This window comes from Tiliqua scincoides, chromosome 12 (assembly GCF_035046505.1).
Source record: "Tiliqua scincoides isolate rTilSci1 chromosome 12, rTilSci1.hap2, whole genome shotgun sequence".
NCBI classification, from domain to species: Eukaryota; Metazoa; Chordata; class Lepidosauria; order Squamata; family Scincidae; genus Tiliqua; species Tiliqua scincoides.
The window spans coordinates 544,800-605,747 of NC_089832.1; the positions used below are offsets into that span (position 1 = coordinate 544,800).

At 55.8% G+C, this 60,948-nt stretch overlaps 4 protein-coding genes across 6 annotated transcripts; 1 reads left to right on the plus strand and 3 right to left on the minus strand.

Annotated features, from left to right (window-relative positions):
* The first annotated feature begins 10,094 nt into the window (after nucleotides 1-10,094).
* LOC136663185 (uncharacterized) lies at nucleotides 10,095-12,670 on the plus strand. Its single transcript, XM_066640168.1, has 3 exons — nucleotides 10,095-11,211; nucleotides 11,815-12,024; nucleotides 12,510-12,670. Exons 1-3 carry the CDS (start codon nucleotides 10,095-10,097, stop codon nucleotides 12,668-12,670), a joined length of 1,488 nt encoding a protein of 495 aa, XP_066496265.1.
* Nucleotides 12,671-13,366: 696 nt separating this feature from the next.
* Nucleotides 13,367-18,341, minus strand: LOC136663051 (small ribosomal subunit protein eS4, X isoform). The gene is made up of 7 exons (XM_066639961.1): nucleotides 18,278-18,341; nucleotides 16,272-16,349; nucleotides 15,472-15,652; nucleotides 14,890-14,987; nucleotides 14,193-14,364; nucleotides 13,764-13,921; nucleotides 13,367-13,530 (listed from the first exon to the last, which is right to left on the minus strand). The coding sequence occupies exons 1-7, from the start codon at nucleotides 18,278-18,280 to the stop codon at nucleotides 13,429-13,431; spliced, it is 792 nt and encodes a 263-aa protein (XP_066496058.1). The 5' UTR covers nucleotides 18,281-18,341; the 3' UTR covers nucleotides 13,367-13,428.
* A 2,402-nt stretch (nucleotides 18,342-20,743) lies between these two features.
* HDAC8 (histone deacetylase 8) lies at nucleotides 20,744-28,289 on the minus strand. 2 transcript variants are annotated; one of them, XM_066640116.1, is made up of 11 exons: nucleotides 28,186-28,289; nucleotides 27,328-27,380; nucleotides 26,728-26,858; nucleotides 26,287-26,428; nucleotides 25,551-25,663; nucleotides 24,284-24,361; nucleotides 23,429-23,537; nucleotides 23,072-23,244; nucleotides 22,091-22,185; nucleotides 21,777-21,882; nucleotides 20,744-21,190 (listed from the first exon to the last, which is right to left on the minus strand). In XM_066640116.1, the coding sequence occupies exons 1-11, from the start codon at nucleotides 28,267-28,269 to the stop codon at nucleotides 21,168-21,170; spliced, it is 1,107 nt and encodes a 368-aa protein (XP_066496213.1). In that variant the 5' UTR covers nucleotides 28,270-28,289; the 3' UTR covers nucleotides 20,744-21,167. The 2 variants fall into 2 exon arrangements, with proteins under 2 accessions (XP_066496213.1, XP_066496212.1); XM_066640115.1 differs by having other exon boundaries at nucleotides 21,777-21,900.
* Nucleotides 28,290-29,262: 973 nt separating this feature from the next.
* Nucleotides 29,263-60,122, minus strand: PHKA1 (phosphorylase kinase regulatory subunit alpha 1). Of its 2 annotated transcripts, XM_066639979.1 has the most exons (33): nucleotides 59,941-60,122; nucleotides 56,961-57,119; nucleotides 55,797-55,844; nucleotides 54,857-55,025; nucleotides 54,669-54,751; nucleotides 53,270-53,350; nucleotides 52,582-52,680; nucleotides 52,100-52,246; nucleotides 51,784-51,837; nucleotides 50,811-50,933; nucleotides 50,532-50,627; nucleotides 49,409-49,516; nucleotides 49,036-49,114; nucleotides 48,126-48,260; nucleotides 47,622-47,731; nucleotides 46,864-47,008; nucleotides 46,496-46,574; nucleotides 45,731-45,906; nucleotides 41,678-41,854; nucleotides 41,104-41,192; nucleotides 40,342-40,478; nucleotides 39,007-39,163; nucleotides 38,026-38,105; nucleotides 37,224-37,302; nucleotides 37,004-37,133; nucleotides 36,651-36,752; nucleotides 36,294-36,409; nucleotides 35,562-35,600; nucleotides 34,389-34,433; nucleotides 34,103-34,276; nucleotides 33,329-33,382; nucleotides 32,524-32,724; nucleotides 29,263-31,375 (listed from the first exon to the last, which is right to left on the minus strand). In XM_066639979.1, the coding sequence occupies exons 1-33, from the start codon at nucleotides 60,016-60,018 to the stop codon at nucleotides 31,202-31,204; spliced, it is 3,723 nt and encodes a 1,240-aa protein (XP_066496076.1). In that variant the 5' UTR covers nucleotides 60,019-60,122; the 3' UTR covers nucleotides 29,263-31,201. The 2 variants fall into 2 exon arrangements, with proteins under 2 accessions (XP_066496076.1, XP_066496077.1); XM_066639980.1 differs by lacking the exon at nucleotides 35,562-35,600.
* Between the last annotated feature and the right edge of the window lie 826 nt (nucleotides 60,123-60,948).

Below are 60,948 nucleotides of genomic sequence, written 5' to 3' on the forward strand. Positions count from 1 at the left end.
TGAACTCCAGCCCAGTCCTCACCACTAAGGATGCTTTGTCTGCCCTGCCAGCCCAGCCAAAACTCCTGTGACTCAAGGCCCTGCCTGAGATTTTTCCCTACCCAGAATGACCTTCCCTTTCCACTGGCATGTTGGTCAACGTCACCCAGATATGAAGTGGGGGGGGGGGGGGAGAGCAAGTGTGTGTCACTGGGAAGTGCTGCATCCAGGCCTGGTCCCAATTGGTTGGTGGCCCAGTGCAGGGGGGCTGGGATACTGCAGTTTCCCTCTGCATAGCTGGGCCCCAGGACTCTCGGCCTGATCCCTGGAGCATCTGGTCTGCAACAGAGGAGATTCTTCTCTGCTCCGTCCCCTGCTGACCTGAATCCCCAGGGACCCAGAGGCGGGTGTCCCTCCAGTCTGCTTCAGCTGCAAGTGTGTCTGTCGCAGCTGCCAGGCCCAGCTCTGGCCATCCCAACTCTCGGCTGCTTCTTCTCAACACAGAGGGGAGCCTCTCCCACCTGCTTCCCTTCCCAACTCTGGGTGTCATTCCCTAGGCAAACGGAACACATTTCTTGCTTGGGGGAGTCTGGGGGAAACACACCAGTTGGAGAGAACCCACACGAGGGGCACATGGCTGGAGGGCCACACTGGCGCTGCTCCAGCCTCCGCAGCAGGTGACTTGGAGGCACTGAGGAGGCTGCCTGCAGTCTAGAGTGCTACAGCCACTTCCCTCAGGCTACTCATGGAAGGTGGGGGGATCGTGGCGCCTGGGGGGAGAACACACAGGTCTCTCTCTGGTGAGCTGCTCTTTCGCAGGGACATGGACTGGCTGCTGCCCAGTCTGCCCCCTTCCAGGGACCCCCAACTCTCAGGCTGGGATCTTTCGACATGATGCTCCTGAGGCTTGACAGGGGCTGCTGCATTTCCAGAGACATACGCCGTTAAAGGGGCCACAGGATTTGGTGAACAAAGGAGATATTTTTGGCGAGCCCACAGAGAAAGAAAATTAACTGGCATTTGAAACCTGGAAACCAGAAGCATTTCACTGCACTCATTTTACAGGTGGGAAGAGGCAGGATGGACTTCCCCTGGCAAAAGACTGGACTTGGTTTTTTTAAATCCAAGGTCAGCAGCTGGGCCTTTGGCCGCAGGAGGGCTGGGGTGTGTCAGCCAGGAATGGAGGGGAAGAGGGAGTGGTGGTCTTGTGGCAGCAAATGGTTCCAGGGCTGTGTGCATGGGAGGGACATGGTGGTGCCACGCTGCCCTTCCGATGCCCTCTGAGCAGGACCTCTGTATTATCACACCAGGCAGGTTCTTGTGCACATGCTCATGTTTGCACAGGGGCTTCGCGAACGTACATTATCTTGCTATGCAAGTGTCAATCGACTGCATGAGCTGCCTCTGTCCGTGTCACTGCGATAAACCTTGCTCTTCTGACTTTTCCTTGGTGAGAACTGGAACATGGGCACACTGTGTATGGAACTGCAGCGTGCATGCCTCTGGCACGAGCATGCCCACGTGGGCACGCTCCTGCCCCTGACCCTGGCAGGGCACACTCGTGACAACACTTCAGTGTGACTGTCAGACTGTGCAGAAGCCTGCTTGGCAGGTCCATTCAGCACACAGGAAGTCCCAAAACAAGTAAAACAGCTGGGAGAGCCTTTGAGGGAGCAATGCTTTGGGGACCTCCCATTGCCCCCTCACTGCCATTCCATACATTCAAGGCCTGCCAAGGTGTGAACCTGTTTTGGTGGAGGAATCATGTCCCGGGAACCCTCCTGGCTCTCCTCCAGCTTACACAGCACATAGTTTTCTGCAAGGTGGTTTTTTCCAAATTCTTCATCCAAGGATGCCCAGATCCTATGCTGAGAATAAATGTTGATAATGCACAAACATCTTGGTTGATCTTGATCTTGCTCACCTTATTCAGAGCTGCAGATTCCATAGCGACTTTGGTACACACAAAGATCTTTTCATTGGGTGCGCAAGGTACTGTTCTAAGAACTTTTTTCTGTCAAAAATCAAGTTTCCAGATCAGGGGTATCAAACTTGTTTCACATGGTAGGCCAAATAGCAATCATGATGACTGCTGAGGGCTGAAAGTGATGTCATTAAGCAGGAAGTGATGTCATTAAGCAGGTCATGACCAAAAATCAGAACTTTTTTTCTTAGGAACTCCTGAGTTGCAAATGACAGAAAATACACAAGTCTTGATCATATATTCATGATATGGAAGAGCCTAATTAGTGCATGGGCTTCCTTTTCAGCAGTGACAGCTCAGCACAGCACAGCTCAGCAGCTGCTGGGAGAACCAGGAAAAGAGCTTTCATGGGCCACATTCGGCCTCCATGCCTTGTGTTTGACACTCCTGCTCTAAATCTTAAGCCTTTGCAGAGAGATGTTTGGAAGCAGTTCTGGCCGGGTGTCCACATCTTTCCCTGTGACCTGTAGCAATAAAATTAATTAGGCAAAATTAACAACAACATGCCCTGGTCTGATTGGGCATGACCTACGCATCATGCTGAACCCAGCTGTTCCTTGGCCTTGTTTTTCTCTATTAATTTAAGCTGGGAGGAGACGCAGGGCTGATTTTCTGCTGCTCTCAGGATTCAGGCTATCAAGCAATGTGGAACGTCTGCCTGTGAACAGGGGTGGCAAGGAGGGAGGGAGAGCCCTGGGGACTGGGGCTGGCCAGGCAGTGTGCAGTAGGGAAGAAGGAGCAGCCCCAGGAGGAGATGGGGTGGGCGGGGAACGACTGTGGTACATGCTGTACTGGCTGCAGTCCCCACCAAGCAGTGCTCAAGGTCAATCTTTAACCAGGGATTATCGTGGACCAGGGAGAGGCCACAAACAGCAAGTCTGGCCAGGGCACCCGGCAGGAATGTCTCCAGTAAACTCCCCAGGCTGAAAGGTCAGTGAAGCTCACGGTCTCCCAGCTCAGACTGTTTGTCTTGGTTATCTTGGCCGGAAAAGGACAGAATGTCCTCCCTGCGGAGGGGTCTCCAGGGGGCCACTCCTTTTGCCCTTGTGTGTTCTGGCACACCAGAGAACCCAAGCCCTGGTATGTGGGGCCTGCACTGCACCCCAGGTCTCCCAAAAGCCGTTGGCACCAGTCCCCATTCCCAGCTGTCGCCAAGAGTAAGCATCGTGTGAAACCTGAAAGGCTGCACCTGCTCCCTCCCCCACTTCTCTTTGCCTTCCCCCTCCCAGTTTCCTCCCTTCTGTCAGTCTCTGGATTGTAAGACCCTTGGGGCAGGGATCTAGCTGTTTACACAATGCAAAGCACCAGGCCCACAGAGGGTGAGTATAAATAACTCTGAAGGACCAAATGTGCACACCTTGAACTTGGGGAAGCCAAAGAGCATCACTGGCCGTGTTTGCTGAGCATCTTCAGCCTCAGAACTGAGCCAGAGGATCCAGGACGGCCTGGGGAGTGGGGTCACTTCCAGCTCCGCTGTCCACGGCCCAAGTGCACCCAAGTGCAGGGTGTACATTTTGACCAGTTCCCTTTCGACCAATTCTTTCCTGGAGGAGGTTCCAATGTGTTGCCCCCCCAACTCCCCCCCCCCCCAGTCTTGGATATGAAGCAGAAAACCCGCATTACTCGAACGCACCACTTGGAGCTCAGCAGAGCTCCTCCTCTTTGTGCTTTGCCTTTGGGCATCTCGAACCAGTTGTTCTGGGGTTGTCCTGATATTGTGCTTGGGAGCAGGAACACTTTTGAGAAATGAATTTAAGGTCACAGGAGGAGCCCAGCTGGGCCCATCTCATCTAGCTTCCTGCATCTCACTGTGGCCCACCAGTGGAGAAATATGTCCAGTCATCAGTTTCAGTCAGATACTTTTGTGGGTTTGCTTTCGGTAGAAAAAGTGCTGCAAGATTCACGGTTTGAAGGTTGCATGGACAGCCGGGCAGGTGGCTCGCAGTCGTGCAGCATCTCAGAGCTGGCCTCTTTATTTGCTATTTTTAAAACTGTATAGTCCCATCTTTCTTGGCACCAGGCCAGGGCAGTCATAAAAATAGATCATGAGAACATTTCGCATCCTAAACTTATGATCACAGAAATGGGAGCGGTTCCACAGAAAAGTCTGAGAAGACATCACCCTCCGGGACAGAGGCGCAAGGACTGTGGTGCTGTGCCATGGGGGAGGGAGAGTCAGCAGGTGCTGGTGGATTGAAGCCACGTGCGGCACTTGATTCAGAAATGCAGGCACCCCCTACAGGAGGCAACTGCAGTGCAATTTTGCAGCTGTTGGTGGCAAGCTCACCATGGACTGCTACGCCCTGGCAAACAGCCCCTGGATGGAGCCATTTCTTCCCAGCACCCTTGAGGAGAGCTGGAAAGGTCACATATCTGGTGCCTACACAGTGCCCGCTGAATAAGGAGCTGTTGTTGTTTTGGAGGCTCCTCCGGAGCGGGCCCAGCCCCCCTGCCAATAGGACTCCCCCTGCCCTGCTTCCAGGCTGCCCTCTCTGGCATGCTTCCCCAAGCAGAGGCGTGGCCCTCCAGCGGTTCCTCTGCACTCGAGGTGAGTTGGCAAACCAGAGCGACACCAAAACAAAAACACTCCGGGAAAGAACAGCAAGTCCATTGCCCTGCGAACATTTCTGATTTGGCAAGCAGCTGCATGGAGGAGATCAGAGTTGGAGCGGCACCAACGGGTGGGGCAGACGCTTCCACACCCTTTTGAGCTGCTATCAGAGCACAGCCAGGCTTCCTAGTACATTTCCACCTCTCTCCCCTACAGTAAACAAACTGCATGTGCATAGTTTCACAACTGCAGTCCAGGCGCGCGCGCGCGCACACACACACACACACACACACACACGCAATTTTAGCAGGAATGATATGGTGCAAAAGTCCTCTCCGGCAGCCCGAGGAGGCCTCTGCTGAGCCCCAAGTGGAACTGCCAAATGTGGATGGGTCCTTTATTTAAAGGGCTCCCCCTTGTTCCTGGACACTAGAGACCAGATCAGATGCTGTGACACATGCCCCTGGTGATGTTCTGCAGTGCAGGTACAAGGAGAGAGCGAGGGCAGATCCCACCGGGAGGAGGGAGCCCTGGGCCCATCTCAGTTGGGGCTGCCCGCACTGACTGGCAGCAGCTGTCCAGAGCTTCCAACACAGGAGGCCTTTCGCGTGCAGGCCACCTGAACAGGCTGCCGGGGACTGAGCCAGCCTGCTGGGATCTCCTGCCTGCAAGCTCAGGCCCTGACGTGCTTCTCAGTGCCTTTCCGTGACTTGCAGCCTTGGTTCTCTCACCCATTGCCCGGTGTCACCGCTGCAAGCTCTTCCTGCCTTGGGTGCCATTTGGGGAGAAAGGCAGGGTGCCAATCAAATAGTTTCAGAGCTGCAGGAGGAGGACGGGAAAGGTCTGGAAAAGTAACTGTTTCTCAGGCCTGCAGTTCTGGGGAGGCAGCCTCGGGTGCGGAGGGGGTCACTGCAGAGCAGGGAGCCCGAGGCCTTTGAGGTGATGGGCTTGTCTGTTGGTAGTGAACATTTGGACAGAAGTGCAGCCTGAACATGTTTCTTTACATCTCTAAGCAAGAGGGCCCGAGACTTGTGCGTTTTCAATGAAACCTTTAGGAAGGCACCTGGAATCTCCATCCCCACAGGTGCTCTATGGGTGGCTTGGGCCTTCTCTGCCTGCAAGCCGTTTGCCCTCATCCCAGAGGTAAGGGTAGGCTGCAGCCAGTTCGCAAAGCACACTCTGCACATGCTTTGTTGACTTCCTTTTATTGTTCAAACTAAAGAATGTCAAACTGCAGAATTGAAATGGGTACTGAAAATGGGTTCCAGCTAGCCCAAGTGAGACTGGACTCAAACAAAGGCCCAGTTTGCACAGCAAACATGCAAGTGTGAAGCCCACGTCAGGCTGGGTTCCGAGAATGGATGGAGCCAGCCAAAGTCCCTGCCCTGCCCGCCTCTGGCAACCCAGAAGCACCTGCACCCAGCTGGAGCTGGACATTTGCTCAGGCATCCGCCACAGAAATCAGGTCATGGGGAGAAGCCCCCAGCCTGCTGAGCTGAATTCCAGCTGGCCGAGCCCATTCTTGTGGGATCAGCTCTGTGCTGACGGCACAGGCCGGTGCCAAGCTTGGATGGCTTCCTCAAGAACAGGGCGCCACTGCCAAGTGGAGAACCGCAGTCTTGTGGAATGATATGATGCTCTTATGTAACGCGGCGACAGGCCAGATGAAAGGGAAGCAGGGCAGCTCCTTTCGCTCGCAGAGCTGTTTTGCGCTTCCAAAGCACTTTTGGCTCCAGCCTGTGAAGCCCACAAGCCTTGACATTTTCAGGGTGTTCCTCCCTCCCTCCCTCCCTCCCTCCCCCTTCTTACATAACTTGAAACTGGGAACATTTTTCATCACTGATGTCAATTTGTTTTGTTCTTTGCAATGCTCCCCTCTGCTGGGCTCTCAACATCCTCCATCTTGCAGGTCAAGCAGCACCTTCATGTCCTTCAGGGATGGTCTACACCAGGAGGGGCTGCCTAAAGGCAGCCAGTAGCTCTGGGGCATGGGGCTGATATCCCTCCCCCAGTTGCCTCCAGGCTGCTCCAGTGCCATAGAGAAATGCAATGGGTGGTTCTGGGAGCACCACAAACCTGAACCTGCACCACAAGTCCCTTTCTTTGTCCATGGGGCTCATGCAAACAATGCAACCAGAAATCTGGGCTGTTACAAAACCAAATCACTGGCCAGTGCTTTCCACGGTGCTGGCAGAAAAGACAACTGACTCCTCTGATCCAGACATTTGTGTTCAGACACAGCTGCTGAGCTCTGCCCTGTGACTGGAGTTCCAACAAGGATGACCCGTGGCCCTGCCTGCTCTTCAGGTCACATGCAATAAAGGTGTTTTTGACAGCTCTGCTTGATCAATGCCAGATGGGCACCAGGCACAAACCCCTCTCAGCTGGGAGGCTCTGAGCCAGGCCAGAGAAGTTGCAGCTGGAGGTGAGAGCTCACTTTCCACCCAGGGGAGGATGCCAGGTCACCTGAAGAGCTTGAGGACATCTCAGCCAAGATGCCACCTTCTGTGGTTGTACAGAAAATCCACACAGATTTCTGGAATGCTGGATGGGGGAGGGGCAATAAGCAGGGCCATTTTCATGCCCTATTCCCAAGATCAACAGGAAAGGACCTGGGCTTTTAAGGGGAACATGGCAGGTGATCCACTGTTCACTTGCTTTTAGTCAGCGGAAAGCAGGTCAACAAGGGCAATTCACAGTGAGCTGGAGGTGTTGGCAGCAGCAGACTCAGGCTCAAGGGCACCCTGAACCCGTTACCCTCACCCCCCCATCTGCTGCAGATGCAGCTTACATTGCCTTGGCTAATGGATGGGCCGCCCCTGGCTGCATCCTTCTAGGTCAGCAGGGTTGCTTTCTGGAGTCAGACAGGTTGCCTGACTTTCTGAACACTTTCAGAAAGACTCCAGCAAGGTATGCTTTATGGCAACAGGTGAAGAAGCTGAAGGGGCAGCAGGCCTGTTCATACTCCACAGCTGCTACCTGCAGGCAGAAATGCAACGGGTAATGTTCCCCGGACTAGAGGTCCTAAAAGCAAAATCCTGCCCTTGCTGACTTACAGAACCACCTGTTAAATTCTCAGGACCCCTGCCAAGTAAAGGTGGCATCCCTCCCTGCTTGTTGCGACATTATGTTCCTGCCTGGCGAGGGCAAAGGAAGCTGCTGTCTGGAGCAGGAACTGGAGCTTCCGACTCTCGGAGTTTGCATCCTGGAGGCCTCCCAAAGCCTCTTGCCAGATGGGATCGATCCCAGAAGCACAGCTGTCTTCCCAGGCCGAACACCATGTACCCTGGCTCCTTGCTGAGAAAACACCAGGGAAAGGTTACAGCCGCCCCTCTCACCCCGCAGAGGGCTCTCTTGGCAAGGAAAGGTTGCCACCTTGTGGCAAGAAGCGGGAAATGCTCCATGCCAGCCTTTTTCCTCCCCAGGCGTTTCTAGTCTGGGGTTTTTCTGCCTATGCATGAAATGCAGCCTTTAAATGCAGCCAAGCTACTTAGGACCTGGGGATGCGATGATGTAGGAAAGCATCTCTAGGAAGGTTGGTTTTAATTGACTATCTACAGCTTTCTTACCCAGCTGCTCTGCCATGAGGCTTTCAAGGCAGCTTCCATAATGCAGACAAAGAAATATAATTAAAGCAATACACGAGAACAAGCACAGAGAATGTGCTGTGCTGAAATGTGATCACAGCCTTAAATATTCCTTAAGTGCTGATCTACACAAGTGAAAAGAAGGCTTCTTGTTCAGAACACTGAAAGGGAGATGTGATCTTTGCCTCTCAGAGCCTCCTTGCACCCTTGTCCTCTGTGCTCCACCACAATCCACCATAATTATTTGGTTCTCAGTATCCTGGTTTGTGATTGTGCTGATGCGGGTTTCCTTCTCGGGTGGAAGAGCAGAGCATTTCTGTACAACAGCGATGATCAAAAAGAGCAGAAGTGCATTTCAGTTGATTTTGCAGGGAGTGCTGCAGACAAGGGGCCAGAGCCAGGCCGCTGCGGACACAGCCCTGGGCCTCGTGAGCTCCTTTCACACTTTCTGTCCAAACACAGTCTGTTTGCAGCGTAGCCACTGGCTGTGCTTGCAGCCTCACCTCATGCAGGTGCTGGGAGACCAGAGTTCCCACTGCCTCCACAAGGCTTCTGTGTTCAGCAGTACACGCAACTGTTGCCCTGCACCCATGGACAGCAATTCACACATTTCCATCAACCTGCAAATACAGCAATAGGGGGTGGCCTGTACTCATGAGGGGCCCAGTCCTCGTGTACCTCATCACATACGGAGAGCCCTTCTCAGGGCTCCCTTTTGTCACAGGGAGCTGCTCATGGCAGTGCTAGAGAAAAGGCACCACCTGGGGGAGCGAGCGAGAGAAGCCCATCCCTGGTGCTGCTGACACACACAGAGCACTGCTGGGCTTGCCCTTTTCTGTGATCTCAGAGCGCAGCACACTTTGGAGGAAGCAACTCCCACCAGCCAAGAAGCCGGCGCCAAACAAGTAGTGTCACACTGCCGTGGAGACTCACCAGTACAGCCAGGTCCACTCCAGGGTCACACAAGGTTCAAACTGCTGGCTTCCAGGAGAGGTGAAATAGGCAGCCTGGACCCCAAGCCTCCTCCCCTAGAACACACTGGACCTTTCTGCTTGGCTGCTGCTGGGCCAGGTCGCTTCCTCATGCCACTGCCCCCTGCTGCATATGGCACAGACGCAGGGCGGGGTGTGTGTGGAGGCTGACCTGGCCTGCTCCTGTGCAGAAACAAGTGGGTGACACTTAGCACAGCAGGAGGGTCAACACCCCAACACACTCCTGTCTGTAGGGCAGATCACGCAAGATGGGTGCAGCTATCAAGGCTTATTGAGATGTTGGCAATCCCAGCAGGGTGGGGGAGACCTGCTGCTTGGCTTGCTGCACACCTTGTACAGCCCATTTGCCCTGTCGGGTTCAAGACAATTGTCCCAGCAGAGCCTACACCGGTCCCTTCACAAGCGAGCTACCCACTGAACACTGCCCCCTCCCTGCACACATGGGGGATTTTGTTGAAGTATTTGTGGTCTGGCTCTCCACTCACTTCATGAGGACTAGCTGTTCGCCTTCTTTTACATGTTGGGAATGACTGTGAGGTGAGCAGACCGAGGCAGGTTGCCGCTTGCGCTCAGCACTCTGTGCCCAGTAGCCGTCTTCCAGTCCTGGCATCAGTTCAAGTTACACCTGAGAGTCGGCTGCCAGAGAGTGACTTGGTCGGTCTAGAGCCAGCGGCCTCCATCAAGTAAGAATCAAGGCGCAGGCCTCTCCACCTGTCCCCCACCGCTCAAGCAAGGGCAGCCTTGACTTTGTTCCCATCCAACTGGGAGCAGCCAGAGGGTCCTGGTGTCACAGTCATCTCTATGATGTCGCCCAGTTGTTCAGGGGTGAGCCCTGATTTCTCCCATTAGTTCAAAGCCAAAGCCAAGCTGGGGGCTGGTCACCCCCCCAGCCCCCCACCACCCTTCCCCCATCCTGCTGCAGGCCAGTGACACAAGGGAAGAAGTGTGGGGGAGGGACACACTTCGCCATGGTCACCTGAGGGGACCCTTCTCCGCAGGGGATGGAGCAGTACGAGAAGCTCCTGGCCCTGGGCCAAGGCGCCAGCGCAGATGTCTTCTTGGCCAGGAGCACCAGGAGCCAGGCGCTGGTCGCCGTGAAGCGGGTGAGGCTGGTCCCTGGGAAGCGGCTGCGGGACCGGGAGGCTGTGCTACGGGAGGTGGCCATCTTGCGGGGGCTCCGGCACCCCCACGTGGTTGCCTGTCATGGCCACTTCTTTGACACAGGTGAGCAGCATATCTTCATCGTGCAGGAGTACTGTGAGGGTGGCTCCCTGGACCAGCACATTCAGGCCCGACACGGGGCCCCCTTTGCGGAGGGTGTCATTATGCGCTGGTTTGTGCAGCTGGCCCTGGCTGTCCAGCACATCCACGCCCGGCGGATCCTGCACCGGGACATCAAGGCCTCCAACGTCTTCCTCACGCAGGCCGGGCACCTGAAACTGGGCGATTTCGGCATCGCCAAGGTCCTGAAGGGCGCCGCTGACCTGGCCAGCACCTTCGTGGGCACACCCTATTACCTGAGCCCTGAGCTCTGCGCAGATGTGCCCTACAGTGCCAAGGCAGACATCTGGGCCCTGGGCTGCCTCCTCTTCGAACTGTGCGCGCTCCGGCCCCCCTTCGCAGCCCTCAGCCTGATTGGCCTGTTCAAGAAGATCATGGAAGAGGTGCACCCACCCATCCCCAGGTGCTACTCGGAGGCCCTACAGGGCTTGATCTGCGCCATACTGAAGAAGGACCCGGAGACCAGGCCCAGCGCCACCAGCATCCTTGCCACCCCCTATGTCCAGCAGCACCTCAGCCTTTTCCATCTCCAGGAAGAGCCCCGGCTGCCCCAGAAATCGAGGTCAAGAAAAGTCTGTGACAGAGAAGGGGGTGGACGTGGCCCACCTGAGCCACCCCCAGAGAGCTCAGCAAGCCAAGCCTTGACCCCACCGGCCACACCTCCGTATACACCCCAACAGCAGGCTGAGCAGCCCAATGACAACCCAGATGAAGAAAGGCTGAGCACTTCTGGCAGCGGCTCCCAGTACTCCGCTGACTTTGAGCAGACCAGCACCTCCTCTTCGGACAGCAGCTCAGGTGGAGACACGCCCAGCACTGCAGAGGCCACAGAGACAGGTGAGCAGGCAACAGACTCCAAGCAAGACAGTGTGGGGTCCAAGAATTGGGCCCAGGGCACTCTGGAAAGGGGACACCCTGGTCACCATCCAGATAATCCAGCACCCCAGAGCTGCTCTGCCACTTTTCTCTCACATGCTGGACCATCCCTCCAAGGGAACCCCCTTGCAGCACAGGATGGAGTCCTTCCTTTGATAGGTCACACCCTGGCTCTTGCAAGCAAGGTGAGAGCTGCACTCTGCACTGCCCCCCTTCACAGGAACCACATTTCGCTAGTCGTACCTAAAAGGGCGCGGCAGGGGGAATCTGAGGGACAACGGTGTCCCTCCTCCAGTTCCCTTTTGCCGTCTATTTAATAGACTGGCAGGGCTCACATGCTTGAATGGGGCAGCTGGTTCCCCAGTGGGCCGTTTTGGCAGCTGGTTTTCTGACTGCAGAACAGCTGCTTAAAGCAAGACCATGTTGGGGGGGGGGAGAGGATTCATGTTTCCTAATAGAGGGAAACTGAGGCACTGCTTTGTGGTGGGACTGTATGCCAAGGACCACATACCCCCCTCCTCCTTCCACCAGCACCAGGAAATAGCGTAACCCTTTCTCCTGCAGTTGAGTCCGAGGAAGAAGAAGAGGAGGAATGGGAGCTGACTGAATATCCAGCTGACTTTGAAGATTCAGAGGAGGAGAGCCTGGAGGAAGAAGCAGAGAACGGCCCTGATGGGGCCACCCTGCAGGATGGACAGTCCTCCCCCATCTCCTCGCCCCTGGGGGGCTCCCAGAAGTGCAGCAGTGAGGCAGGCCCACACTGGCTGCTAAAAGGTAAGCTGAACTTCAGGGGCCCTGATGTGCCACCCCCAGGACCCAACATTCTGCTCCCCATTTCTGCTCTCCCCATGATCCCTTTTCCTGCAGACCCCCCACATATGGCTCACCACTCTCCGCTGGGGGGGAGGCAGCCTCTGTGACAGTCAATGTTTTAGCCACTTCCCTCTGCGGGATCAAAGACCTTTGCAGCCACTCAGGGGAGAAGTCCCTTGAAGAGAGCTCCCTCTCCGGCTGGGGTCCCCCAAGTACCTCGTCTTTCTGCTCCCCGGGCCCTTCTCTTGCTGCAAGAAGAAGCATTAAATGCTCCAGCCTTGGCCATCTCAAGGAGCAGAAGCACAGGCTCCAGGCCCCCCCCCCGCCCCCACTGGCCATGGTCCCCCCACTGGCCAGTTTCCCCTGCACCAGGGGCTCCTGGAGGCAGCCACAGAAACGCTGCTCAGTTCCCCAGCCTGTGATTTTGCAATGCTGCTTCCCTGCAGGTGAAGACTGCCCTTGTGGAAGTGACGATGGCAGTTCCACCACTGCAGTGGTGGTAGCGGTGGCAGCAGAGGCCTGTGGAGAGCACAGTTCCAGCACAGAAGACTCCGAGCCCTGGGAAACCTGCTACCTGCTCCGGCTGCTGGACCTGGACAGCCGTTAGGGGGGAGCCGAGACGCTGACCTGCTAGAAGGAGCCCCTTCCTGGAAGTGCCTGACCTGGAACTGGGGGTGGGCCAGGGTGCACAACACACCCTGGAGGGGCTGTGTGCCCCTGCCCCTCTGCAATGAGGCCCCATGGCGAGTGCTGGAGGCAGCTGAGCTCCTATGACTGCAGCCAGCCCCACCCTCAGGGAGCCCAGGATCCTGCCCCCATTGCGCTAACTGCCAGATTGATTTGGCTTCAGCTGGCCCCGGCCCGGTGATTCTGGCTCCCCACTCCCCTTTCCCCCTATGCCAAACTGCCTCACATTTATTGCTCTAATTTTGTCCACAAATAAAGCAGACGCTGGAGTATGTTGGGGCTGAGCACTCAAGAGCTGGGGGCGGGGTAGGGACATCAGCATGATGGGAAAGAAAACAGGAACGGGCCAAAAGGTGCTGGCTTGGGCAGGGGGTGCCGACCCCGCAAGAAGGCAGCTCCCACAGCACAGCATTCCTGCCCTCCCCCCAGACCCAAAGGTTGCCACAATTGCCAGTGGAGGCCTCTGGTTGTGATGATGCAGCTCATGCTGCAAGCTCCTTGCACATGAAGGTTCCCTTCAGTGGCACAAGCACCACTCTGGCCCAGAAGGGACTGAGCCCCAGCTGGCTCTGAAGGGCTCCACCCAGAACAGAAGGAAGGAACGCCAGCAACAATCACAGGTTGGAATAGGTTTATTTCTGTCAAACAGGGAGGGCTCTGGGCCAACACATCCGGGGATCAACCACTGCTCTGCTTCGCTGCCAGCCTCTTGTCTCTCTCCTCAGCAATGGTGAGGCGGATTCCCTTTCCGCGAGGCAGGGAGATCCAAGGCTTGTTACCCTAGAGTCACAAGACATGTGATCACAGGTGCTGCCTGGCCCCCACCGGAGCCACCCAGCCAGGCTCAGTGAGGATTCTGAACAAGGCGGGTTCCAGCCCCACAGCTCTTGGCAATCACCAGCCACAGCCACCTCTGCATGCAATGCACTACTCCACCCCCCACCCCCAGGGTGCCCAACACAGCATAGGACAACCTGAAGGCTTATGCCTCCATCACAACACACGCTCCTTACCTTGCCAATAACAAAGATGTTGGACAGCCTGGTGGCAAAGCTGTTGCCATTCGCATCCTTCACGTGAACCACATCGAACGAACCGGGGTGTCGTTCCCGGTTGGTGATTACACCAATTCGCCCCAAGTTGGCGCCACCAGTCACCATGCACAAGTTGCCTGAAGCAGGGAGAGGGGAGAAAAGGCTCAGAAGCCACCAGTGGCCGCAGGGGTCTTCTCCGCTGCACAAAGGACAACACTCCCCTTGCACATCCACACTCCCTGCACTCTCTGGCTTCTGTAGAGCCATGTCAGCCAAAGCTGTGTTTGGAGGCGTGTCTCCCCCTAGGCAGGCCCTAGGAAAAGGTTCTCCCAACACACAACTAGCTAGGAGCACTCACAGCCCAGCAACTCTCAATCTGCCACCCACCGAGCAGACAGACCACCACACCTGTGTCGAACTTTATAAAATCCGTGATCTTCCCAGTCTCCAGGTCAATCTGGATGGTGTCGTTCACCTTGATGAGGGGGTCAGGGTAACGGATGGTCCGGGCATCATGTGTGACAAGGTGTGGGATCCCTTTGGTGCCCACAAAGATCTTCCTCACCTTGCACAGTTTGTACTGGGAAGACAAACAGCAGAGAGGGGGGTAGGTGGAGGGGGGCATTGCCAGGCTGGCCGCCTAAGCTGCTGAATTCTGCTGTGCTTTGTGAGGGTGCCCCACTGTTCAGCTTGGGGGGGGGGGAGAGAATGACATAGTAAATAAGCCAGCAAAAGCTTCCCACCGCAAATCAACAAATCACCAACACCTCCCAAGAAGTTTGGCTAATATCAACAATCAACAGTGCAAGCCCAGATCCAAGATTTTGAGGGGTTTTCTTCTCCTCTTCGTCCCCAGCGCAGAGGCTTCAGAAGCCAAAAGTCATCCTTACATGCGAGCTGTCCTTGCAACCAGGACAACAGAATAAGAAAGGGGCCTTAAATGCCAACTAACACAACCCACTACTCAACACACGAATTAACAGCAACGTATTTGACTTGGTGGAATTCAGGTCAAGGGTAAAACAATTTCAGAATCAGGAGCACCAAACTCTAACCCATGCAGTCCAACATCCCCCCCCCAGCAGTTGTGGGGCCAGGGGCTTACCTTTGCTTCTTCAGGTGTGATTCGGTGAACAGCGAAGCGCCCCTTGGTGTCATACACCAGGCGGAAGTGTTCGCCTGTCTTGTCAATGCTGATGACATCTGATAAAGGGAGGAAGCAAGGCAGGATCAGTGCACTGAAAGAACCCCCACTCGGCCACAGCAGGTCTCCAGAAAGGGGGCACGAAGAATAGCACATAGAATGTGACTGTGGCACGGTGTTAGCTGGCACCAGCCACGGTTACAACTGCCACCACCACTCCAGGGGCAAAGTCACCATCACCCAACTCATAAAAAGTTTTGGGGGCACTTGCTAGTCTTCATCCTCAGATGTGATGAACCCTGACAACACACCATTGCTCTGACATATAATTCTGTGTGGCAGAGGAATACACCTCCTCAGGGAGCACTCCTTTATCCCACCCATTAGTTCCAAGGAATCCAAAGGCCTGACGACTCAGCTGGCAGCCCACAAAGCAACCAGGATGGGGCAGCAGCTATCCAGCCATGAGCTGCCGCTTCCTCTCAAGAACAGCAGCGATCACGTGTGGGTTGTCCCCCCACCCCGAGGACCATCTCCACTCACCCATGAAGCCAGCAGGGTAGGTGATGTCTGTACGGACTTTGCCGTCTATTTTGATAAACCGCTGCATACAAATCTTCTTGACTTCGTCACCAGTCAGGGCGTACTTGAGCCGGTTCCTGAGGAAGATGATGAGCGGAAGGCATTCTCGCAGTTTGTGGGGACCTGTGGACGGGCGGGGGGCCTGAGGAGACACGGACAGTCACAAGCAGCTTCATCACTGAGGCAAGAGCTGCCTGCAGCCTGTCTGGAGACAACCAGCTCCAGCACAGGAGTCCCTTTAACAATATGGCCAATGGCACTCCCTTTCTGGGCTGCAGCCACTAAGGTCCTGTTCAAGACTACATAGGCCCTGGCTGCCCAAACCTACAGGGCTCCTTCCAAGGCTAAGCAATTCCTGGACTGTCCCTGCTGGGCCCACTAATGCAACCCTTTCTTCAATATTAGGCTGCACTGGATGCCAAGAGAGCAGCACCTCACTCCTGAATGGACATGTCAGGTTTGCACCAGGGTCAGATGCAGCTGAGGGCAGAAGAATGCTGTGCTCTTGCTGGGACACCCCTCCGCCCAGCCAAGAGTCTATGGCACCTTAAATACCGGCCAGTTTACGTCAGCAAAAGTTTTTGTGCAGTACTACCCACTTCATTACATGCACAAACTTCTCAGAATGCAGGATGGATGTGTGCTGCCCACCTAACCTTGTAACAAGCATAAAATACATACTAGAAGCTTGTCAATATTAAGCAACTGGCAACAGCAACCTCCAAATACTGCTACAGTCATTAACTCTGCAAGACACTTACAAAGACTCCTGTCAATTTGTCCAGCATCCAGTGCTTGGGAGCCGCTACCCGCTTCAGATGCTTCTTGGGTCCACGAGCCTGAAATGAAAGAGAGAGAGATAAAAGTGTTGTGACACCAGATGTGAAAAGGGACCGGCCAATTTTTCTGGGGAAGGAAGACTGGCATGAGGCCACCAGAAGGGCTGGGCTAGACCACAGAGTCACCAATCCAGCATTCTGCTTTCAGCAGCCTGCCCCTCTAGCACAAAACGCAAGACATAAAAACGATCATCCTAAGAACATAAGAAGAGCCTGGCTGGATCAGGCCAAGTCCCATCTAGTCCAGCTTCCTGTATCTCAGCAGTCCACCAAATGCTTCAGGGAGCACAGACACAACCTGCATCCTGGTGCCCTCCCCTGCATCTGGCTATCAGGCAATCTTCCACTGCCATTGTTCACACCCCACAACTGGCATTTTGAAGCATCCTGCTTCAAACATCCATGTTCAGACATGGAAGTTCCACCCAACCATCCACCTAACCAACGGTCCACAGTCAACCCCTCCTTTTCCTTTCCCCCAACTTTTCTAGCCCCTTTTAAGATCACCCCACATCTTAGGACAATGGAATTCCAGAGACTCCTTCCGAGTTGGATGAAGTCCTTCCTCGTGCCCACTCTGAAGCTCTCACCAGTCAGTTTCAGTGAATGGCCCAGCCTAGCTCCAGCACGGGGAGGGAGAAAAACCAATCTCCATCACTCTGTCTTCAGCAACCATCATTTGATAGAAATCAATTCTGCCCCAACCCAATACAAACCACCTTAGCCTCCTGTGGGAGTAGAGCCTATGAACAAGGGGTGCAGGGGAGAAACTGTGCCCAGGCCCAGGATCAAGAGCCGGCCAAAGAGCCAAAAGAGGAGACCTGAACATTTCCTGAGACCCTACATTCTCCCACTTCACCATGGCCCATGAGGGGGGGGGGGAAGAGAGCACACTATACCTGGGCTCAGGGTAAAAAATAGGCTTGGGAGCCAGTGGGGGAGCTGGAAATTTCCAGGATCTCAGAAAACGCTTGCAAACGTTGTGTGAAGAGCCTGCACGTTCTAGACAAGCCCATACAGTTCTATATCCATAAAAATTATGATCCGGTGACCGTACAAAATGATGATCCAATGGAGAAGAGACCCAGCAGATCCTCTGCACCTCCTGACAACTCCCAGAGGCCCTGCCTCCCAGGGAAGGTGCTCCAGCCCTCTGAGAGTGTTTTGTGTCGCTCACCCTCCCCTAGCTCTGCAGCAGCCTGTCAGTAGCCAGATGCAGGGGAGGGCACCAGGGGGCAGGTCTCCTGAGGCACTTGGTGGGCCACTGTGAGGGGCAGGAGGCTGGACTAGGCGGGCCTGTGGCCTGATCCAGCGGGGCTGTTCTGTTCTTCCCTGCCCTGCGGTGCCAAACTGGGCAGTGGCTTCCAAGGCGGCCACCAGACGGGCTTGCACGGGGAGTAGCAACGCTGCACCCAGAGCCCGGGCAGCCCCGTCCCCTCGCAGCCTGCAGGGCTGGGAGACGCCTCGGGCGCCCTGCCTTCCCCGGCCCTCCAGCACTGCCCTCGCAGGTCCCGGGCTCGGCCACGCACCAGGCTGCGCGTTGGTGGCCCTGCCTCGCCCAGCAGCGCCCAGCCAGCTGATGCCCCAGCAAGGGGGCCCGGCGGCCCCCACTCCCCACTGGCAGCCTCTCCGCGGCTCACACGGGGGCCGACTCCCCCCGAGGTCTGGAGAACCGCGCGTGCCCCACGAGGACCGGCCAGGCGCCGGGCCGGGCCGCCCTGCGCTCCCCCCACAGGCCGGCCGCCGAGGGGGGGGTCGTTCCGCGGGCGCCCCACCGGCCTGGGCGAGGGTGGATCGCAGCTATACCGGCGCGCCCAGACACCTAGGCCCCCCGCCCGCCCCCACACACCGAGCGGGGCGTCTGGCGCGGGCCGACGCGGCGGATGGCGAGCGATTGCGCGGCGGCAGCGGCGGCGCCGCGTACTCACCATGGCTGCGCTCCGCCGAGAAAGGCCCTGCGCTTCCACTCCGCGGCGGATATCCGCTCTGAAGGCCGCCCTGCAGGGCCAGGAGCTCGCCCCCTGCCGGCCGGAGTTAAAAGGCTCTTGTCATGTGCATTTGTCAGGGAATTGGTGCTGGGAAAACTGGGCCCACACCTTGTGGTTGGCAACCTTCAGTCTCGGAAGACTCTGGTATCGCGCTCTGAGAGGTGGTTCTGGCACAGCGTCTAGTGTGGCTGAAAAGGCCGATTCGGGAGTGACAATCCCTTCCACACCGGGAGCAAGTGCAGTCTGTCCCTGGCCTGTCTCCCTGGCTATGGGCCTTCCTTCTTTGCCTCTTAGCCTCAGACTGTTGGCCAAGTGTCTCTTCAAACTGGGAAAGGCCAAGCGGGCCACTCAGAGGCCAGGGTTTCCCACCTGTTGAGGTCCACTCCTAAGGCCTTCAGATCCCTCTTGCAGATGTCCTTGTATCGCAGCTGTGGTCTACCTGTAGGGCGCTTTCCTTGCACGAGTTCTCCATAGAGGAGATCCTTTGGGATCCGGCCATCATCCATTCTCACGACATGACCGAGCCAACGCAGGCGTCTCTGTTTCAGCAGTGCATACATGCTAGGGATTCCAGCACGTTCCAGGACTGTGTTGTTTGGAACTTTGTCCTGCCAGGTGATGCTGAGAACACAAGACAGATGGGAAAAGGAGACGGACACATAAGAACAGCCTCACTAGATCAGGCCATAGGCCCATCTAGTCCAGCTTCCTGTATCTCACAGCGGCCCCACCAAATGCCCCAGGGAGCACACCTGATAACAAGAGACCTGGTGCTCAACCTTGCATCTGACATCGCCCATTTCTAAAATCAGGAGGTTGTACATACACATCATGGCTTGTAACTCATAATGGATTTTTCCTCCAGAAACTTTTCCAATCCCCTTCTAAAGGCATCCAGGCCAGATGCCGTTGCCACATCCTGGCGCAAGGAGTTCCACAGACCAACCACACACTGAGTAAAGAAATATTTTCTTTTGTCTGTTCTAACTCTCCCAACACTCAATTTTAGTGGATGTCCCCTGGTTCTGGTGTTATGTGAGAGTGCAAAGAGCACCTCTCTATCCACTCTGTCCATCCCCTGCATAATTTTGTTTGTCTCAATCATGTTCCCCTTCAGGCGTCTCTTTTCTAGGTTGAAGAGGCACAAACGCCGTAGCCTTTCCTCATAAGGTGCCCCAGCCCAGTAATCATCTTAGTCGCTCTCTATTGCACCTTTTCCATTTCCACCATGTCCTTTTTGAGCTGTGGTGACCAGAACTGAACACAATACTCCAGGTGTGGCCTTACCATCAATTTGTACAACTGCATTAGATTAGCTGTTTTGTTCTCGATACCTTTTCTAATGATCCCAAGCATAGAATTGCCTTCTTCACTGCCGCCACACATTGAGTTGACACTTGCATCGACCCCCCCAAGATCTCGCTCCTGATCTGTCAGACAGCTCAGAACCCATCAGCCTATATGTGAAGTTTTGACTTTTTGCCCCAATGTGCATGACCTTACACTTACTGACATTGAAGCGCATCTGCCATTTTGCTGCCCATTCTGCCAGTCTGGAGAGATCCTTCTAGAGCTCCTCACAATCACTTCTGGTCTTCACCACTCTGAAAAGTTTGATGTCATCTGCAAACTTAGCCACCTCACTGCTCAACCCTGTCTCCAGGTCATTTATGAAGAGGTTGAAAAGCACCGGTCCCAGGACAGATCCTTGGGGCACACCGCTTTTCACCTCGCTCCATTGTGAAAATTGCCCATTGACGCCCACTCTGTTTCCTGGTCTTCAACCAGTTCTCAATCCATGAGGACTTGCCCTCTCATTCCCTGACTGTGGAGCTTTTTCAGCAGCCGTTAATGAGGGACTGTGTAGAACAGCTTCTGAAAGTCCAGATACAGAATGTCCACGGGTTCTCCCACATCCACATGCCTGTTGACCTTTTCAAAAAATTCTAAAAGGTTTGTGAGGCAAGACTTACCCTTACAGAAGCCAGGCTGATTCTCCCTCAGCAAGGGAGATTCAAGCAAGTAAGCGGATTCTCCCTCAGCCATAAGCACCGAGGATGGAAGGACCGAAAGCAGCAGGCAGCAGGAGGCCTGGGCAGAGCAGTTTCAACCATCCAGAAGTGACAGTTTTCTCCTTTTGGATGAAGGGGGGGGAGGGAGGAGATGCTCTGAGGCGGATGGTTTTAACAGCCCTCCTTGCTCAGCTGGGGGAAGGACTCTGATTTGCAAGAATTGTCTTGATTGCACTGCCTGCACAGATCCCAACAATAAAAGCTGCAGCTCCAGTCAGTCTGTGTGTGTGTGGGGGGGGATGTTTATGCAGGAACAACAACCTAAGCAAACATGGCCCAGGAAACACCACAATGGAGCCACCCCCACAACATTCAAGGACCATAGCCAAGCAGCAAAAATATCAAATACTTTATTTTCGATGCAAACAGTTTTAAAAAGGCAACTCCTCCCCCCCCCCATGGGCCTGCAGCTAGTGCTGCAGGCTGAGCATCCTCCATCAGGAGAGTGAGATGCACCCATAGTTCTCCCAAGGGAGACAACAGCACCACCTACAGACCAAGAAGTGCCTCCACCCCTCTGGCAGAGGCCTGTTGCCCCTCCTCCAAGAACAGCCACTTCCAAAGTCACTTGCCCCTAGGGCAAGGAACAAGCATGGGTGGGGGGCATTGCAGCAGGCTCAGGAACCCTCACACCCAGGAGCAGCTGGGCTGGCCGGCAGCTTCTTGGCGTCCTGCAAAATTTGTCCCAGCATCCCTGATAGGGATGGCTCTCTCTGTCCTCAGTCTGTCTGGTGCAGGCAATTAATACTCCACCTGTGCTAAACCACATGCTTCAGGTTCCCTGTCAATAGAGCAGAGGCAGCATTAGCAAGGCACCCTCCCTCCTCCCTGCTGGAGGTGAACTGAAGTGGGTTCAGAGACAGCAGTCCAGCCTCTGAGCCCAAGCACTGCCCCAAGGACCAGAGTCACCCTCTGGGCGAATCAGACAAGAGCAATCACGTCTTCTGCATGACTTTCAAATGATGAAAGTGTCATACAGAGGAGGACAGCTACAGCAGGGTGGAATGTACACTGCTTGCACAGGGGGAAATCCCCCACCACTTAGCGGTGCTCCCCTCACAACGAGAGACCTCCATGCTCCTTGATGGAGGCTCACAGTGATTCAGTACTGGCTAAGAAACAGAATTTAAGTACTGCTGTAACTGGGAAGAGTTAACAGTGAGGAGGCCTTTTGTTTGTGACCCCAACCAAGCCCCAGGCCAACACCAGGCCTGCCTCACACAGTAGTCTATTCAGCTAGGTGAGCAAGCAGGTGCCAGATCCACCAATGTCCACAGCCCCCAGAGCCTTGTTCCTGGTGAGGAGAGGCTTATCCTCTTTATAAGGATAAACTTATCCGTAAAACTTTAAGACTTTAAAAGTCTCACCTTTTATGCGATTGAGAATGTCTTGGATGCTCTGGGGCTCATTGCGGTCCGGTCTGCAGCTTGGGGTGATCTCCAACACATAATCTGGGCCGTAATCTGTGAAGAACTGCAGAGGAGGGAGAGGCTGTGGGAAACAAGTGTCTCTGGCAAGGAGGCGGCAGGTGAGGCTCATATGGGGGAGGGAAGAGAGTGAATGTCAGCACGCTGACCCCAACCCCCACCCATGCTTCATAGGACGACCTCCGTTCCCAGGCAAAAGCTCATCTCTGAATGGGAAGGAAACTTTTTGGGGGGGCTCCTCGCTGGAGACTCACTTCATGATCCGGGATCTCAGACGAGAGGGTTTTCCCAAGAATGACCCCCGTCAAATACGTCCAGCAGCGAGCTGTGTTGGCGAGGTGGTAGCCTCCTTTCTCCGGGAATGTGACATTGAAAAGAAGAGGCAGAGAGAGACAGGCAGGTGTGAGTGGCAGGGACACTGCAGGGCACTCCGGTCAATCTTCAGTTCCAGCCAGGGCCACGGAGGCAGGCTAACTGCACCTCGCACCAGCTAAGCCCACAGAATGAGTCCCCACATCTGATCAATGGCACTGAGAGGCCTGGCTGGGTGACATCAATGGCAGCCACCTCCCAGTGATGGTTCAAAGAGCCCACGCAACTGCCCCAGCACAAGCCAGCGGCCAGTGAGGTCTGAAGTCTGGCAGTCTTCACTGGTCCCATAGCCCAGTCGGAGGGCACTGGCTGGTCTGGGGCAACCACTGACCGTGAGACAACCTGGGAAACACCCCCCCCCCGCCGTGCCACCTCGACCCCCCCAAGACAAAGAAGGAGAAATATAAACACAACATGAATCTGGCTTTGACATGTAAAGAAAGTAATATCAGGGTCAAGAGCTCTCATGGCTAAATTTTTTTGGGGGGTGTCTGTTGCTGGAGCTGGCACCTGGCTAGAACTCACCCCATCTATTTGGGCAGCCTTTCCTGCTAACTGCAGTGCTGCTGGCTTCCCAGGAAGCAAGGAAAAGACACCCTTCCCGTGGGAAAGGGCATGGAGGTTCTTCCTTTTTACGCTCAGTTCCCCTATTTCAGAGCAGGTTCCTAAGCCGGAAAGAGGACCCAAGGGTGAGCTGGATCCTGCAGAGACGGCTTCACACTTCTCAGGAAGTGGGTAACGGTACAGTGGAAGCCCCACTGACGTTTCCAAAGGGGGAGCGAGCGGCTTTACACAGAGGAGCACAGCCAACGCTTTCACAGCCCAGACCCCACCAGGGAGACTCAGCCCCTCTGCTCACTCACCTCCGCCCAAGACGAGGGTCGGGAGCTGCCACTGCAGCACATACTTGAGGCACTTGCCGACACCCTCAGGGGTCATGTTGAATGAGCACATTGGGTCGCCAGCCATGGTGTCTGCCCCCAGCTGCAGGACCACGGCTTCCGGGCTGAAGGCCACATAGACCTCTTTCAGCACCCTGCAAGGGATGGGGAGAGGAGAGGAAGCCAGCTCTGGAGACGGCAGTGGGACAGGGGCCCCCCTCAAGCCTCCCCTTCACCCTTTGGAGGGCCAGAAAAGGGCTGCAGAGGGCTCCAGGGTTAGGGAAGGACCCCATGTCCCATCTGGATGAGGCCTGGGCAGGACCATGCATGGATTCTTACGTCTCGCAGATCTGGCAATAGCGATCGTCCTGGATGCCATCCTGGATGGGCACATTGACGCTGTAATAGCGTCCCTTCCCCAGGCCCACATCCGTCACATCTCCTGTTCCTGAGCAAGACACAGAAGAGGAGGTGATGTGCTTGGACAAGGGGAACGGGAGGGGGCTGCTTTGAGCACCGTGGGACATCAAGAACACCAAGAAGTCTGCCTCCCCTGAAGCCATCTCAGGCCCACTGAACAAGGATGGCTGCAACGACACTCTTCCACCCCAATCCCCTGCAGATGAAACATAGCAGTGCTGCACTGTTGGCACACGGGAGGGATGACAGTGCAGCCTACGCAGGCAGAGGGTCCTGGGCTCAATTTCCAGCACCTGCAGCTACAATCAGCTCTCCAGGAGCAGAGGAGGAAGGAAGAGCCCCCTTGGACAGCCTCCTCAAGCAGCACACAGGGTTCTGGGCAAGGGCTCTTTTTGCCTGAAAACGCACACCCCGCCTTTCTCGGTGGGCAGCCAACAAGGCATTTAGAAACAAAGGCTCTAAAGAACTAACACAACAAAAACCAGCTAACCCAAAAGAGGTGCAACTGCCAAGCTTCCTGAAAGAGCACATTATTTAAAAACTGCCATTCAACTGCCAGTGAAAAATCTTGGTGGAGGGTGCCAGCCACACTCGCAGGGGAAGGGAGTTCCACAGCACAGGGAATACCACTGAGAAAGCCTGCTCATGGGCTGGTCCCCAGCACACCTCCAAAGGTTAGAGCCACCACTAGACAAACACCTCTTAGCCCAGTTATAGTTAAGCAGCGAGGGGCTTCAAGGTAGCAGCACCCAGTGCAGCAAGCAGCCCACTTGCCTGGGAAGAAGCCTGGCGAAAATTTGTGCAGCGAGACCGTCATGACTTTGGGGGTGAAACTGAAGGCATCTTCAACACCTGCAGGGAGAGAAGAAACACGCAGGGCTGGTTCACCAGCCATCTGCATAAATGACATGCTGCAGATGACACCTCAGAGCCTGGTCTGAGAGTTAAGCATCCCTGGAGTGGAGAAGACTGCAGCCAAAGAGGGCGAGCAGCTGCCCTGGCCATGCAGCCATGTTTTGCTGAGAGAGTCAAGCTCTAAGAGGACCTGACTCAGATGTGGCAGGAGTTTGGCAAACTCAGAGCAGCAGGTAAGAGGGGCCTTGTCAGGCAGCAGCTGCAACGTGCCAGGGTAAGGCTCTTCATCCTGCAGCCCAGGCACCTGGAAAGCTGGAATGGGCACACCAATTTGGGGAGGACAGTTCTCCGGAGTAGCTTGGTAGTGGAACACAAAGGCAAATGGGCCACTGGTCCACTGGGAGGGGATGGGGCAAGAGGGGAGAAGTGGGCCCACATGGAACTCAGCACAACAGTCCAGGAGAGGAGGAATTTAGCAGTATGCGCCCCCACCCCACAGCAACTGGTTTTGTTCCAGGTTCAGGACAATGTCCCCTGTGGCTGCAGCCCAGAAATCCACCTGCATCAAAACTAAATGGCAAAGAGGGAAATGGCAGGTGCCAACCTCTCTCAGCAGCATGCTCGATGGCTGTGCCAACTTGGCTGCACAACAGACACCCCAGCCAAGTTGCCAGCACCCTCGGAGAGATCCGACTATCAGAGCCCAAAGCAAACATTCCACATAACACAAACAGAAGGCGCTTCTGTGTCCTCTACGGACGTGTCTGTGGCTGAGGTTATGCGTTTTGCAGTCGAGCTCTCTCTGGGATGGAGGCTGCAAAAACCCAGGGGAGGAAGCATCAGGGCACGGCAGGGGGTTAGGGTTAGCAGGCTGCATTAAGGGGAAAAATTCAGGGTCTACTTTCAGGGTGAGTTGGGCTCAGAGACTGAGCTGGAAATCATCATTTCCCCAGCTTGAATCTGGCCCGCCACACAGTCTCCTATATGGCTTCCAGTCTTCTCCATCACCATGTAGGGATAACTGCAACAGCTACTCGTAAGATTGTTGCAAGGAACACAACATGACAATTGGTGTGAAGCACTCAGCACACCTAGAAAGCGTGAGAGTTAAGTGTTTATGACTCCTGTCATTACTGTGGCAGGAACTGGGCTGGGGTGGCCACCAGGCTGCCAGCAGGACCCTCACCATCCCCATGATGCAAATCCAGGTCGACATAAAGGACGCGGTCGAATTTCCGGCGCAGCTGCAGGATGCCCAGGACAGCATCGTTCAGGTAACAGAAGCCGGAAGCCTCATCTCTGCAAGCCAACAAGTTTCATGACTGGTGAAACGTGCAAAGTCAGAAACCATCACGCCCAGCCTGCACTCAAAAGCATCCAAGCTCTGCCAAAAGCTTCCTTGCTTTCCACAAGACTAGAGAGAGAAGGCCAACAAGCTTCTATGGAGATCCAGCAGGGTGCAGTGGTCAGTGCTGGGAGACCCAGGTTCAAACCCCACTCAACCCTGAAACTCTCTGGAGCCAGTCACTGTCCCTTAGTCCAGCCGACTCACAGGACTGCTGGGGGGGGGAGTGAAGAACTGTGCATTCTACCCTGGCCTCCTGGAGACAAAGTGGAACGGCAATGCTTTAATAAATACAAAAGCTGTTTTAGAGAGGAAGCCACCTTCTGAAACGAACCCTTCCAGATACTTCCATGGGTCACTCTAGGGGCAGAACTTTCACCGTTTCCTCCTTGGGCACCTCAGCACATCCCTCCCTCCCTCCCCTGCTTCTTGTTTGCTGGGCAACTCCACTCCCCAAAGCACTATGAAGCCCCTCTCCCTGGCCTCTTCCAGTGTTCTGTTCTCCCCTAGCAGGCAGAAGCGAGCCCTCACTTCCCAACCCAGATGCAGTGGGCAAGGGCAGAGGAGGCGTCCTTACTTCTTGGCATGATGCCACCCTCCAGGCCAGTTGATGGCCACCTTGCACTTGCCCTCCACCAGACACTGGGCAGCTGTGATGGTGGCTCCTCCCACGGCAGCCGCATAGTCAAAGATCCCTTCGGTGGTCGGGCAGTCATAACCTGGAGAGAACACAGGCGGAGGGTGGCTGCAGAAGGGCACTACAGAACCCCAGCCAAGGCACACACCAGGACCAGCAGCCTATGCAGCTACTGGCTCCTCTCTGCTATCTGCTGCCCTGGCCTAGGGGGCAGGATACGATGAATGGATGTGTGATGCAGCAACCTGACTGGCGCTGGGCTGGGCAGGTGGGCTCCTGGCCACCCTCACACATGCATCTTGAGACCTGGAATTGAAGAAATACTCAGAAATTAATGTGCTAACTAACATGCTCAGAAACTAATGTGGCAGAGTGGCTCACCTAGGCCATACTCCACGGACTCCGGGTGGTCGTCATCGCCCTCCTCGCTGACCTTCTGCAGATGCTGCAGGTAGGCATCAGTGTGGAAGCTGGCCATCTCCTCCATGGATGCCACCTTGGGCTTGACTATCCTGGGGGAGGCCAGTGAGTGAGAAGGAGCCTGCGCAAACTGGAGAGCAACACAGCCCACCAGACACAGGTAAGGAGAGTCTGGTTACTACAGCAGGAGCAATGAGGACAGGGCCCCTCTGGAGCGAATGACCAGGCCTCTCTCTGTGGCTGCCATGTGCCTTACCCAGTTGGGTAACAGAGCACCACAACTCCCCATCTCCAGCAGCCCTGCCTCACAAGTATTTTCAGAACAAACAACTGGTTAAGATTATGAGAGGACCTGGGGAAGGAGGTTCCCTCTTGTCTCATAGTAGGCCATAAGGCTCTGGAGTTGGGCATGAAGGCTGCAGTCCTGCTGCTCCCAATTAAGTGGCAAACTCCAGGGTACTTTGGCAAAAGCACTTCAGAAATGGGGAGAAGCCTCCAGGTTGCTCACAAAGACAGCACCCAGCAGGCTCAAGGTCACGGAGCAGCCCCAGCTCTGCCTACCTCATGTGATCGAGCAGCAAGTAGGCCTTGATCAAGGAATGGACCATGCTGGCCTGCAGAAAAGATGCACAGTGAGTGCCACTCAGTGCAAGGCAAGAACTGCTCTTCCAGTGCCACATGCCACCTCTGCCAGCAGGCTGGAAAGCTCCCACCAGGGCAAAGGTGGCAAGGCTGGTGTCCACAGAGCCACTGAGTTCTGTACAAAGGCCCTTCCTGGTGGCCTGAAGTGCCAAAGTCCAGGCACTCTGGGGCTTCAGAAGCAGCAGCAAACCTGCTCTTCTCCTCCAGGCAGCAGCTCCGGCCCCTCCCTCTGGAGCCATTCCTGGCAGGGGGAGCACCTTAAATACACACACCATATGGCTCCATTTTGCTCTCCCCGCTGGGAATGGCTCCGAAGGGAGGGGCCGCTTGCCCGCCTCAACTAGGCTCCCTGCCAGGCTGAGCGCTCCGTCCCCCTCCAGCTACGCCACCGCCTGCACTGGAACTGAAGAGCAGCGCCTGGAGAGGGGCTCCTGCACGGGGGGGGGGGGCGTCCCCAGGCTCAGGGTGGCCTCTGAGACAACGGGGGGGGGGTCTCCCGCCTGCGCTGTCCTTCCCCACTTCTGGGGGACGAGAAGCCCTGGAGGGGGCGCGCACAGCACAAGAGGAGCCCTGCAGGATCAGGCCCGCCCCGCACCAGAACCTCCCTCGACGGCCTCTCCAGCCCCTTCCAGGCGCCAGGCAGGGCAGCGCCCGTCCCGTGGCAAGGAGTTCCGCAGGCCACGGCGGGCCGGCCGAAGGCGTTCCTGGGGCCTCCTGCGGGACCCCAGGCCGCGCTCCGGCTCCGAGCGGCTCCACCCAGACCCCCGCCCCACCCACCCGGCGGGGCACTTTGCAGAGGGCGTCGCAGCGCGCCAGGTACTCGGCGCTCCACACGTAGACCGGCTGAAGCTGCGCGGCCATCGGCGGCTGAGGGGAGCGAGGGGGCGGTCCTCCGCGGGGGCCGCCGGGAGGTGTAGTTTCCTTCCGGTGAGGCGAGGACGGACTGCGCAGGCGCCGCAAGGACTGCCCTCGCGGTGCATGCTGGGCGCTGTAGTCCCCCGCGCAGCAATCTCTGCGGGGGGGGGCTTACAGGGGCAGGTCCCTGCTCCGAGGGCGCTGCAGGCACAGGGAAGGAAGAGCGGGCAGGTGGTCGGTGCTGGTCCTGGCTGGCCCGCAGGAGGAGAGAGGCGGGCGGGGCGCCGATGGGACCAAGGCTGTTCACCAAGCACGCAGGGGGAGTTCCCTGCCCAGAGCTCAGCGTGGGGTGGGGGAGCTGCTTGCCACTTCCCCCTCCCCGCATGGGTGCAGACCCTGGAGACAACACTTCGAGCATGTGCAGAGTAACTTTGCTCCAGCCATAGCCCCCTTGACCCCCTGCAAACAGGCACTCGCATCCTCTCTGCCCTGCTGGAGGGGAGGGATCCGGCCCCTTCAGGGGCTGCAGCTCAGGGCCAGCACGCCCGCCTCAGGAGCAGAGGGACCGTTGACACCTGCCACTCCAGGGGCAGACCACCAGGGAGGCTGGGGATGCCTACTAGGTCCCCCACACACACACTACTGAGCCTGGACGAAGAAGACCTGAGTCCTCACACCACCAGCAAGCTCTGGGGAATGTTCCTTGCAGAGCATGTTCTTAGCTGAGCCCCCAGGCCAGGGCTTGACCCTGCCCAGGGCCGCTGCAGCCTCTCCTGGTGTCCACTGAGCAGACTCAGGCCCCATACGGATGGGCAGGGGCAACTGGGTTCAGCTCCTCGCCCAGGAGAGGCAGATAGGTCCATTTCCTCCCTTGCGGCTACTCGGACATGGAGACCTCCAGGAGCCAGCCTAGGAGCTGGCTGCTAATCGGCCCCACAATCCAGCCCTCCAGAACCCAAGGCCACTGGCAGTGAGAACACAAAACACAGACGCAAAGGCTCTGAAACAGAGGCCTTTATTCCAGCCACTCTCCAAAACGTAAGGAAAAGGGTTTATCACACTGCTTTTAAAATGCCCTTGAACTGGGGCTGTCAGTTCACATGCACACTCACAAAAAACCACAGCAACCAAAGAGTAAGATGTCAAGATTTCAAGAATTGCACACCTCAGAGCCCTTGTTGAACAACACAACTATAGTGCAACGAAGTATGGGCCCAATCCTACCCAATTTTCCTGCACCAATGCAGCCCCAAGGTAAGGGAATAAATGTCCCCTTACCTGGAGGTGGCCTACATGACTGCCTGCGCAACACAGGATGCAACACATGCCCCACTGACACTGCTGCATTGGCGCTTGAAAGCTGGATAGCTTAGCTTTCCAAGGGCACAATCCTAAACAGGTCTTTTCAGAAGTAAGTCCTATTTTGTTTAATGGGGCTTACTCTTAGGAAAGTGTGGTTAGGGTTGCAGTCCAACTTTCCAATACTGGGGCAGCTGCAATGCAGCCCCGAGGAAAGGGAACAAATGTTCCCTTACCTGGAGGAGGCCTCCATGACTGCCCCCCTACTGCAGGGTGCAGCACATGCCTTATTGGCAGGGCTGCACCAGCACTGTAAAATTGGATAGGATTTGGCCCTGTCAGTAAATTATCACAAAAGTGCATTGCAAAAACCAGCCCGCAGGCTGCAGTTCCAGAACTCACTGTAAACTTGTCCATTTTTAGTATCTCCAGTTTCAGATGTCATCTCCTGCCTTCTCCCCCCTCCCCAAAAGAAGGATTTGGCACTTGGTGTTATTTCAAGCAAGCACAGCGCTGTGTTCAGTGTGCACCACAGAAACACAGAGGATCCCTCCTGCCCTGAAGGAGGTGGGTCTACCATGCAGCCCCACATCTCCAAACCCTGCCAGCTCAGATTACTTCTTGCACCACAGCAAGGTGATTTGCCTTCCACAAAGGTGAGTCCTCTAAATCCACCTTGGAAGGGGGGGGGCAGCGACATTCTCACAGCAGTAGCTGCAAGACAAGGCCAATGATGACTTTTCAAGTCTATAAGAATGAACTATCCCACTCTCCAGTCTCAGGTTCAAGCAAGAGAAGGAACCCAGGCTCTGCCTGCCTGCCTGTTCACCCACAGCCCTTGCTGACTACAGTGTCTCTCCCTTCCCAAGCACTGCCTTGCCAGGGGCACTAACTTGTAAGGTAGTTTTGTACAGGTCTGCCTCCTTGTGCAGCCCACACCTGTGCCCAAGGGAAGATGGCAACAGGCTTTGCTTCCAGGGTCTGGGCAGCAGCACAGGTGCAGAGGAGACAACTAGAAGGCTGCTTCTGTTGCAAAGCAGGGATTACAATGAAGGCACTTCAGGCGCTCTTGTGTGACTTGAACACATAAGGTTTGTACAGTCCGGTCTGCTGGGAAAACCTGGGCAGAAACCTGATGTATTCAAGTCACACAAGAGACAGCAGGTGCAGCCCACAGCAGAAAGGAGGCAAAATCTGCAGCCCCTCCCCCAAAAGTAGGCACTCCGAGCACAAGCGTTGCCCTTTAGATCAAGCTATTTCCTGGAAGCCCCCAGTGAAACCAGTAACCCAAAGCAGTACATGGCTGACCCCCCCATCAGCACCCAGGAGGATCCATTCCGAGAATCTCCAAGTGAAGGGTCTCCAAGTAAAGCATTTCTGCCTGTGCAGACCAGCACCTTGCTCTCCGCTCCTGCAACCGTGCTGGGAAGAGTCTCTTCTCTCATCAGAACAGCAGCTGAAGCTGCAGCACAAGGCTGGTTTCCAGGGTGGGGTGTGTAGGAGAGTCCAGTCCCCCAAACTGGACAGGTTTCCTCAGGCAAGGTGGTCTGTGTGGACCACACCTGCCAGCAAAGCAGCCTAAGGCAGGCTCCACATCCAAGACGGCACTGGATTTCTTGGCACAGGTTTGCAGATCAATCTACTGCATGATGCAGCCACTGCTGGGGAGAAACTCCTGAAGATAGGTGACAACAGCTCTGGAGAGGTAAGTCATGGTGCCGAACCTGCCGCTAGGAGCGCTGTCGTAGAGCAAAGTGCAGATTCCTGTGGCCGGGTCCTTCTCCAGCATTTTGGAATCCGCACCCAGGATTTTCTGTTTGCAGCAGGGAGAGAAAAGGAGATTATCTCTGGAGCCTGGAATTTGGGGCATCCCCCCACCCCAAATCTACTTGGCAACCTTCAGTCTCGAAAGACTATGGTATCGTGCTCTGAAAGGTGGTTCTGGAACAGCGTCTAGTGTGGCTGAAAAGGCCGATTCGGGAGTGACAATCCCTTCCACACTGGGAGCAAGTGCAGTCTGTCTCCCTGGCTACGGGCCTTCCTTCTTTGCCTCTTTGCCTCAGACTGTTGGCCACGTGTCTCTTCAAACTGGGAAAGGCCATGCTCCACAGCCTGCCTCCAAGCAGGCCGCTCAGAGGAGGCTTTAGAGGAGATCCTCCTCCATAGAGGAGACCCCAAATCTACAATTCTGGTATCCTGCAAACAAAACCAGCAAGGACATGTTTGCCTAATTCCAGTCACCTATTAAGACCACCATCTTCTTCAGGGCCAGGCTTAGGGCAATTTGGCCCAACTGGGCCCCATATCTGGAGGGGGCTGACACCGAAGTGGTGAGCAGAGCACCTGCAGCAACACCTTGCCCTGCAGCTGACGCACTGGCATGGAATCTTCCATGCTGAGGCACTGCCAGGAGGTGCAGTGAACTGAGCATTGCTGCTGGACAGCCCTCCTGTCTGCTCCTGGGTCTGACTGGCTTGAAATCGGCCCCCCTGGAAGTAGTAGGTGCTGACACTGCTGCCAGGTGCCTCACCACTGAGGTACTCCTAGTGAGTAGGGAGTCCTCTGAGGGGGCACAAGAATGTTTTGCAATGGGCCCCGCGGCTCCTAAGGCCAGTCCCATCTTTCTTATTACTTCTGCTTTCTCCCTTGCAAGGGACAGGCACATATGGCTGGGGGGGGGATCTGCTCAGTGCTGGAGACAGAATCAAGTGAGCTGCAATAATGCAATGCACTTCCAGGCTCCTCTGAGAAGAAAGTGAGTGTCTGGGTCTCCTCCTTTCTCATGAGACACACGAGCAGGAGAGCACAAGGACTGAGACTTCCACGATACAGGTAAAGATTTACTCTGGGTTGGATTGTGCAGAACTCTCACTTCCCAAGTTCATCCTGATGCAGACACCTACACCCCCAATCCCCCCCCCCCACTCCAAACAGAAAAAAAAGTGTGGAGGAAAGTCCCACCTGCTCCTCGCAGAAGAGGTCATTGGCCATGTGCACCACCCTCTCCACAGCAATGATGCCTCCAATGCTGTGGACATCCATGTCTGCCAGCAGAGTCAGGACCAGGATGGCCTCGACCAAGAGCTGCCGGTATTCTGGCTGGGGAACTCGGTTAAGGACAGACTCAACATGGACTGCAAACTTGATCTCCCCTGGAGTCATCTGGTAGAGGAGGACAAGGCAAGTCAGTGCACACAAAGAAAACAGCCAAAACTGTCAGCCTTCCTGGCAGGAAGCATGACTTGACCTCTCTGCACACACACAGTGTCTTCCACTATGACAAAGATGGGGAGACCTGGGATCCTTGGAGAAACAGCTAACAGAAATTGGCATCAAGAGACCCACAAGGAGGAAAAGCCCCAAACAAAAGACCTGGAGGCACACAGTTTGGGGCAACATGCAGACCCTACTTGGAACAGATAATTCCCAAAAAAGTTTCCTAATCCGCGGAGAACTGTATTGGCACAGAAGCAGCCACTCCAGCAGATGAAAGGAATGCCATGTTGGCTCCTCTCTGCTGTTCCATGAGCGTCCTCTGCTGAGCTGTTTGCAACCCCTGAAGATCCAAGACTTTAATCAAAGTCCAGCAGAGCTAATGGAGCATCAGTATGAATGCGCTGAAGCACTCCACAGCTTAGTCCTCCCCCAGCCAGGTGGTGGCGCTATGACACAATTCTGTCTTCAGGAGTCTGGCTGCTGGGTGGTCTGAAGGTCCTGCCAGGTGGAGGTAGTGGCAAAAGAACCCTCCCCAAGACACAACCATTACCTCTCTGGTGGTGGAGGAAGGGAGAACGAAGCCTTCGACCGAGAGTCCGTGGCACTGTAGAGCAAAACCAGATGGAGAGGGAGGTTATGTCTGGGGAGCCTTGGGGGTGGGACAAAACCAGAGATGTCTGCCCTCTGTGCGCGCATGCGTGCACACACACACACACACACACACACACACACACACCCCTGGATTTCAGCACCTTCCAAGGAGGGAGGTAATAGCAGCCACAGCCAGTCCCTTCCCCCATTCCAGGTCTTGTGTGTCACACACAAGGTCAGTTCATAGTTGGGGGGACTGAGTCAGTCCCTGCAGTTGCCCTGGGCCCCAAACACCACAGCAGCCTGGAGCCAGAAGGGAACATGAAGCTGGACTACAGCAGGGGCTCATACTGGGGCAAGGCTGGGAGTTCAGGGGCAAGAAGGACAACCCCAAACCCCATGCAACTGCAGGAGAGAATTCCTGTCCTCCCCCCCCCCCCCCCCAAGCTGGAGATGAAGCCTGTGGCTGCTCTTGGCCGAAGCGTGATTGCTGAAGCTACTGGAATGCAGACCTGCTCATTTCAAACCTTCCACAGACAAAAGCATTCTTTCCTCCCCCCCCCCCCCCGTCTTGCTGCTCTACATGTCATTTGTCCCAGGGGTGCAGAAAACAAGGCCTTTTTGTTGTGACAATATTTAAACCATGAAAAGCAGGCAGGCAGGGAGGGGCTGGGGCACTGCTGGGCCAGCTGCCAGCAGCAGCACTGGCGTGGGTCTCACGGCTCCTCCTCACCTGCTGCAAGATCTTCCAGACCTTCTGGTAAAAGCCCACAGGGACCCTGTTGAGGGCCCCGTCCAGCCTGCGCCTCCGTTGCCACTGGCCCTGGCGCCCATTCTTGGGGACGCGGTCCTCGTCTGGCACAGCAGGCAGAGAGCCCCCCCACTCCTCTCCAGAGTGCCTGGGCAGCTGAGAGGAAAGAACAATCATGATGCAGCCCACCAGCCACGGGCAGCATGTCCAGGGAGCTCCCAGGTTGCCTGGGTGAAGCAAACCCTGCTACCCCAGGTGTGTTCTTTACCTGGGACAGCTCCATGCCGGCTTCCAAGGACTGCATCCCGCCAGCCTAGAAACAAATGAAGACAGAACGCGTCAGGACTCGGCATGGCAACTGCAGGGCTGCAGCCAAAGCAGAGGCCAGACCTCTCCAGACAAGGTGTTAGAGTTGCTTTATGGGGTGAAGCCATGGATGCGGCCTTCTGTTACAGCCAAGCTGTGAGGGAAATTAACAAGTTAGAGCTCAAAAAGCCAGCGGGAGAAGGTTGTGCAAGAGACACTTTGCAAGGACATGTCACTAGACCTCAGTCACAGAGCCCCACTGCAGGCAGGTGCCTTTCGTTGCTCTCTTGTCAAATGGGTGCAGCAGCGACATCTGTGCAAACCTATGGTGATTCCACATACCAGGCAAGGCACTTAAGAACCATCTGCTCTGTTCAACATTGTCTCTCCAAAGCCTGGCTGGAGAAAGACCCTCCCAGCAAAGCTACCACAGATGCCTGAAACTGAGTGGAGGACGTTCTGAACGCAACAGGCTCTACCCCAGTGTCACTCCAGGACAGTCTCACTCTCAGCAGAAGTGCTGTCACTCAACTGGCCAAGGGAAGGCCTTTCACTCGCTCTGCAGGAACGAGTGTGATCAGTCTCCACGTGCCCCACACAGGAAAGGCCACTGGGCTGTGTGCCCTCAAGGGACTGCTCTCTCTGAAAGGGGGACCTCATGACCCACTTTCTGGCGCAGGCATCCTGGAGGGAACCGTCCCTGGTCTGGCACAGCAGGAGGATGCTGGTGCCTAAGAGCAGCAAGAAACCCAGTCCTTACTGACCACACAGACAGGCAGGCACACCACTCCCCCCTCCCGCCCCATCAGGGTCTCAGACAGGCAACCCTTTGCCTTGTTCCTGCTGGAAGCCCAGGGAAGAGGAGAAAGCTTCTCCATGGGAGCTTAGTCTTGGGTGGGGGGGGGCACATTCAGTTCTGGAGGGGGCTCCATTTGGCTGGACAGAGGAAAGACATTTGTCCCTCCTGGACAGCTCCCTCTCTGTCAACTAGTCAGAAGGCCCAGGAGCCCCTGGGGGGGACGGACAGAAGCTTGCGGCCATAGCTGCTCACTCGCCCCTTTGCTCATGCAGGTTTAGGCACCTCCAAGAATGGACAGAGCCAACCAGTGCTGGGGGAGGGGAGGGGGAATTTCACCTTCATCACAGACAGAGACTGCCTACGTCTATCCATTTGCTGAAAGAGAAAACAAGAAGAGACAGAGGCCATCAGTACTGGCTGCAGAGGGCTGAGGGCTGACTGGACACCCACCACTTGGTCCTGGAGAAAGCAACATGGGGGGGGCAGGCAGTGTGTCAACACAGGGGAGGGCATTTCTTAGGACCCCCTGAGGAGGGCCAGTCGTTCAAGTGGAGCCAGCAGGTCAGCACCAGTCCCAGTCCACAACCCAGTGGAGAGATTTGCACTGAAATGCATCGTCGTCTCATAGGAAGACTGTACTGTGGTCCCAAAACTCAGTTTACCCCTTGTCACTGCATGCAAGGACACCCTTCCCACTGGAAAAGGATAGACTGATATGGCCACCAGCCCCCAGCCTCCCCACCCCATCCACGCAGCTCTGTTTTCTCTTGCACTGTTCCACTGCCATGTCGAGATCAAGGCTGTCACTGATGCCTGTTTTTAACCTGGGGAAGCCACTATGAAAAATTTAAACAAAAGACACCCCCAAGAAAGGAAGGGCTGTATCTGCAGGTTTTATGCACACAAGAAGCAAAGGCCACAAAAGCCTTGCGGTGGGGCAAGGGAATGGGGCTGAAGTTGGAAGTGTCTGCACTGTGACCTCCTTTGCCGAGGAAGGGTGACTGCGACACAGTGCCTCCTCCCTCCCCCCAGCAAGAGGCAGCCACAGACTCCCCACCCGCAGCCCACCTGTTTGATCTCGCTCTTCAGGCGGACGATCCCGGCACGCTCCGTCTTTGTGGCTCCAACAGGACCCACTTCACAAATGGAAACAGATGCGCTCATTGCTGAGTCCATGCTGCGCACTGCAGGGAGAGTCCCCGTCAGAACCCCACACTGCTTGAGAGCAAGTGGCTGGAAACCAGCAGTAGTGACAGCAAACACTGGCTATTACGGGGGGCATCAACAGCACCTCCCATGAAGTGGGGCCACTGCCACTGGGGCACCTGCCAGGCCACAGGAGGGCAAGGCTGTTGACAGGCAGCACACATGGTGGCGCGCTGTGCCACGCCATGCCCAGTCAGCCTCGAGAGCATCCAGGCTCACCACTTCTCTCCACACCGAATTCCTTGCCACTGAGAATGTGGTGCAGGAGACTCTTCATGTCCGAAGGACTGAGATTCATCAGACTCTCGGTCGCTTCCTCAGCTGAAAGAGAGAGAGAGAGAGCAAGTGGCTGGAAACCACTTTCCTTCCCCTCCACCAGCCAGCTGCCTGCCTGCCGTTGGAGGGTGGGGGAAGCGGAAGCAGTCCTCATGTTGACCCTGGAGAAGCTTTACACCAGCTGTGTAGCAACACAGGGGGGTCCAGGCCCCCTCAACCGGAGAGGTGCAGGGAGAAGAGCCAGGCCAGGAGAGGGCTGTGCCGAGGAAACCTCCCCCCCCAGCAGGTACACTTACCTGAGCAGGAGAGGGACTGAGCCAGCTCAGTGGCCATCACCTGAATGATGAGGCCAATGCGCAGCCGGAACATTTCCGCAAAGAGGGCCGGCTGTGTGCGGATGTACATGGCCAGGTATACCATGATCTCCTGCAGGGGAGAGGAGGACTTGTCCAGGCCTGCACTCAGCCCCCCAAATGTCCCCAAGTTGGGAGGTGGGGGGGGGGGGTCAGCTCACACCTGAGTCAGGATGGAGACACTCATGTTCTTCTCGCTGGCCTCATCAATCAGGCGGGTGAGCTCCTCGTACGGCAGTGGGCTGTGGGAGAGAGCGCCACGGGTGATGGCCTCCTCCCTGCCCCACACAGGAGTGACTCCAACAGGTGGCACTCTCAGCACAGGTTTTCCCAGCATATAAGAGCAGAATCTCACACCCAGACCCTTCTCCTGCCCACCACTCAATTTGTGTGCACATGTTTGATGATATGAAGCTGGCGAACAATTACATTTGTTCTGAACGTAAGATCCAAAACTCTCCTTTCCTTTCCACTGGCTGTGGAGACCAGCACCAACCCACTGCTCTCCAAGCACATAGGCATAGAGCTCTTGCTCCGCCCCCTCTGACCTGCTGCCTTGGAGATGCTGCTAGCCTGGGATTGAACCTGGGACCTTCTGCATGCAGAGGCTCTGGTAAAGGGATGCAGCCCCCCCTCCCCATTGCCTCTGTGCACAGGATGCATGTCTTGCCCACGCTGCCTCACAAGGAGAAGCACGGAGCAGGCCGAACTTCCCCACCAACAACCCTCTATTCCCATCCTGTGCTGGGCATTTCCATGTTTCTGCCTCTGTACTGACAGACAGTTGCCTTCCAAGAGAATTCCCCCCCCCCCATCTGCAGCATGTACCTGCTCAAATCCACAGTCTCCCACATGTGCCTCAACCCAGCCCAGCCGCTTGGCACAACACACAAGAGCCCAACTTCAGTTGTGGCACCATCGGATCGGCCTTGGCAGCAAGGATTTGGGGAGGGGGCGACACTCACGCAGTGATGGTCTTCTCACGAGGCTCCGGGGGCAGGCCCACAGTCAGGTGCTTCTGGTGTGACAGCAGGTCAGTACAAGCCTGGGTGAGGAAAGACGCCAGCGGGATGCTCGGAACCAGCCACCCTTCAGGCCAGGCGCAGCAGCACCAAGCCCCGTCCCCCAACACCAGAGCAAGGAGATGACCCCCCCCCCCCCAGGTCATGCCCTAGAGTGGGGTTTCCAAACTTATAGGCCAGAAGGCCACATCAAATATCTGGCATGGTGTCAAGGGCCGGAAAAAATAAATTTTAAATATAAAATTTAAATAAATACATTAGAAAGCCTAAGAAAGCCAAGGCCTTCAAGAATTTGGAGACCCCTGCCCTAGAGCACAGAATCCTCTGGTCTGCTTCCAGCTTTCTTCCTGAAATTCACCCCCTGCCCCCCTGCCACACACAACCCCCCTTAAGAGCATCAGAAGAACCCACTAGATCAGCCAAAGGCCCATCTAGTCCAGCTTTCAGTACCCCAAAGTAACCCACCAGATGCCTCGGAGCACACAAGACAACAAGAGACCTGAATCACATTGCCGCTCCCTGGCATCTGGTATTCTGAGGTAGCCCACTTCTAAAATCAGGAGGCTGCACATGCCCATCATGGCTTGTAACCCATGATGGACATTTCCTCCAGAAATCTGTCCAATCCCCTGTTAAAGGCATCTAAGCCTTCAGGTGCCATGAGCATATCCTGTGGCAAGGAGTTCCACAGACTTATTACATGCTAGATAAAGACATTTTTTTTCTTTTGTCTGTTCTAACACTCCTGGCACTCAATTTTAGTGGATATCCCCTGGTTCTGGTGTTGTGTGAAAGGGAAAAGAACATCTCTTTATTCACTATGAGAAGTTCAATGCTTTGCTCAAGGCAATTCTCACAAAACCGCCTTTGATGGAACAGAAAAGCTGGTCCTGATTTGGGGGGGGGGGGGGAGGAAGCCACTACCTCATCAAGAGCCTCCACCTTCTTCTTCAGGATCCCAGAGATGTAGCGGATCAAGCCCCACTGACGAGTTGTCCCCACTTTGCTGTACAGCTCCATGAGGAGATGACTGACCGTGGCGCCCGTCTCCCCGTAGATCTCGGTATCCCAGTCCGGACCCCTGCAAGTAGAACCAGCCAACAAAGGGGCCTTGCAGTGGTGTCACTAGGAGGATGCGGGTTGCACCAGGTGACACACACATGGGTGTGATGCACACAATTGACCAAAATTGCAGTTTGTAGGAATAATATCATCATGTTATATTATCATTTGATGTGCGATTTACAGCAGAATGCAATGGAATAACCTGGTGAAGACCTCCATTCTATCAAGAGTTATGGCCAAAAAACCAGAACACAAAAATGCAACTGTCTGATGTAACAAAAAAGTACTTTGCCTTAATTCAAAATGAAGCAATGAGACTGATTGTTCAAAGTGCCAATGAGATGTTATTATGACACAGCATGGAACTAATAAGGTGTTAGTAAGGTGACACCCTGGCAAAGTGAGTGACCAAAATCGCAGTTTGTAGGACCAGTACCACCATGTTATACCATTTGATGCATAACTTACAGCAGAATACAATTTTAAAAACCACATTGAAATATCTGTGTTCTATCAAAAAGTACAGCCAAAATGCCAGCGGCGTGGGGCAATGGTACATCACCACGCCCACCACCCAGGTCACTGATCGCCCACTGCATGGGAGGAGGTCCATCAAGGGGGTGACGTGCTGGCCTCCCGCACCAGGTGACACAAGCCCTAGTGACGTCACTGAGGCCTTGGGCAATGGCAGCAGCCCCAGTTTGGCTGCTCACTTCCTGACTACAGCCTCCACCTACCACCTCAGAAGCAGGCACACTCTGGCAGACGCATCCGGTGTTGCATCTGCCAGAGTGTGCCAGTCTCTGAGGTGGCAGGTGGAGGCTGTGGTGGCAGGGTGGCAGATTTGGTAAATTCACTGTAGCCTTGGGACACTAGTGCTGCCTTGGAGTCAAGGATCTGACTCAACTGTGATCTGATCTGATCTGACTGTGAACAGGCGAGGTTTCCTCTAGTAACCATCCATGCTCCATTTTGCGTTGCACCCAAATCCGCGGGCACCCCACACCCTCCAGCCAATTCCAGGCCTCCCAGGTCAAAAGCAGCCTTAACTAAGCAGCCCTTGGACACTGGAAGAAGTAGCAAGATCACCCGGCCAGCAATGCAGGGCCTGCATTCTACCCATAGCAAGAGGAGCCCCCAGCGAGTGGAGGAGCTACTTTGCACCCCCAGGGGAGCCCCCCTGCTCCCACCTACTTGATTGCATGCAGCATGTAGAGGCAGTTGGCCTGGTCCTGCAGAGTTGGGCATTCACGGAGCTGGTCCACCAGGGCCTGGCAGTCTACAGTCCCATCGGCGCCTTTGGGGAGATTCACCTCTGCAGGAATGGATGGCTGACGGAGAAGAAGAGCCAGCCAGGCTTGAGGAGGCCCCCTGCCCTGCCAAGGACCAGACTCCCTCCCCCTTGAGGCCTTGTTCAGTGTGCCTCACATGGACAAGGAAGAGTAGGGGTGCCCAGGCACTCCAGGTAGGCAGGCACCCAAAGCCCCCCCCCCGGCCCAGCCCTGCACAGCCTCTGCTGCTCAGTCACAGGTGGGCGTCTCACAGACGCAGGTCTTGCAGGAGCTCCTTGGCCAGGAACGAGCCCCTCCCCCATCCCAACACACTCCATACCCTGCCAGAGAGGCAGTCCTCCCAGGCCCACCTCTGCTCCCTTCTGCTTGGACAGTGGCAGGAGAAGAGGGGGGATCTGGGCCTCTCTGGGTTCCCAGCATGCACTGCTTCTGTTCAGGCAAAAGAGACATAGGGGTGCAGAAGGGTCCACTCTCTCTCTCTCTCTCTGCCCCTCTATGGGAGAGTGCTTGCTCACCCTCCCCCTGCCTCACCCACGATGGGGAGGCAGGCGTCCATAAGGAGCAGCAGACATGGAGGGGCTTGAGGCGGTGGAAGGGTATGGCCCACCCACCCACGCTCTAAAAGCACCCAGCTCAGAAAAAGAGTCGCGTCCCAGAGCCTCACCTTGGCCTGCTGCTCGTGTGCCGAGCCCAGCAGATGGACAGATGGCTGGGACTCCTGGAAGAGCTTGGAGGGGATGTACATGCTGACGTCTGCAAGGAGCCAAGGCAGAGAGTGTCACCGGAGGTCGCCCAAGCAAGGGCCCAGGCACCGCAGTTGGAACTGAGTGCACAGAACACGAGCCCAGGAACAGGGCTGGCACGTGGGTCCGGCTGCCAGGGGATCCAAGGCTTCTCCCTCTCTGGGAGAACCAAAGAGCGGCTGGAGGCCTACACTGGGTCAGTGATCCGGTCGGGGCCTTTTCAGATGACTGGCTTAGTGCCCTTGCAGAGATCCCAGGCCCAAACACCAAGCCATACGGGAGGAAATGTTCGGCCAGCAGCTCCAAGCCCCACTGAGACACACACTCCCTGTTCTCTCGTCGCAGGACTCCTGGAATGGCTCACTGCACTGGGAGCAGGAACAGCCCCCTTTCTGTGCAACTCAGGGAGCCCAAAGGCACAGGAAATGAGGGGGGTGAGGTGCAGCCATTCCCGGGGGGGGGGGCCCTGCCTGGACATGCCAGGGTTGCACTCACTCTGTACGTGCAGCTCTTTGGCCTTGGTCATCAGTGACATCAGGTCCTGGGTGGTGTGCACAGCAGCCCGGAAGCGATGCAGCCCCCCCTTCTGGGCAGTTGGCGGGAGAGCAGCCTTGGGTGGGGCTGTTTCCAGAAGGTGGTCCAAGTACTGAGCAACCTCGTCACAGATGTCCGCTGGGAGCAGGGGCAGGAGAGGGGAGAGGTGTCAGTCCCCACAGAAGAGGAGCCCCACCCCTGAAGGCATGTAGCAGGCACAGGGCGGGAGGCAGCAGAGCCTCCATCACTTCCAGTTCAACCAGTCCCCAGTGACATGCAGCGCTTCAGGCCCCTCCGCTGCAAGCGTAACCCCACCACTGCCAGCAACCAGGGCGCTCGTCTGCACAAAATCCCGCTCTGCTTCCACAGGAACAGCCCAAGAAAGGCACGAACCGACTCTCCTGGCCAAATGGAGCCCTAGGATGGGCTGCCAGCTGGAGGCACGGCCATCGCTCGCCCCGCCCAGCCCTCTGCTGCAGGTGGCTCTTCTCCACCCAGCCATAAAGCGCCAAGTCACTGCTGCAGGGGCAGCACACAAGCAGCCGCAGTTCAGGGCCCAAAGAGCCTTCCCTGGCAAGCCACGCAACTCGCATGCTACACCGGAAGCTGCACCAATGGAGAAAAGACGGGCATCCCCCACCAGCCGTGACAACTCCTACAGCCAAGCACTCTGCACACAGCAGGCAGGGCCTTGTCAGCCATGGCAGGACAGAGTCAGGTGCCAGATGTACTTCAGTGTAAGTGTGAAGTCAGGTGCTTTGGGCCACAAAATCAGAACTTCACGTATAGGCTAATGCAGAGATTTTTAGCACCAGGACCCACTTTTAGAACGACAATCAGTCCAGGACCCACCAGAAGTGACATCATCAAGCAAATTAAAATAATTATAAATAATTAAATGAAAGTGAACTAAATAAGGGGAAGCCAGCCCTCTTCCACCAAGTAAATTTTCTCTGTAGCCTGCCTGCAATAACACCCCCCCACACACACACACACAAAAATCAGTGAGATTTTCAACCCTACCCAGTGCCCAGTTCAATTTAAGTTTTTATATTTAAGCCATATCACGATCAGGACCCACCTACCTTTGCAAGTAGTAAAAAAAAAAAATTTCACCTTACCAGCTCAAGCCTGTTTTATTCTTTTTATGGGGGGGGAGGGGGCTGCCTTCTGGAACATTTGTTGAGCTCCGCTTTCAACAGATTGGGAACTATGTGGTGGCCTTGCATTCCTCTTTGCCCGATCTGACCACGAGCCAAGGCAGGGTTGCTTACTGGGTATACGCAAACATGTCGCTTAGTTTCGCTTTCCATAGGGCTCAATACATTTGTCAGCTTGGAGGAAGGGACTTCCTTCTCAGGTGGTTTTTGGAGGGTTCTGCATTCATCGGATCGGGACTATTCTGGTGTCACTGGATTCCTCTCAACCTACCCTTTCCAATGTTTCTCAATGTTACCGTTCCAGTGTTTCTCAAACTGTAGTTTCGAGTCACAAGCCAATTTCAGGTGGGTCCCCATCATTTCAATATTTTATTTTTAATATATTAGAATTGATGCTACCCTGGTATGCGACTGCAGTTGGGGAAATGTTACAGATCTGTACTTCTATCTATCTCTCTCTCTCTATCTCTCTATCTCTCTATCTCTCTAACTAACTAACTAACTAACTAACTAACTAACTAACTAACTAACTAACTAACTAACGATTGATTGATTGATTGATTGATTGATTGATTGATTGATTGGATTTGTATTCCGCCTTTCTCCCTGATGTGCTAAATGTGTGAGAACCACTGGCCTAGAAAAAAAGGTGACTTGAAGGGGGACATGACTGAGATGTACTAAATTATGCAGGGGATGGATGACCGGAGAGAGGGATGTTCTTTTCCCTCTCACACAACACCAGAACCAGGGAACATCCACTAAATTGAGTGCTGGGAGAGTTAGAACGGACAAAAGAAAGTATTTCTTTACCCAGTGTGTAATTAATCTGTGGAAGTCCTTGCCACAGGATGTGCATATGCCACCTGAAGGCCTAGATGCCTTTAGAAGGGAATGAGACAGATTTCTGGAGGAAATGTCCATCACAGGTTACAAACCATGATGAGTATATGTAACTGCCTGATTTTAGAAGAATGCCAAATGCAAGGTAGTGGCAATGTGACGCAGGTCTCTTGTCTTGTGTGCTCCCTGAGGCATCTGGTGGGCCACTGTGAGATACAGGAAGCTGGACTACATGGGCCTTTGGCCTGATCCAGGAGGGCTCTTCTTATGTTCTAAAGTCCTGGTGGAGGCAGACACATGAATGTGCAGGAGCCTCTCTGCTTTGCCCCATCTCCAGCAAGGGGTCACTGGGGAGCCTGTCCTTTCTGCCCCCAGAAGGCTGCTAGGGCTCCAACACAAGCAGAGCTTCTGCCCAAGCTACAAGTCTTTCCCCTGAGCAGCGCCCCCCATAACAGCCTTAGCCCCACCCCAGAGAACAAGCATCAGGCTCCAACACCATGCACACAAGACAAGCAACCAGAACAGCCTCCACCCTCCCCCCAGAATCTCCATGCAGCCATGGCTTTGAGCAAAAGCTGGCCAAGGAGCACAGGTGAGTGCCTGGAGAGAAGCCACATGCACATTTGGAGGTGGTAGGGAGCGCATGACCGCAAGCCGGGTCCAGCAGACACTGTTAATGGGATGAAATGATTAAACCGAGGAGCCAAATTGGGGGGGGGGTAAGGAGAGGGTTTGTGTAGACAAGGACTGTGAGTGACGGGAGAGGGTCAGAGGTCCGCAAGGGCAGCTTCAGAGGAGATTCCTAGAACCAGGCAGCTCTTTGACCCCTGCCCTTCCTGGGACAGAAGCAGAGTTCACATGCCCCCTTCCTTCTTGACCGGAGCATATGCAGCTGGCCAAGGTTGACTACGTCAAGAGTAGTGTACATGACGGGATCTCTTTCACATGCACAAATAAAACAGTTTTCAAGTTTTCTAGAAGAGTTCTTCATCAGGTCGACTGGAAAGATAGCCACAAAGAAACCTTAGGCAGACTGCTCTTACTGAAGTTTCACTGGAATCTGTAAGCACTGTCCACCTGCACCCCCAAAATGCTGCTGCCTTTCCATCTTGCCTGATTTTAGGGTTTAGGATTTGCAGGGTTCTCTGCAATTCAAAAGCCTGTTTGATCTTTTCCCAGCACATGTTGTTCTTATAGAAAAAACTGCCTTCGGAGCAATATGGCAACATTCCCTAGACAAAGAAATCAATACCCTGCTGTTTTACGTCCTGCCTTGTCTTAGGCCTGCTTTGCTGTTTTTAAAGTTTGTCTCAATGATTTTGCATTTGGTTCTTGTGAGCTGTCTTGCACATTTTATAAAAATAGAAAAATGAGATGCAAGTGTCCACAAGAGAGCAATAAATATTCCAAAGGTTTTGGGAATCTTATGCTCCAGAAAGTGCTTTGACCAAACCCCCCACTCAGCAGAATCTGCAGCACACAGTGCTGAGAATCGCTAAGAAAAACCCATTTGGGACAGACGCACCAACCTTAAGCAGGTTTGGCCACTGTCTGCCCCAGATGCAGCCCCATCCCCTTCTCCCCACCCCCTTTCTAGCCTGTCCACTTCTGGCACCAGGTTCAACTCCTCAGCCCCACATTTTAAGTGCAGAGAAGTCCAGTGTGTGAAGGAGCCAGAGAGAAAGGTGGAGTCCCTTTTGCACTACAAGACACTATTAGGCAGACCGTCAGTGACTAACCAGTGGGGGGAGGAAGCTCCCCTGCCTGGAAGGGTCGAGTGCTGTCCCTCCAGAGGATGTGGGCTCTGCCCCAGTTGCAACTCTTAGTAGCCAATTCTGTGAGTTGCTCATAAACTGCAGCACAAGTTAGAGGAGGGTTAATGGGGGGGGGAATCAGATAGGAGTTAAATGAGAACCAGGGAGGCAGGGCCATTATGGTCTGGATTAAGAAGTCTGGCATTCCTGCCACGGCACACCCCAAGTGCAGACAGGGCGACAGCCCAGCTCCTTACCATCTTCCGCGAACTGCAAGCCATGCACCCAGTCCTCAGGGTCTAAATCACTGAAGCTGTCAAGGCTCAGCCCATAGTCATCCGCATAGAGCTTACCCTCTGGCCCGGGGTCCATGAAGCTGAGGTGCGTGCGACACGAGGTCGTGAGGAACTCAGACAACCTACCAGTTTGGATCCTGCGGGAGAGCAAAGGGCAGGGGGTGAGCAGGAGAGAAGCCACGGTCCTTGACCAGCATCTTCTAGTTCATCCAGAAGGGGCGAGTCTGGCATTCGCCCAGTTCGGGTGCAAAGGTTTGCAGCTGCGAGAACAAGCAGCACTCCCCCTTCACACACTGCAAAGAGCTTCCTAGCTGCCCATTGAGCACAAGCCTCCAGCCACGCTCTGTGCCATGCAAACCAGGGTCCAAATGCCCACTGGGGTCCACAACAGGGAACTGTGGCTGGCACAAGGGCTGCCTCCTGCAGGATCAGGCCCAAGCGCCACCTTGCTCAGCCCATCAACGCAGAACGGCAGCAGCTCTCCAGGACTCCAGGGAGGAATTTTCCTGTGCCTTGAATGGAGATGGCACTGGAGGGGCACCAAAGCAGGGACGGCTCCGCCATGGAGCACCAGCCCCTCCCTCCCTTCAAAGAACTGTCTGAATGTGGACGCTTTCGGCTGAGAGCCTGAGCCGAGAACCGCCCCCTCTCAGGGATGAAGCCACAGTGGAGATGCCCCCCCCCCCGTCTGACTGAGCCTCTGTTAGATAAGCCCCCTCTGCTCACCTGGCCCCTCCAAAGTACCCATCCTGCAACTTCCGCAGTGTGGCCAAGACAGCTGGGTGGATGCTGGAGCCAGTTTCGTCTTTCACATAGAGGAAAAACACACACATGAACAACACGCCTGATGGCACCAGTTTGGGAATCTCTGGCCACATCAGTCCACAACAACTGTCTACATTCAGCTCCTGCCACTTTTGAGGAGGCAGGTGGGACTTGTGGTCATTACCTCTGTCCCCTCCACTCCCACTTGGGGGGCACCCTCTGCCAACAACCTGTGAGAGGAAGCGCAACTGCTCTGCACAAATCACTCTGCACCAGAATTGGGCCACACTGTGTTTTGGGGACCTTTCTCAAGCAAGCCAGAGACTCACCGAGCATCGTTTGAGAGACGGGGAAGGTGATGGTTGGCCGTCCCGTCATCCGCCAGCAGCTGCACAGATACGAGAGGTCTGTCCGCAGCATCTCCACAATCATCTTGTTGTCGAGGGGCAGGTAGAACTGCTGCTGGTCTATGAACTGCAGGAAGGTGGGGAACAGGGAAGAAGGGATCCAAGGAGCCCGGAAGGGGGAGAGGCAGAGCAGTCAGTCAGGACTGCCCCACAGGGGTCAGTCAGGACTGCCCCACAGGGGTCAGCCAGGCTCTAAGCCACGGGTGCAAATCAATGGTGAAGGAGGGTGGTGGCAGGTGGACCTTAAGCTATGGTCATGCGCGTAATGACAACTAATCCACGACGAGGGTGAGAACGCTCAGAGTGAGCAAGCATGTTCCTCCTGGGCGCACGACCCGCATCTCTGGGCAAAGCGGGCTTCCTTCTGCATCGAGCAAAAGAGGAACTTGTATGTGTCACACCAAATCAGAAGCCCAGTTTCTTCCTCACCGTTTCATTTAAGAAGCAACACTCTGGCCACCCCTCCCAAGCTTTTCCCTGTGGTTCTGGAGGGCCTGTGCTGGTCAGTGCAGACAGTGCTGAGTGAGAATGACCTCACCCAGACAAAAATGCTTTTCGGAAGGCCCCAAACTCTCTAGAAAAACCCTGCCCCCCGAACATGACCTGCTGCTCCTCCTCCCCCACAGCAGCCCAAAGCATTGCCTGCCCCTCCAGAGCCCCACAGCAGCTTCTGCACCCACCTGTGGAGTGAAGGCAAAGATGCTGTTCCGGATGTCATAGAACTTGGAGGTCCCCAGGACACCCATGTGCCGGAAGGGCCGCCCACTCAGGCCCAGGCGCTTGTTCCGGCCTGTGAGGATCAGATGAGGGGAAACTCATCACTGCCACAAAGCAGAGCAGAAGCAGAGCAAAACCGTGGCGTGTCTGCAGCTCCTCCAGTGACTGCCGCCAGAACCAGGTGGCACCGAATCCCTGAACACGGAGGGTTAAGGCAAGGAGTACGGGCCCTCCCTGCCCACCCCACATCTTGCTCAAGTGCTACCCTGGAGAGCTGCTCCAGATTCCACAGCAGAGGGTCCTCCAAGCTCCTGGACAGAGATGGGTTGCATCCACCTTCCCAGACTGCTGCCCCCGGGGAGCCCGTGACTGGGGCAGGAGGAGGCAAAGGCCCAACCCTAGCCACGTGGAAGCACACAGGTATCTGCCTGAACTGTGCCCACAACTCTGTTGGAGTCTCTGCTCACCCAGTCGTGCATAGATGTGGCTGAGGATTCGCGCTGGCTGCACCCGGATGGGCCACACGTCGGCCACCGTCTCCACCTCCAGGCCCTCCTTCCGCAAGATGGCCTTAATAGTGTCCGTTTCCGCCAGGATGCACACTAGGGAGGGAGGCGGGACATGCTGGGTGAGAGCCAGGTTCGCTCGGCAGCCGAGAGACCAAGCTACAGGTCGGAGCTGCTTCTCTGAGTCCCTTGCTAGGAGTCCTCACTCAGTGGCCTTGGACAAGCCACCCTCCCTCAGCCTCAGTCTTCCCTGTCTGCAGTAAGAGCGAACTGGTACTAAGGCTACAATCCGAGACACGTTTGCCTGGACTCGAGTTCCATTTGGCTCAATGGGGTTTACTTCCACATGGAACTAAACAGAAAGGCACCTGGTGAAATGGAACAGAAAATCCAAAGCAGGCATCGGAAGCTCTCCTTACAAATGCCAAGTACGGTTACTATAAACAGGTCAGCAGGTAGAGATGGTGACCAAGGACGCCACCCCCAGCCCCCACGCAACTCGAGGAACGTTTCCCAAAGCACTCAGGTGCTCCCTCCAATATCTGGGGGCTGCATCTTGGTCTCTCGCATGGGGAAGCAAAGGGTCCCTCGGCTGGCATCAGAAGGATCTGGAAGCAGCAGCAACAGACACAGAATGGGGAAGGGGTGCAAGGCTCAGTCAGATTGCCAGCACTAGGCCAGCAAAGGCCTCCGCTCTAAAGCACGCCGGCATCTCCAGCAGTCTGTGCACCAGCTGAAGCCCCCCTCTTAGCCAGAGGGTCATCCCCCCTCCGAAGCAGTGAGACCTGCACCATTCCTGCCTCTTCACTCGCTCCCGAGAGATCCGCCCCACTCACCCTGTGCAGCCCCCACCCTGGCTGGCTTTGCTCACCTTGTACCACCACATCCGGCTTCGGGACTGTTGAAAACCTGCGGTTGAGAGGATCGATTTCCCCTGGAGCCAGAAAGCCCTGCAAACAGAGGGGGCAGTTCAGCCTGCCAGTCACAAGCACTGCGCTTTAACAGCAGAGCGCCCATGGGGCACAACCAGACTACTATGGGGGAAAGAGGGCACAAAGAAGCCCCACTGCCCACCAGCCCTGCCCTGCAGCAGGGCAAGAGCCAGGCTCCTGCTGCCCACCAGCCCCCACGAGGGAGCAGGGGCACCCAGATCCACCCTTCCCAAGCAAGGGCGGTAAGTCGCCCATGCAGGAGAGCCAGGCTGCTGTGCTCAACTGGATCAGACCCTGCAGAAAGAGCCTCACCTCTGCCATGAGGCAGCCCAGGATGTAGAGAGACTGGCCCCACATAAGGGGCAGCTTGCCCAAGGGCACCCGGTCGACTGTGTGAGGGTTGCAGTACTCCTCATCCACCTGGAAGACAAGACCAGCGAGGTGGGGGGAAGGGCATGAGAAGCTGGCAGCAGCCAGCAGGAGTTCAACCACTAGGGGGAGATGTGGGCCAGGAGGGGCTTCTTGGGCAACAGCAAGCCCAAATCAGGGCAGGCCCCAGGCCTGCAGAAAGGGTAGGTGGATCCCCTCCTCCGGGGAAGCCTGGACAAAGCTTCCCCTTCAGAGCATTTGGGTTGTTCCCACTGAAGGGCAAGTCCCCCCACCAACATTATTGAAGCCCCCAAATACTTGGGGGGCGCATTTCATGTTGGGGCCCTGGGATATTATCCGGGCAGCCCTACCCTCTCTGAAGCCGTGGTCAGCACCTTAAGAGTCATGAGGAAAAAACTGGAAGCTCCGTATTCCTAGAAGTGCCCCCGGTAAGATTGCTGGCAGGCAGCAAAGAATTCTGCTTGCCTGGCTTTACCGCATGTGGAATTCAAAACACGTGACATGCGCAGTATTCACTAGCGACGGCTGGATCCTCACCACTAATGAAGTGGCAAAAACCAAAGAGCTGCCTGACCACCAGGCAGAAAGAGCGCTGGTTCGATTCCCCCCCCCCCCCCCCGGTACCAAACTGCTTTTGGGCCACTCCCAAGAAACAAGCCCACGCAGCTGCAAGATGTGCAAAGGCAAAGCCCTCTGCTGGGATTATCAGGACTGTCAGGCAGCACCTGGAAAATTCAAAGTTTTGCAGGATGTCGTTGTAAAAACACCTCCTGATTTTGCCAGCAGATTATTACAGAATTACAAGATTTTCTTGCTACCACCAACACTGTTCATTCTAAGAAAAGGACGTCAAAGAGGACATTGAGTTGCAACACCAGGAGGAGAAACCCAAGTCAAGACGACCTGCCAAACCTGAGAGCAGGCCTATCTAGAGTGGATTCACACATGCATCACTCTTTTGCCTCTGGGGAAGCACACGTGCCCTCCGATTTCATGGGAAAGCTCCTGCTGGCCCAAGAATCTGGAGAAAGCCCCAGTTGCTCACCTTCTCCAGAGGGACGCTGTACAGCTCTGGGAGCAGCTGGATCCCATTCTTCCCCTTGATGAGGACGCCTTCCAGGGCCTCGCGATATTCCTGGACCTGGACAGAGAGGGGCAGGGAAGCAATCAGGACTGGTTCGTGAGACCAGGGCCAGCTCCAGTTCTTGTCTGGACCCCCAGCCTGGACTGGGTGCCCCTCTCCACGCAGGCGAGGAACTGCAGGACTAGCCCTGTCCTCCCACTACTCTTGCCGAGAGCCCCCAGCTGCCCCCCACCTGCTCACCTGCTCCACATTGCCACTGAAGATGCCATCAATGATCAGGTAGGTCCAGAAGAGGGGCCACTCACACTCGATGTTCTCAAAGAGTTTCAGCTCTGCTGGCTCATAGTACAGGCGGTTGGGGTCCTGGAAGACCGGGGGATGGGTCAGGGGAAGCACTGTGGAAGGTCTGCTGCACTGGCATAGAAAGGACTACCAGGGCACAGGCATCGCCTAGCTTGGAGGGTCCATAAGGCAGGGAAGAGGACTACAACGATCATCCGTTGTGTACCCCGCAACGGACATGCACTCACAAGGGCACTCCTGCAACACCCATGCACCTATTGCTTGTAGCTCAACTAGCACGCATGGCGCGTGACACACAGTCCCTGCCCCCAAGGCGAGAGCAAACAGAGAGCAGGCAGGGAACTGAGGTGGGGGGGGGGACAGCAATGGCCGCAGTGGCACAGGCACAAGCCTTGCCCGTGTTGGGAACAGGGTCTCAAGAAGAGTTTTAGGAAGGGGTCTGAAGGAAGCGCCTGCTTCTATGCCCCATTTCACACTTCTATGCCCCAGCCATACATTGTACACACACTGGGCAGTCAAACCACACTCTAAGCCCAACCTTCTTTCCTTCTGGACAGCCACAAGCTGCTGCCTGGCAGTGCTCAGCTTCTGCAAGGACAGGTGCCAGGGCTCTGAAGCCTGGCCTGGCCTGGCCTGGCCTGGCCTGGCCTGGCTTGTCATCCCCTCCTGCCTGCGCAGCTCGTGTCAGACTTGACAGGCTGCCTGCTGAAGCGCACCGGTTGTTATTCATCCGTTTTACTTTCTCACAGATTTCCGTTTTTGGCAAAAGTAAGAAGTGCAGAAAGCAAAGTTCCCTGTTTTTATTCCGTTTTCATGGAATTTATCGCATCCCTGCCAGTGACCTGCAGCACTTTGTCAGTGGAAAGGCAGAAGAAAAGCCAGGTGGCCCAGAGCACCTGCTGGCACTCACCTCCTTGGGGGTTCTGTAGCCATCACGGAGAAATCGGCAGCAGCCGTAGCGGCCCTGAGAAAGCAAAGGACACTGGCTCAAGGAGCTGCATCCCAGGCAGGCAGCCTCGGAAGGCAGACGGGGCTGGCCTGAGATTGGAAACGCAGGTGCAGGAGGATGAGAACACTAAACTGATACCACCTCCAAAGCTGGGCCCAAAGATGTGCCTCAGGAGGCCAAGACCTGTGTGGACCAGGGTGTGGGGAGACTCACAGGGCAGGCACGCCCAAGACCTCCTTCCCGGTGGTGCAGCTCAGTCAGGGCCACGGACACTTGCCTGCAGCTTGGCAATGATCTCCTTCTTGGTCTTCTCTACCACCTCAATGTCTTCTACAGCAAACGCTGGGTATGAGATGACTGAGAGAAGGCTGGCGTCTATCTCTTTGGAGGTTGAGGCCCTTGGCAGCATCGAGTGAAGAATGGACTGCAGAGGGAGAGAGAAAATGTCCCTGCTGGCAGGAGAACAGCAGTGGCTTCTGCTGGGGAGAGGAGCTCAGGCTGAAACCTCTGCCCATGAGGGAAGGAAGGAGGGCCCACAATCCTGTGCCACACAGGTCACCAGTTCCACCACGTAGGTATAATATGCTGGTCACCAGAATGCTGCCAGGCTGATATAGGAACACAAACGTCCACCTCCTTCCGCGTATCAGGCCACCTCTTCCCAAGATTCCTACATACTCATCTTTGTTGCAAGCTGAAAAGCAGCCCCAATGCCCAGCACCCTGTCGTAGTAAGCAAGGGGGGGTCCCCCGTCCTCACCTGGCAGTGCTGCACCTCATCCGGCAGGACATGGATCACAGACTGGGGGCCCCCCTTGGCACCAAAGAGGTCAAGTTCATCCAAGGCCTCAAGGGCCGCCTGGGGCCAAAGGAAGAGAACAGACAGGTCAAGCAGGCATCACAAAAGTGGAGACAGGAGGAAAAGTAATGGGAGAAAAGGCAACTAACTGGTGGCTCGTGGTTCCTGAGGTCTCATTTGCCGCAAGGCCACCAAAGAGCAAGCAATGGCTCTCGGCCACAGCGCTCAAAGAGAACGTCCACATCCCTTGGCGGAACACCAGGTGCTCAGGACATGCAAACTCCGGCTTCCCAGTGCTGCTTCCCTACCCTTTATGACCACCCCGTCCCACTCCTCAAGAGTGCCTTCCAGAGCGCAATAGTACCACGGAGGACGCTCACAGACCACTTTCAACAGAAAGCCGTTCACACAGAGAAACAAACCATCAAAAGGTACCCAGTCCCCAAAAGGCTCACAAGTTAGAAGGGATGTAAAAGAGGGCCCTGCAGCAGCCATCGCAAAAAGCGCCAGGCTGAGCTGAGGGGGGTCAGGGCTCTCCCCTGCCCAATGCAAGAGAACGCCACTTAAAAAGGTGCCCATCTCGCCACCTACCAAGTCATCCCCCTCTCCATTTTCTCCACAAGAGGCCCCCTCAGCCAGACGCCCTCACCTTTGCTATGCCCACCGAACTGGCGTTCAGCTCCGTGATTCCTTGGTTTGTCTTGTCGCCACGCTCCCATATCCCAAAGTCCTGCCAAAGACACACAGACACACACAGACACAGAGGCAGGAAGTTCCTTTCGCCCAGCCAGGCCAGCGTAGAGGCAGCTCCCCTGCAGGGCCCCCCACAGCTAGAAGGAAGAGCAGGTGAGTGGTATAAGGCAATGTTTCCCAAACTAGGGGTCAGGACCCACGAGGTGGGTTGCGAGCCAATTTCAGGTGGGTCCCCATTCATTTCAATGTTTTATCGTTAATATATTAGACTTAATGCTATCATGATGTATGACTGCATTTGGGGAAATGTGACAAACCTGTACTTTTATCAAGCTACTATACATATTCTTTTAACAATGATAGTCAATGGGATTTACTCCTGGGAAAGTGTGGGCAGGATTGCAACCTAGGATTGTGAAAAATTTTCGTGCTTGATGATCTCACTTCCGGTCATGACATCACTTCCGGTGGGTCCTGACAGATTCTCATTCTAAAAAGGGGGTGCTAAATGTGTGAGAACCACTGGCATAGAGGCTAAATGCTCCTTGTTCCTTTAAGAGCAACCAGTCCCCACATCACAGTGCTCAGCTCCCCCCAAAGAGTAGCACAGCCATGCCAGGAGGGCTGCTTGTTCCAGGTCCAGAAAAGGGAGCAGGTGGACAGAAGCAAGAGGGCAAGGGGTCACTCAGCTGCCCCCACCTAGCCAAGAGGCTCCACCCACACGCTCCCAAGTCTGTTCCAGCCCTTGTCCCCTTGGGGGAGTTGTGGCGCTTTCACTTCCCAGCCGCAGGAGGTCAGCTGCTGCCATCAGATCCGGCCTGCAGCTGTTCTGCCCTTTGCAAAAGAGCCGAGGGACTCTAGAAGTCAGTCCTGTTTCCCAGATTCTGCCTGAGGCCCAGTCTGTGGTTTGCCTGGGCCACACAGGGAAACTTCAGCATGCAAAGTGACTTCAGCAGCGACACTCTGCGGGCATCTGGCCAGATCACTTCACTTCCCTACAAAAGACAGGGTGGGCCTGGGGCTCAGTGGCTGATCCCACAGCCTGGGAGAGGGGAGGAGGGCAGGACAAACTTAAACTCACCCACCAATACAAAGACATTCCCAACCTCACCACTGAAGGCAGGCCACAAGTTTCCAGCTTTCCCCAGCCATGAGGGGTCAGGTGCTTCTGCCCAAGACAAGCAAGCCCCGGCTCTTTGCCCCTCTTGGCTCACCCCTGCCAGCTTTGCCTTCCTGAGACCCCAAGGATGCTCAGAGGCCCTGCAATCTCCAACTGCTGCAGCCCTGATCTGGCTCCCCCCTAAGGCAGGTCACAAGATACCCCCCCCCCACCAGCTACCCAGATCAGGACTCACGGCCGTCTTGTAAGCCGCCTCAATGTAGAAGATGAGGTTCTGGATACAGCTGACTTCATCCAGACTGTGGATGATGTGAAGCCCTGAGATGGGAGAGGGAAAGATTAGGGAGGTGAGCCAGGGTCCAAGCGCCCACCAGGCCCCCCAGGGCCCAGGAGGGACACGGCTGCAGCTGGAGCCAGTCTTACCTGAGGCTGTCATCTGCGCCAGCATGAGCAGGTACAGGGAGGTGGCGTCCAGCTGCAGGTGGCCCCACTGGTCGTCCCCCACCACTGTAGCACAGGTGCTGGTGTTGTACTTGGCGTGCAGGGAGTCCTTGGTGCTCTGGCTGTACTTGAAGGCCTCCACCTTGTCCATCTGAAAGACCCCCGGGCACAGGAAGGACCCCTGAGGCTGCACCCCTGGAGGACTCCCATCTCCTTCCTTTCTGAGCTGACACCCTCCTTCAGACTCCGTGCTTGCCATCTCAGACGGCACTCTGCTAGCATCTGCCATGCGAACAGGGGAAGCAACCCATGGCCTACTCTGACTGGCGGCAGCAACAGCAGCTCTCCAGGGTCTCAGGCAGAACAGAGTCCTTCCCAGGACTGCCTGGAGATGTGGCCAGCAACTGAGCCTGTTGCAGGCTCTCCTACTGAGCCAGGATCCCATCTCCAGGAATGCATCAGCGCCCTTTCCTAGGCTGCCTCAGGGCAGGAAAAGAACTTCACAAGTCAGGACCCCTGAAAGGCAGGAGGAGGAAAGAACTCCAGTGGCAGCGTTCCCTGCATCAGTGCCCAGACCAACAATTCACAGGCCTCTTGCACACACTGGGAGTCTCTCCTACCCCATCCTCTTCTCTCTGACGGTCGGAAAGGGGGCCAGGAATGTGGGGTTGGTCTCTGTGGGCCATGGTCTGAGAAGGGCAGGCATCACTCCAAGTATCCAGGCATCCTGCAGTACCCCATGGGGAACATCAAAGTGGATTCCCCTCCCCCAGCGGGCTGGGCCGAGCACCATACCCAGAGCGCCAGCCTCCAAGAGGGCTCAGCAAACCATACCCAGAGCGCCAGCCTCCAAGAGGGCTCAGCAAACCGGGAGCTTTGCTGAGCCAGAATCGGGATGGAAGGGGGGCCCCCAGCACCGTACCTGCCGCATCATGCACTGCAGAAGGCCCCGCATCAGTTTCACCACGCTCTGCGAAAAGGAGAGGCCAGTCAGTGCCAGGCATTCCACAGGAAGGACCCAGCCCTTGCTCAGCAGGACAGGCGGCTCACGGGTGACCTTTGCAAAGCCCGGCCTGTAACCGGAGCCGGCCCTCACCCTCCTCGCACAGCCATCTGCTCGCTGACCAGGTCAGTCCAGCAAATCTTTCCTCTTAGTCCCCACCCCAGCTGCATGGAGCCCTATGTGGCTGCAAGGGGGCAACTGCAGACTGCATGGCAATGATGTTGTCACCACACCCCAGAGGGAAGCTAAGTGGGGCTTCCACTGAAGCTGCGCAACCGTGCGGCTGGCAGGCAAGGCTGGTCCTGGCTACCACAAGGAGGGACAAGGTCCAGAGTCCTGAACACAACAAAGTTCTGCTGGATCAGACACAAGGAGCCCCGCTGGTCCAACATGCTCCCTTCCACAGGGGTCCCCCAGCTGTTCCTGAGGTGCTCACAAGCAGGCGAGCCAGACAATGCCGCCTTCCCGTCTCCCTCCCCCTGAACTCGGAGCAGCACACGGCTGGCCGTCAAGTCGTCCAATCTCTTTTTAAAACCAGCCAAACTAGTGGTCGCCACCAGATTCACAGATTAGTTGTGTGCCGTGTGCAGGAGGCCTTCCTACTGACTTCAGACAGTTTTATGGGGCGTCCCCTGCTTCTAGCACTGGGAGAGGGAGGAGGGAACACATTTCTCTCTCTCCCCAAAGCTCCACTTTGGTGTCGTTTTCTCAGGCTGAAAAGCCCTGAACGCTGCGACCTCCTCTCACAAGGAAGACATTCCAGCCCCCTAGTCACTGAGGCTGCCCTCCTGGGCACCTTCTCTGGCTCTCTACAGCCTCCTTCCTGAGGGGTGGCAGCCAGAACCATGTCTAGTATTCCAAGTGTGGCCACAGTCACTCATGCAGGTTGAGCCCTTTCTAGCTGCAGACGATTCTGAGGCAAAGAGAGGGCAGAGGAGAAAGCATCACAGGCAAGGGGGGGCAGGCACCTCATGGGAAGGCCTCCCTTTCACTGTGACATCGTTCCATAAACCCCTGGCCTGAACAGAGGGCAACTGGGTGGGGACCCCCACAGACACTGCAAGCCCAGCTATTCCCACACACCTGCTCCAGTTCGTACGCCTTTGCCTTGTCCTCATCGCGGTCTGCATTCTTGCGGTAGGCCAGGCCCAGGGCCCACACCGCCAGGATGCTGTAGACGTTATCTCGGACCCAGGCGTCTTTGTGGTCGCAGCTGGCCGGAAGCAGCCCCGTGACTGGGTTCTGCGGAGCAAGCACAGGAAAGTCAGCAAAGCCACCAAGCTGACAGTGGTCAGGTCGCCACGGAACAGCACCCCACAGCAAGCTGTAGCCATGGGTGGGGTGAGAGAGCCTGCACCCCCCAGCGATGCTCTAGACCAGGGGTCTCCAAACTTCGTGGACAGAGGGCCACATGAAATACCTGGCACAGTGCTGAGGGCCGGAAAAAGATTTAAATATAAAATTTAAATAAATAAATTAGAGAAGGAACTTAGATGAATGAATAAATGAATGAGTGCACTCATCCACTCAGCCGCTCCGGCCCTCAGAATACCCTCCAGATGCCATCAGAGTACAGCTCTGGTCATGTTCAGTCAAGTGGGCCAGAGGCTTTTAGGAGACAAGAGGCTCACTGCGGGCCACATCTGGCCCCCGGGCCAGGGTTTGGAGACCCCTGCTCTAGACACTTCTCAGAACCCCTTGCTTCCAATTAAAACCAGATCATCACATGTGGCGTTTGTCTCGCACTTTCTGAGCATGTAAAAGGTTTCACATGCATAACTTCCACGTGGTCCTCACACCAACCACTAAAGTCATACACCCTGCAAGTATTACTCCCATATTGCACATGGGGAAGACCAAGACTGAGAGGGACTGGCTTGCCCAAGGCCACCTAGTGAGGATCCATGACAGGGATGAGACGCAGACCAGGGAAGAACTGATTTTCAGCTCAGCCTTGAGGTCACTATGCTGCAATGCAAAGGTTCATCTCTGTCTTTTGGGCTTATGGAAATTAGGAAGCTGTGCAAGCAGGATCCTGCCCCGTAAGTGGCAACCCTCTCCTGCCCTCTGGGATGAGCAACTACAATAAAGCACAAACATTTGCCAGTGTGCCACATGAGATGTCCGTACAACTTCAGTCAGAGCAGCCAACTGTGGGCCAGCTGGGACAATGGCCGGACTCTGGATCAGTGGCGTAGCTAATGACTGTGTAGCCCGTTGCCAAGCTCAAAATGTTGCCCCCAAAGTGATGTCACAACAGGAAGTGATGTCACACCTGGGCTTTTTAAAAAGTGAAAAGTGGGAGGAACCCACCTCCTCCTCCAGCAGCTGGCCACCCACTTGCTCTGCTGCCTCCCCCAGTCAGTGGCAGAGCTAAGGCATCTCTCTGCTACCTGCCGTCAAAGAAGAGTTGTAGCCCCCCAGACAAAATCAAATTTAATTAAGTAAATAAATAAAAAGTGTGCCCTTGAGTGGTTCGAGACACTGTGCTGGAGTGAAGAGGGATGGTTATTCTCCCCTGCTAAATATAAGAGGAATATCACATGAAAAAGTGCCTTTTTACCCAGTTAGCAGGGGTACCTGTATTACGATGCAAGGAAAGGACAGCTGACTCAAATTAACACCTTATTGGTTTCATGCTGAATCATGATAACATGTCATTGCCTCTCAGAACAAACAATTTCATAGGTCAGTTTTGAGTTCAAAAAATCCACTTTTTGTTCCATAAGGCAGTTGCGTTTTTATTTTATGGTTAATTGGTCATAACTTTTGATAGAATACAGATATTCCGGTGTGATTTGTTTCACTGCATTCTACATTAAATTACCTTTCCAATGATATATAACATGATGGTATTATTCATACATTTTCACAATTTTGGTCACTAGTGTCAAGCTCAGTTTGTTGTCCCCCCCTAAAGCTTGATGCCCGGTGCAACTGCTGCCCCCTACACCCCCTTAGCTACAGCACTGCTCTGGATAGGGCTGCTTCCCAAGGGCATCCACCTCTATTCTGGGGGCTGTTGGAGAGGAAGGACCTAGGCAGGAGCCTGGCATGCTCCTCAAGCCTGCAGCCCAGGCCGCTGTCCTCCTCCTTGTGGAAGCCATGGAGCAACTCAGCACTGGTGACTTCATGTCCTACAAGCAAATAAGTGCGCACAGCCCCTCTCCCCCACATTCACTGCAGGCCTTCTGCCTCGGAAGCAGCACATCAGGCTGAGGTAGGGAAGGCTTGTGCCACTTCAGAGCGGGGCAGGGCTCACCAAATGCCTGCAGGGAAGTGCATCCAGCCCCCCCCCCCCCCCCCGTTAAGAGATGCACTGGAAAATGCCAGCTCAAATCCGGCCAGTGGCTCCCTGCCTTGGCAGGCCAGCCTGCTCGACTGCCATGGTTGCCCTGGAACAGAGTCCCTTCCCCAGCCAGACAGAGAGGGGTCCACACTGCCAGGATGGGCCTGGACTCCTGCCCAGAGCAGTCACAGCAAGTACCGCGACTCAGTCAGCACATCAGTCACGCGGGCTGCGCCTTTGCGGGCGGAGGCCGCCCCCTCCCCTGGCTGGGAGCAGCAGCCTTGGCGTCCCCGTCCCGTCCCCCCCGACGTGAATGCCGTTCAGGAGAGCTGGCCTGGCGTCTCCCACTTGGCGCAGAGACGGGGAGGGGCGGCGGGGGCCTCTCCAGCCGCGGGTCCTGGAGTTGCCCCGCGGGAGGGAGTCGGGGGCCATGAGAACCGCTGCCTGCCTGCCTGCCTGCCTGCCAGCCGGCCCCAGAGTCGCTGAAGGGCCGCACTCCTGCTCGGGTCGAGGAGCCCGTCTGCGTACAGCAACGCAGGGCACGAGGGGGGGGGGCACGAGCGCTGGCCAGCTCGCCTTGGACGGAGAGCACGCGACTGGCCCCGCCGACTGCTCAGGAGACCCAGCGGGGGGGGGGGCGGGCCAGCCACGCTCGGGCCCCCGGGCCGTTGCGCGTTCTGCAGGCAGCCCCCGCAGCCTCCGCCCGAAGGGGAGGCCGTTCCGCAGGGAGCCCGAGGCCGCGGTGCCCGGGCGCTCCTGGCCGCTCCTGCCCACCTGGTGCCGGAGGATGGTCTGCTGCACCAGGCGGCCGTAGCCGTCCAGCCGCACCCCGGAGTTGCTCCTGCTGCGCATCGCCGCCGCCGCCGCCGCCTCCGGTCCCGGTCGCGCTCCTCCCGCGTCGCAGGCAGTGAGCCCCGCGGGCACCTGCCGGGGTGAGGCGGGGACAGCAGCCGGCGGCCTCCGCCCCGCCCCGACGCCGCCTTCGCGGGGCCCGCAGGTCCTGGCAGGGCGCGCAAGGGGTCCGGCGCTCCCGTCCCGTCGGCGGAGGCGGCCCCCGCGAGGCCCCGGCGCAGCCCTCCCGCGGGTTGCGGGGCGCGCCTGCCTGCCTGCCTGCCTCCCCCCAGCTCCCCGGCGCGGGTCGTCCGGCGCCCGCCAGGCGGACTCGCGCCCGGCCAGGACCGCGAAGGAACTTCTGCTGCTTGGAAGTTTCTTCGCCGGGGCCTCCGCTCGCTTCGCGGCGCCCGCGCGCCCCCTGCCGGCCAGAGGAGGAGCTGCGCGCCAGGGAGGGGCGACGGACATCCATCGCCTCGGGGTGTCAAGCTCATTGCGTGGGGGAAGAACAGGGGCTGCCCTCTCAGCCCTGACCCCCAGCACAGCCCAGAGCAGCCAGTGGTGGTGCTGGGAGAGCCTGAAGGCGGGCACAGAGCTTCCAGAGGCCACAGCTGGAAGAGCCCATGTCTTATGTTTCACACCCCTGGATTATAAGCAGTGTTTCTCAGACTGGGTCAGGACCCACAGCCAATTTCAGGTGGGTCCCCATACATTTCAATATTTTATTTTTAATATATTAGACTCGATGTGGCCATGGTGTGTTTGGGGAAATGTTACAGATCCGTACTTTCAACAGGCTACTATGTATATGCTTTAACATAGTCAATGGAACTCACTCTTGGATAAGTGTGGGTAAAATTGCAGCCTAGGATTGCTAAAAATGTTCCTGCTTGATGGTGTCATTTCTGGTGGGTCCTGACAGATTCTAATTCTAAAAAGTGGATCGCGGTG

What these genes read in the sequence shown, in the direction of transcription:
- PHKA1 (XM_066639979.1), bottom strand. Translation starts at nt 60,018, where the DNA reads ATGCGCAGCAGGAGCAACTCCGGGGTGCGGCTGGACGGCTACGGCCGC. An exon ending in TCAGTCCCTCTCCTGCTCAG is followed by an intron (nt 36,753 to 37,003) that starts GTAAGTGTACCT and finishes TCTCTCTTTCAG; the next exon opens with CTGAGGAAGCGACCGAGAGT. An exon ending in CCGGCATGGAGCTGTCCCAG is followed by an intron (nt 34,277 to 34,388) that starts GTAAAGAACACA and finishes CTTTCCTCTCAG; the next exon opens with CTGCCCAGGCACTCTGGAGA.
- HDAC8 (XM_066640115.1), bottom strand. Translation starts at nt 28,269, where the DNA reads ATGGCCGCGCAGCTTCAGCCGGTCTACGTGTGGAGCGCCGAGTACCTG. An exon ending in GGGTGGCATCATGCCAAGAA is followed by an intron (nt 25,664 to 26,286) that starts GTAAGGACGCCT and finishes GTTGGCTTGCAG; the next exon opens with AGATGAGGCTTCCGGCTTCT. An exon ending in GGATTTGCATCATGGGGATG is followed by an intron (nt 24,362 to 25,550) that starts GTGAGGGTCCTG and finishes CTCTCCCTGCAG; the next exon opens with GTGTTGAAGATGCCTTCAGT.
- LOC136663185 (XM_066640168.1), top strand. Translation starts at nt 10,095, where the DNA reads ATGGAGCAGTACGAGAAGCTCCTGGCCCTGGGCCAAGGCGCCAGCGCA. An exon ending in TGCAGAGGCCACAGAGACAG is followed by an intron (nt 11,212 to 11,814) that starts GTGAGCAGGCAA and finishes TTTCTCCTGCAG; the next exon opens with TTGAGTCCGAGGAAGAAGAA. An exon ending in CCCACACTGGCTGCTAAAAG is followed by an intron (nt 12,025 to 12,509) that starts GTAAGCTGAACT and finishes GCTTCCCTGCAG; the next exon opens with GTGAAGACTGCCCTTGTGGA.
- LOC136663051 (XM_066639961.1), bottom strand. An exon ending in TTTTATAAAGTTCGACACAG is followed by an intron (nt 13,922 to 14,192) that starts GTGTGGTGGTCT and finishes TCCCTGCTTCAG; the next exon opens with GCAACTTGTGCATGGTGACT. An exon ending in ACATCTTTGTTATTGGCAAG is followed by an intron (nt 13,531 to 13,763) that starts GTAAGGAGCGTG and finishes TTGTGACTCTAG; the next exon opens with GGTAACAAGCCTTGGATCTC.